Source organism: Lactuca virosa, chromosome 3 (genome assembly GCF_052849685.1).
Source record: "Lactuca virosa cultivar CGN04683 chromosome 3, Lactuca_virosa_CGN04683_v6, whole genome shotgun sequence".
In the NCBI taxonomy this organism is placed as follows: Eukaryota; Viridiplantae; Streptophyta; class Magnoliopsida; order Asterales; family Asteraceae; genus Lactuca; species Lactuca virosa.
The window spans coordinates 96,381,529-96,453,439 of NC_136428.1; the positions used below are offsets into that span (position 1 = coordinate 96,381,529).

General features: G+C 37.4%; 6 protein-coding genes across 7 annotated transcripts; 5 read left to right on the forward strand and 1 right to left on the reverse strand.

The window, feature by feature from the left end:
• The first annotated feature begins 17,699 nt into the window (after positions 1-17,699).
• XCT (XAP5 family protein) lies at positions 17,700-20,324 on the forward strand. The gene is made up of 12 exons (XM_079085168.1): positions 17,700-18,005; positions 18,290-18,355; positions 18,448-18,512; positions 18,600-18,715; positions 18,816-18,894; positions 19,002-19,078; positions 19,173-19,234; positions 19,312-19,443; positions 19,540-19,593; positions 19,698-19,763; positions 19,897-19,971; positions 20,066-20,324. Exons 1-12 carry the CDS (start codon positions 17,841-17,843, stop codon positions 20,114-20,116), a joined length of 1,008 nt encoding a protein of 335 aa, XP_078941294.1. The 5' UTR covers positions 17,700-17,840; the 3' UTR covers positions 20,117-20,324.
• Positions 20,325-21,918: 1,594 nt separating this feature from the next.
• LOC145166228 (translocon-associated protein subunit alpha-like) lies at positions 21,919-24,355 on the forward strand. The gene is made up of 8 exons (XM_079085169.1): positions 21,919-22,118; positions 22,739-22,912; positions 23,028-23,078; positions 23,187-23,275; positions 23,377-23,454; positions 23,539-23,742; positions 23,812-23,880; positions 24,128-24,355. Exons 1-8 carry the CDS (start codon positions 22,049-22,051, stop codon positions 24,176-24,178), a joined length of 786 nt encoding a protein of 261 aa, XP_078941295.1. The 5' UTR covers positions 21,919-22,048; the 3' UTR covers positions 24,179-24,355.
• Positions 24,356-37,542: 13,187 nt separating this feature from the next.
• Positions 37,543-40,190, forward strand: LOC145166229 (uncharacterized). The gene is made up of 2 exons (XM_079085170.1): positions 37,543-37,802; positions 38,310-40,190. Exons 1-2 carry the CDS (start codon positions 37,634-37,636, stop codon positions 39,950-39,952), a joined length of 1,812 nt encoding a protein of 603 aa, XP_078941296.1. The 5' UTR covers positions 37,543-37,633; the 3' UTR covers positions 39,953-40,190.
• A 391-nt stretch (positions 40,191-40,581) lies between these two features.
• Positions 40,582-41,389, forward strand: LOC145166230 (peptidyl-prolyl cis-trans isomerase-like). The gene has a single exon (XM_079085171.1). The coding sequence runs from the start codon at positions 40,697-40,699 to the stop codon at positions 41,213-41,215; it is 519 nt and encodes a 172-aa protein (XP_078941297.1). The 5' UTR covers positions 40,582-40,696; the 3' UTR covers positions 41,216-41,389.
• A 9,816-nt stretch (positions 41,390-51,205) lies between these two features.
• LOC145166231 (F-box/kelch-repeat protein At3g06240-like) lies at positions 51,206-54,948 on the reverse strand. Of its 2 annotated transcripts, none has more exons than XM_079085173.1 (2): positions 54,700-54,948; positions 51,206-52,489 (listed from the first exon to the last, which is right to left on the reverse strand). In XM_079085173.1, the coding sequence occupies exon 2, from the start codon at positions 52,478-52,480 to the stop codon at positions 51,299-51,301; it is 1,182 nt and encodes a 393-aa protein (XP_078941299.1). In that variant the 5' UTR covers positions 52,481-52,489; positions 54,700-54,948; the 3' UTR covers positions 51,206-51,298. The 2 variants fall into 2 exon arrangements, with proteins under 2 accessions (XP_078941299.1, XP_078941300.1); XM_079085174.1 differs by lacking the exon at positions 54,700-54,948 and adding an exon at positions 54,468-54,672.
• Positions 54,949-56,789: 1,841 nt separating this feature from the next.
• On the forward strand, positions 56,790-57,675 carry LOC145163846 (uncharacterized). The gene is made up of 2 exons (XM_079082595.1): positions 56,790-57,314; positions 57,400-57,675. The coding sequence occupies exons 1-2, from the start codon at positions 56,790-56,792 to the stop codon at positions 57,673-57,675; spliced, it is 801 nt and encodes a 266-aa protein (XP_078938721.1).
• The last annotated feature ends 14,236 nt before the right edge of the window (positions 57,676-71,911 follow it).

Below are 71,911 nucleotides of genomic sequence, written 5' to 3' on the forward strand. Positions count from 1 at the left end.
CTTTCAATCATGGTATCAGAGCAGTAGTTTAAGTGAACTAAATTCCACGGATTGGTATTTAGACTTAAACTATTGGAAGTTCAATATATTAACGAATTCATTGTAAGTATATGGATACAAACCATAGGAAATATTTAAGTAAAAGTATTAGGTAATAATAAATCCTAATATTCTAAAATACTATGTTGCTCCAAATTTCCAGAAGAATGGCTGAACAGGAAGGTAGCCATACACAAGAAGTGGGTGGAGATCCTCGTCCTGAGGAAGTGAATACTCAGTATCCCCTCGTGAGGAGCGAATCTTGGGTAAACTTACTGGTATTATTCGGAAAACTTTCAAAGAACACAAAAAGAATGGTGATAAAGGAAAAGAGAAAGCCACTGGAGAATCTTCAAAAGGGGAGGTGAAGCGTCCCTCGTTCAAAGATTTCAAGAGTAGTGGTGCTACGGAGTTTTCAGGTGTTCTTAATCCCATTGTTGTTCTTACCTGGATTCAGAACACAGAGAAAGTGTTTCGTATTTCTCATGTGGATAATGAAGACAAGGCTAATTATGCTTCTGATATGCTCGTCGGAGAAGCATTGGTCTGGTGGGAAGCAACATATGAAGCTCTCAACGGGTATGACCAGGAGATTTTATCCTGGGAGATGTTCAAAACTCGTTTACTAGAGAAGTATTGTCCTCTAAACATGAGGAGGAGATTGGAGAAGGAATTCCTCGAACTTAAGCAGGGAGGAATGACTGTGAATGAGTATGAAACTCAGTTTAATCAAAGAGCAAGGTTTGCTACAAAGTATATTCCAACTGAAGACGAGAAAATTCAGTTATTCATGGAGGGACTACTGCACGAAATCCACGATTTCGTTGTCAATCGGGATGTTCTGTCATTCGATAAAGCTGTTGAGTATGCTCGAAGACGCGAGCATGACTTAGAAATACGTGGTGCCACTTTTACTGTTCTGAAGCATCCACGTACTGAAAGAACTGTTCATGTTCCCTCTATTCCACCAGCTCAATCCGTTCGATCTGAACCTAACAAGCAAGTGCAATCTCATAGTGCTTTTCGTGGTCGCGGTAGATCACAATCTTTTTCTATTCAATCGCCTTCATGTCACGTTTGTGGAAGGAATCATCCGGGCTAATGCAAAATAGACAAGGAATCCGTTGTCTATTATGGATGTAGAGAAACGGGTCACATAAAGCCAGCTTGCCCAAGGAAGGATGTTACTTGCTATGCATGTGGTATTACTGGCCACAAGAAGCATTTTTGCCCTACTCTTACTAGTCAGATGACGGGAAGTCAAGCTTCTGTTCAACAACCGACGAGAAGTCAAGCTCCTGTTCAACAATTAAAGGGTACTCCAACTAAAAAGGAGGAGGTTCCAAAAGCTAAGGGTCATGCATTCCAGATTCCCACAGAGGAGGCACGCAAGGACCCGAATGTTGTGACGGGTACATTTCTTGTCAACTCTAGACCTGCTCACATCTTATTTGATTTTGGTGCCTTAGATTCTTTTGTGTCTCATGAATTTGCGCATTCTTTTCAAATTGCTTGCTATGCACTCGCGCAACCATTTCATGTAGATACTGCGGGAAGTATATCATTACTTGCTGATAAAATAGATAGGGATTGTGTCATAGAAATTGAAGGCTACAATTTTCTTGCTAATCTGATTCCTATCTCCTTGCCCAACTTTGATATTATTCTCGGCATGGATTGGCTGTCGAAGAACCACGCAGAAATCTTGTGCTATGAAAAGATAGTACGTATTCCCATTGAAGGGGAGAATCCTATCTATGTCTACGGTGAACAAAGAATCTTAAAAATAATCACTTTCCTCAAAGCTTGTAAATTCATATCGAAAGGGTGTTCTATCTATCTGGCCTACACAGTTGATGTCTCAAAAGAGCAGAAGAAAACGGTAAATGATGTTCCCGTTGTTAACGAATATCCTGATGTTTTCCCCGATGATTTGCCTGGACTTCCTCCGGACAGGCAAGTAGAATTCTGAATTGACCTTGTGCTTGATGCTGCTCCAATTGCAAAGACTCCTTATCGTCTTGCGCCAGCTGAGATGAAAGAAATGATGATCCAACTGCAGGAATTACTTGACAAAGGCTTTATTCGACCGAGTACCTCTCCTTGGGGTGCTCCGGTATTGTTTGTCAAGAAGAAGGACGGATCGATGCGGATGTGCATTGATTATCGTGAGCTAAATAAGGTGACTATCAAGAACAAGTACTCACTACCTCGCATTGACGATTTGTTTGATCAACTTCAGGGTGTTAGCTATTTCTCTAAGATTGATTTGAGATCTGGCTATCATCAGTTGAAAGTTCACGAGCAGGATGTACCGAAGACTGCTTTTTGTACTCGATATGGGCATTATGAATTCCTTGTCATGCCGTTTGGTTTGGCAAATTCTCCTGCTGTATTCATGGATATGATGAATTGGGTATGCCGCCCAATGCTCGATAAATCTATCATCGTATTCATTGATGATATTCTAATCTATTCCAAATCTGAAGCTGATCATGCCATTCATATTCGTGCGGTATTAGAACTTCTTTGAAAGGAGAAACTATATGCTAAATTCTCGAAATGTGAATTTTGGCTTCGCCAAGTTCAATTTCTAGGCCATGTTATTTCTGGTGACGGTGTATCTGTAGATCCTACCAAAATCGAAGCCATTCAAAATTGGGAAGTGCCCCGTAATGCTTCCGAAATTCACAGTTTCTTGGGTCTCGCGGGATATTACCGGAGATTCACACGAGTGTTCCTCCAATTCATTCAAACCAAGGCTCTGATACCAACTTGTAACATCCCAAAAACATTATTTGAAATCAGAGTTTCCCAAGATCCAATCAGTAGTAAAACCAAGGATGTGTACGGGCATGCCTCCGCCTTGCCACAATCACCTAAAGTACCTGAAACCATAAACCAAAAACTGTAAGCACAAAGCTTAGTGAGTTCCCCCATAATACCAACACAAAATAGATAACATACATCACAAACAACATACTATGGGTCCAATTAACCATCAGGTTGTAACACCAACATACTGTGGGTCCAATCAACCATCGGGTTGGAATACCCCAGACTCCTCAACCATCAGGTTGGAATGCCAACATACTATAGGTCCAATCAACCACCGGGTTGGAATACCAACATACTGTGGGTCCAATAAACCATCGGGTTGGAATACCAACATAATGTGGATCCAATCAACCATTGGGTTGGAATACCCCAGGCCCCTCAACCATCGGGTTGGAATGCCAACATACTATTAGTCCAATCAACCATCGGGTTGGAATGTCAACATACTATTGGTCCAATCAACCATCGGGTTGGAATACCAACATACTATGAGTCCAATCAACCATCGAGTTGGAATACCCTAGGCCCCTCAACCATCGGGTTAGAATGCCAACATACTATGGGTCCGATCAACCATCCGGTTGGAATACCCCAGGCCCCTCAACCATCCGATTGGAATGCCCCAGCCTGTTGGCTTACGCACAAAGCAGTGAAGCCTCAACCACTGACCAAATATGTACACATATAACAGATCATCATATAACAGTCTACATCCAGTCGAGCAGATCTACAACTATCTAAGCATAGCAACATGCTATCTACCAGGATACTGATCTAACAGGTCACACAGTACAATAACATACATAGCAGGATATCAATCCAATGGTTCAACATTGGTGCCTTCGATCCGCAAGTACAGTGAGGAAAACTCACCTCGCATTGCCGAATCACACAGACGATCCCTGGCTGCTGGCTGACAGATCCCCGAACCGTCAATATCAAAACAACACCCCCATCAATAACTAATCCCACGAATAATCTCTGACTGCAGATTCGCTAAAATCAACGCCTTGTCAAATACAATAAATGACAATCTATTAAAATCTATCCCTTGACTCACACCATGAGTCCAAATTAGGGTAAAAGACCTTTTTACCGTTCCACAAGCTTGGCCCAAGGCCAAGGCCAAAACTAGATGACCAAAGGCCCAAAATCCAAACTAAGCACATAAGGCCTAAATTGGGCCCAATTCCTTTCGTGGGCCTTTACCCAAGAAAGGCCCACAAGACACAACAGTGTAACTATAAAAATCAGATGGCCCAACATGGCCCAAAACAACCATGCCCAAAACCGAAGCCCAAAACGAAGAAGCCCAAGTCTGTTGAGTACGCGGGGTGTACTCAACCTGTACGCTCAATGTACTACATGGAAGGCTTGTACGCGCAACGTACATATTTGTACGCCCAACGTACTCACCAGCCATGGCCAACTTTCCAAATTAGTACTTAATCCATTAAGACTTGGATCCAAACTCATATCTGACTTCCTAAAGGTGGTTAATCACATAAAGTTGCCAACTTTATGTGCATGCATGGCTAAATGGGACTCTAGAGCTCAAAGGAGCTTAATACTTGACTTAATACATGCATGGAAACAAAACCACCATAAAGTTTGCACCTTTATGCCCAAGGAACCCATAATATATCCAGATCTACAATGACAATCTTCAAAACGACTTTATCCCCCAATCATCAACCAAAAAGGGTCAAAAAGACCAAAAATGAACTAAGAAGAAGATCCATGAAATGAAAAGGCAATGTTTGGACTTTTTACCTCCCAAGCCACCAAAAGGAGATGCTAATGCTCGATCTCAAAGCTTTCCTTCAAAGAACAAGTCTTCAAGCTCCTTCTTCTTTTTCTAGATCCAAAAAAACTTCTCACAAAAGCCTCACAAGAGCTCAAGGTCACCAAACAAAGATTAAGGAACGAATTAGGGTTTTTAGGAGGTGGAGGCTGACCTAAAATGACCAAAGGAAGGTTAATATGTTGCTTATATAGGGTAGAACCCTAAAAAATAGGGTTCGGTGCTAAAAGGAGTACGCCTCGCATACCCCTTAGTACGCCCGACGTACTCTTAGACCACCTGCGATCATTTAACTCGGTACGCCCCGTGTACTAGATGACCTTCCAAAACTTCAAAACTTTACATGGCCATAACTCCTTCATCCCAAGTCCGTTTCCGACGAACTTTATATCCACGAAAGGTGACGAGAAGCCCTACACTTCTAACAACTCATCTTAGCCTTAAAACTCCCCGAACCAAACCCAAAAATCATAAAGAACTGAATTAACAAATTACGATTATGCCCTTGGGCTCCGAAACACCATCGAACACTCAACCCTTGTGGCCATGGAGGTTCGCCTGCAGTGACTCCAGGGCATGAGGCAAAGCCTCATGTTTGCAGCGGGGGATTAGTCGGTGCGCGAAAGCTGGCCCGGAAACCCTCGTTAGGGAAGTTCCCTTTCCAAAAAAAAAACGAAATTTTAACGAATTTGGTTTTAAGTGAAATTCCTAGATCTTTTTGAGAATCATTGAACTTTTCAATGACATGTTTAATCTCGATTATGCTCTTCCATTTGTGACTGGGATACCGAGGATCACAAACAAGATGTGAATAACCATGCAAATTAACTTGGTACTCTCGATGTCATTTATCATCTCATTTTAATGTGTCGGTTAGCCACACGCGCTCCATTAATCAATGATAATTTTTTAGACACCCATTGCCACTATTTATTTGTCCCTATTATTGTGTCGATTAACCACACGAGCTCCACTAACGACTAATAAAGTGCAATGTGTAATTTCATGGGTTAGCATACAAATTCACATTTTTCCTAAAGTAACTAAGACTGAGAATTTTTTATAAAAATAAGTTTAGTTACTCTATAATTCATTATACTTATTAATGAGGATTAGGTTGTCCTATCAAACCCGTTCGGCTAACGACCATCCACCATACAAGCGAGCGGTGGGTAAGATTGGATACCCAATGACAGTCATTTTATAGACCGCTTCCTTAAACTCCCCTTATAGTATGGATTCGTGAATGAGGCGTACTAGCAGTTCGACTGACTTGTATTATACATATAGTAATATTAGACTTTTAATACTACATATAATATAAGGGTGTATTTTTAAAACCTTTTCAAAAATACTAGGTTATATTTTAAATTTCGAAAATGAAGAAATTAATTTTCAATTTAAAATTAAACCAATCATGAATTCAAGATAATGATATCAAATTACTTAGAAAAATATTCACTTTTATACAATTAAAACATTATTAAAGGTAATTATCCTAATCAATTCATGAGATAACAATAAAACTGAATTTTATGGATCTGACAGCCCACCACGTCGTGGTTGAAAAAAAATCGTAGGTCACCACGTCGTGGTAGCGGAACAGAATGACGATTTTGTTTTGCTTCTCCTTGTTCAAGTTCAACGATTGTATCAATTCAATAGAAAACTAAACATACGTTCTAATACCACTGATAGGTATTATGCAAAACATATAATTCCTATGTATGCATGCAACCCTAATACTTGATCTATGTTTTCTCTAATTGAACATACAACTTTGAACAACAAAAAGAAACCCTAGAACAACTATCATATTTTCAGAAAATACCAATTAGGGTTAGGAGAAACATACCTTTGATTGCTATTGACAAATAACAAACCCTTGTGTTGTTGAAGCCTTGAGAGCAAGCGCGCCTCTAGTGGTTCACACCCAACACTAGCAAATGAAGAAGATTGAGAGAGAGGATGGAGGTTTGGAAAATTCGGCTAGCTGTAACACCTGGTTTGATTTTGAAAGGTTTTATGCATGGACTCGGCGAGTTGGAAGATCAACTCGTCGAGTAGGGTCGTGGTATCATGGAACGCAGGACGGGACTGACTCGGCGAGTCAAAGGGTCGACTAGGCGAGTCCGAGCTGTTTAGAGAAAACCCTAAATTTTGGGGTTTGCCCCCTATATAAACAGCATTATACGCCTTTGTAGCCTCCCTGATCCTCAAAAGAGATTGTTTACGGCCGCAAACACTTGGGTGTGTGAAGTAAGAGCTTTGGGAGCTTAAATCTTGGGGTTGTGGAAGGAATTCAAAGCTTGAAGAAGAAGTATTAAGGGGAAAACACTAGATCTAGCATCTAGTTCGTCTTGGGCATTGAATTGAGGTATGAATCTGTTACCTTAAGCCTAGATTCTATTTGAGAGTTGTGACCAACTTTGAGGAAATGAAAGCAAGCTTAGATCTGGACCTATCACAAGGATATGGTTCCAGATCTGGACTTTCTTAGGTCCCAAATATCATAAAGTCACACCTTTTTATAAGCTTATCCCCTCTCCATGCATTAAAACCTTGTTTGAAGGTTTGTTTTGGTGTTATGGCCATGTGAGGGTATGCATGCACGTAAAGTTTGCAACTTTACGTGATATCTTCACAAGGAGAGTATGGATCTGAAGTTTGAAACCTTAAATCCCACTGGAAAGAACCGAATACGTGAGAACTCGTCGAGTCCCTCTGGTGACTCGGCGAGTCGAGAGGGTTTTCTCATTTACGGCCAAGGGTTCACGGCCAAGGGTTCACGGTCAAGGGTGTACGGTTGGAGGTTTACGGTCGTGAACATCAAGGAACTCGACGAGTCCCTCGGGTGACTCGGCGAGTCGGCGAGTGAAGCAGGGAACCCGACGAGTGACTGATTGTACTCGACGAGTCAAGGTCAATATGGACTGTTGACCTTGACAATAGACCTTGACTTTGACCAGGGTTGACTCTGGGGGTATTTATGGGATTATGCTGAGTTATTTACTCATTGACTATAAGCAGTTTGGGAGGAGTAGTGTGGGATATATCTGACTACAGTTTGCCAGTTCAGCCTTTGAGAGGTGAGTCTTCTCACCATATCAATGGGTCTAAGGCACTAAGGTCGGCCCATTTTATGAAATACGGTTATTGATTGAATGTGCGATATGATAGTATGTTATTTGCATGGAAGACCACATGGGGGTTCCCGTGGCTTTTGGTATAGGATCTTGGAGGGTTTCCATGGCATCCTAAAATATTTGCTTGTATAGTTTGCATTATGTCTTGTTTGGTAGGAAGACCTTGTGGGGGTTCCCAAGGCAGGAAGACCTTGTGGGGGTTCCCAAGGCAAGAAGACCATGTGGGGGTTCCCATGGCAGACAAAGACCACGTGGGGGTTCCCGTGGCATTTGGTATAATACCCTGGAGGGTTTCCAGGGCTTCCTTATTTGTCGAATGCATGACTTATGTGATATATGTAGCGTATGGCTAATTCGATATGTGTTATGTGGTTTGTGTGTGGGATATGCTCTGGGGGACTCACTAAGCATTCGCTTACAGTTTGTGGATTTGTTTCAGGTTCATCTGAGTCCAAGGGCAAGGGCAAAGCTTGATGGTGCGACGTGCACTCTCTCTCAGACGACTTTATGGGACACTCTGATATTTGAAAATAAAGTTGTAATAAATATGGATTTGAAATAATTGTTTTGGAAATTCTTGATTTATGGAAATGTGTTTGGTTAATTAAAAACGAAAAATTTCTTTGAAAAATTTGGGTCATTACACTAGCTCTTCACAAATAAAAGGTTGGCCGGAAATTGTAAGGTTGAGGCTCTATATATAGTGAAGTCAGGAAACCCTAGTTTAACCCAAATCCAAGATTATATTAAACCAGGTAATTATCCACCTTCCTGATTATCCACCAGGGATAATTCTAGAAACCTTAAGGCTTCAAGAAAATGTCCATGCCTTATGGAGGGTTCTAGAAAGCCTCTTGCTCAACTATTGAACAATTGCACTTCAGTCCCTGCACTTTTAATTAATTCTTTTAATCCCAAAATTAATTTTAATTAATTTCTTATCAAATATTAATTAATTATTACTGTTTATAATTAATATATTATTCTCATAATATATTAACAAACTATTTATTTTAATAATAAATCAACCTCTCTCTCCAAAAACCATCATGTTAAGCTGCTAGTCTTGAGGGCAACCCAAAATGACTATGCTACTATCAATTCAAGTATATACCAATTATAGTTATGGGCTTAGACACCTAATCCAATAGACCCAAGGTAAAACTTGGTCAAAAAGTCAACGGTCAATAGAAGTCAACAAAAGTTAAAGTCCAAGGCAGTTGAGTACGCCCAACGCACGCAGCCTGACCTCACTCCTTCATTAAGCACTAATCCCTTAAGGAATTTTCACCCAAACTTAGATCTAGCCTCAAAACATTGTCTTAAGTCATAAAGTTTCCACTGTTATGACTTTCCATGGCTAGGGAAGGTCCAAAAGCTAAAACCCTAACTTATTAATCCATTAAGACATCACAACTCTTGCATTGAAGGTATAGAAGGACCAAGATCACATTTTTATGGTTCCTAATAGCTTCATAATGGATAAAGTTTCCAACTTTATCCATTAGAATGGTCCCAACAAACAAGATCTAGTATTTAAGTCTCAAAGGGACCAAAAATGCATCTTTTTCAACTTAATCCATTAAGTCCAAGTCTCCAACCTTCAGACCTGAATTAATATGATGTTTAGATGGATAAAGTTTCCAACTTTATCCATAACAAGGTCACAAACTTTCAAGAGCTAAACTTTATGCACTTATAGTGATCAAAAGCTCATAACACCCAAAACTAGCTAGATCTAACAATTTCATCATCGAGATTCAAACTTTATACCTCCAAAAGAAAGATCAAGGTGAACAAGGTCTGGATCTACATGCTCCAATGCAACCAACGCTTCTTCAATGAGTTTCTTCTTAGCCAAGGTAAACCAAGAACACTCCAAAGCACTTAAAAACACCTTCTTTTTGTTCACAAGGCTCAAACTAGGGTTAGGGTTTCAAGGGAGGGTGTTGGAGAGGTGGAGGCTAAGAATGGAATGAGTTTGGGGAAGTTAAGGAGCTTAAATAGGGCTCAAACCACGAAAATAGGGTTTGGGCACTGATCGCGTACGTCCAACGTACTTCTGGTACGCCAAGCGTACTAGGGTTGCCCTAGTACGCCCAGCGTACGTGGCTAACCCAAAAGTCGTCCTAACTTCAAACGGTCGTAACTTCTTCGTTCCAACTCCATTTTCGACGTTCTTTATATCCATAGAAAGGTATTAAGGAGATCTATAATACTATCTTGGACTAAAAACTTCTCGAACAAAAATCCATATTTCATGCTAGAACTCGCCCTATGACTTTTCCCGTTCTATCCTTCGGTCTAAAACACAATTCAAAGGTTTAGATCTCATAAACATCATTGCCTCCTTCCAAAAGGTATAAACATTACCTCCTTAAGGCCCAAATCCTTTACACAATCGGCTTCTGGCCCACGACCCTGAAATAAGAAATGACGGGAAACAAGATGTTACAGTTTATTGGGAACCTTGCAATCCCATGAATTAAGGCTAAAACAATTTGATTCTAATACTATGAACCAAGTGTTTCAACCGAAACATCAAGAGAAATAAGTACAAGTGACAAACAAAAAAACATCAAAAATGACCATATTGACAACACCAAGAGGAAGGGATGGCAAACCCTTATCTCAAATTCAATGCTTTCATTGTCATAAATTTGGTCACAAAATAAAAGTCTGTAGAAAATGGATTGCAAAAGAAAGAAGTTCAAGCTTTATATATACAAAAAAAAAAACAAAAAACAAAAAGTTGATACAATGTTTTTGATGTTTGGGATTCAATAGATTTCAAGAGAGGATTTGTGGTATATGGACAATGGTTGCAACAACCACATGACATAAAATAAATACATGTTTGTTAAATCTGAGGACACTACCAAGAAACAAGAAAAGACTAGTGATGTTAAAACACTTACAATACAAAGATGTGGGAATTTCAGTAAAAATCAAGGGAGACAGTAAAAAGAATATACAAAATAGTTGCTTATCTTTTCAAATATTAAAAAAAGACTATGTTAGTACGTTGACGTCGCACCTACACCTTGTTCTTGGGTTTTTTAGGAGAGAAAATGGATGAAATGAGAGGATTGAGAGGGAAGAAGGCGTTCTTAAGTGTTTTTAGGAGAGAAAGGAAAGAGGAGGAGAGGATTGGGAGGGAGAAGGGAGAAGGAAAAATGTATAGCTTCTCTCTGCTCATATTTGGGCGGATTAGGAAGGAAAGACAAGAAGATAGTTGTTAACCTTCCTTCATTCTTCTGTTACACCTTGAACCAGGGGTTAAAATGTCATTTGAAAATTAAACCCCGTCCTTTCCCTTGCAACTTGAGAACGCGTGAGAGATATCTTTTTCTCATTCAATATCATTTCCTAACTTTTCCCTCCACACCATTTCCTTCCCCTCCATAAATCTACACTCAAGAACAAAGTGTTAATATAGGTGTACCTCCTATAACAATTTATAATAGTATATTAGGAACAATATCAATAATTTATTACCATCTCATATATTATAATGGAAATAGTGACTAAAAAAGTACATACAAAATAGTTGATTGACTTTGAAGGGCATTATCCCACATTATAACAAAACAAAAACATAACTGATTATATGAATCCAGGAAACATAATGTTGTTGAATCGAGATAGAAAATTACACAAATATGCTTAGTGGTTATAGAATATGACTAATAATGTATCCTTTTGCTACTTTAATGACTTAAGGAAATATAAAGTTGTTAGAATTAAAGAAACAAAACATTGTTGAATTAGATTAATTAAAGACACAAAAATTGTTTAATTAGATCAATTAAGGATAGAGAAAGTTGTTGAATTTAGGAAACATAAAAATGATTAGGGGTGTAAACGAGCCGAGCCGAGCCCGAGCCTAACCAAGCTCGGGCTCGGCTCGTTTAATTTTGAAGAAGCTCGAGCTCGAGCTCGATTCGAGCCTTAAAATGAAGCTCGAGCTCGAGCTCGATTCGAGCCTTAAAATGAAGCTCGAGCTCGGCTCGTGAACTATTTTCTATAGGCTCATTTAGGCTCGCGAGCCCACTAACTGAAGCTCGGCTCGAGCTCGTTTAATAAACGAGCCTCATATTTAGGCTCGAGCTCGGCTCGGGCTCATTTAATTCGATCTCGAGTCGAGCTTTTAACGAGTCGATCCCGAGTAGCTCGGCTCACTTACACCCCTAAAAATGATCATAAATGAGTATATAGGAAATAGTCAGTTATAATTTCATACCTTTTGATTTTTATTCCAAGTTATGTTTTTAATATTTCATTTTGTACGTTGGTTTGACAAAAATATATTACATAATTCCTTTTTATTTTCACTTCAATGAACAATACTTTTTATATTACATTAGTAGGTGAATTAGATTCTTTATATAATATTTTCGTTAAACTATGACAATTCAAAATACGTTTAAGAGAATATAATTGATAAAATGTCCATTTTGACATTGTTAATGGGCCATATAAATGACACTCACATTTCTTATAACTTCATTCACATTGAACTTTTGGATTCATTCGATATATAATCATGTGATACATATGAATTGTTATAAATAAGGGATGAAAAAGTTGCTTGGATTTTCTGAAAGTCGTAGTTTCACTATCAAATTGAAGTATTTCGATGGTACATATCAAACACTTAATTGAATAAAATCAGAGATTACAAAAATGAGAGAATGTATGTGGATATCTTCTTACCAAAAAATGACCAAAATTTGGGTATAATATCTATGTCTGAAAACTATCACAAGACAGTTTCAAACTGTCACAAAACCATCAAAACTGTCATAAAAACGGATTTTTAGACAAGGGTCAAAAATAGGTCCATTTTCTAAAAATTCGAATTTCTAATGCATTTTTAACAAAACAACACAACTCAAATAAAAATGGTACAGCTCGACCCCAACCAGGGGCTCTACCCCTTGGATCCCACCAAGGGTTGCCTCCCCTTGGACCTCCCTACTAAAGGCGCTGCCCCCGGACCCCTGTTCGTTCAGGGGTTTCGCCCCTGATTGATAATGTATTTTGAATCTTGATCAAACTCAAACAAGTAGGCACTATGCACTCCCTTACTTGTTTAATATTTATCAAGATTGTAGTTGGTTAGCAAATTAATCCATTACACTTAAATACACATCAGTAATACAAATCACCAACATGAATCATATTCACCAATCAAAACAAAAAAAAAATGTTTAGTGAAACAGTAATAAAATTTATACATTGATAGATCTCATACAAAATAAAGGATACATATCCTTTAACACATGCTAGAAGAGGATATATGTCCTTTTTCACTTTGACTCTTTAGGTTTCCAAACTAACTTATTATACTTGAACACATGCCTAATTTCCTTAACTTTCTGTATTAAGTCATCTTTTTTTAGATTACATTGAAAAGACGTCAAGCAAGCAAATGATGTATTGTAATGTCTTAACAGAATATGATCAGTAATAAACGAGTTTGATTGTCTGAAATCATGAGGAAAACAAATAAATCAACAATACAACATCTCGAAGTCCATTTCTTTCTACTTGCACTGGAACACCTCAACACCGCTTGCAATTATGTTGATTTAATGTCCAATGAGCTTCATTAGTGAAAAGCAGACTCCCATTTGCAATGACAGTCAAGAACGTGGGAAAATTTCAAGTTTACAAGTGCCAGATACTTTAACCTTTTTACCGATATAGGCAATGTACTTTTAGTGTTACCTGTGATAACATTGTTATTTCATTTCCTTATCCATAATAGCAATACATTTTCATTTCCGTTAGTTAATTGCTATAATTGGGTAGATATTCCAATTTACAATGTTATAATAGAAATATATAAAAGTAAGATGCTATAACACACCGACGATTGGAATTATGTTGCTATTTCTAATTTTTTTCTTGCAATTAACCCTTTTTTCCCTTCCATTTTTTGGTGTATAATAGCATCTTAAGTTCATTTGTTTCTATTACTAATACTCTGCTCCAGAGTTTCATTTAAGGAGAGAAACGAAATGAAGCAAGAAGATTTAGAAAGATCATTGCTCTCGAATTTCATTTAAGGATGGAAAGGAAAAGAAAGGAAAAGAAAGATCTTTGCTCTCGAGTTTCATGTACCTAAATATATATATATATATATATATATATATATATATATATATATATATATATATATATATATATATATATATATATATATCATTGAACCTATAATTTCTTTGTTATTATCCAACTATACTTCAAAAAATCAACTTAATATAGCAATAAACATTTTTGTCATATGAATAAATGATGGTAGCATGTTATAATAAACAACTCGAGGGAAGTATTTTGCTATTTAAGCATATAATCCTAAGTGTGAAAAGTTTGATTATAGATCTTTTTTTATAACGGCTACTATTAAACATCATGTTGAGATCTCGACATTCCACATTGAATAAATCCCCAACTTATAATATTATACCTTAAGTTTTTTTAAATACCAAAATTACCCTATAGAGGTCGTGCTTAAATATTTGAACATCATGCTGAGATCACGACATTCCACATTGAATAAATCCCCAACTTATAATATTATAACTTAAGTTTTTTTAAATACCAAAATTATCCTCTACGGACCGTGCTTAAATATTTGAACATCATGAGATCACGACATTCCACATTGAATAAATCCCCAACTTATAATATTATACCTTAAGTTTTTTTTAATACCAAAATTCCCCTCCACAGGTTATGCTTAAATATTTGAACATCATGCTGAATCACAACATTGCAAATAAAATAAATCTCCAACTTATAATATTCTACGTTAAGTTTTTCTTAAATACCAAATTTACTCTCCACGGACCGTAATTAGCACGGGCCTTATAACATACCTAGTGTGTGTGTGTGTGTGTATATTCTCTCACTCCGTTTTTGATTTTCTTTTTGTTACTATATATTAATATGATAACATAATGTATAAGTTGTCTTTATTATTGTTAAGTGTGTCAAACTCAACAAATAATAGGAGTACAATGGACTCCTACTACACTGCTCTAATGCACTAAAGAGTAGTACAAGGCAAGCAGGGTCGAACTACAGAGACACGAGATAAAAGTCTATACCTCTTTGCGCAATGTACTTTGGTCACAAAGGGGGTTTTGTTTGCAAAAGTAAAATAATTAAATAACAATCTACTTTAAAAGAATGCACAAAATGAAATAAACTTGTAAACAATTTGATTGAAGGGTTCTAATTCTAGTTCTCAATGTTGTTGCTCAACTTGATTATGACTTGATGTAATTCATGATTGTTATTCTAAGTTGGTACTGAAAGATATTAACATGCTCTAATACCTCTCGCTTGCCAAATTATCTAACCAAAACATGCTCTATGACAAGACCTAGCTTTACTAATTCAACCTAAACACGCTCTTAGTTTGTATTGAAAAACTGCATTAAGTTTTATACAAGCTTCCCAACAATGTTCATTTCTTCTCATACTCTCGGAAGTGTGAAAACATGTGATATATGTTTTACAATAAGAAAACTTATTGTTTGTTACCAATTATTAACTTAATAGAACGATTAGGCGTCCTAAAAGTTAATTAACTACACAAAAATTCAATTCATAAAAGTGGCCAATCAGACACAAATCAAATTCGAGGATTCTAGTTTAAACAAAAACATAATCACTAGAATAGAATCAAAAATCAAACATCAAATCATATGCTTCAAGTCAAGCAATCAACATGTTTTGAACAAGAACTATAAATTAGGGTTTCTTAGCCATACATGGCCAAGAACAAATCAATCAAAAAGAAAGATGGAATTGGAAATGTTTAATGCTTACATATGGAAATTAAAAGTGATTGCTCCAAAAACGTCTATGTGAAAAGTGTGGCGATCCCCCTTATTTTATTAACTGCTCACGTGCTTGACATAAGACCATGCGTTTTTAGCATGGTCATGCCTTTTGCCCATGTGTTTTTGGCATGACCCATGCTTTTTGCTAAAAGTCCAATAAGTCTCCACCGTTGGCTCCATCTTCAGTCTAGCTTCACCACGAGTCATGTTGCTCAAATATAAGATGAGAAATGACAAACACGACCCGTGTCGGTGTGACATGTACCGTGTTTCAAATGTAGTCATTTTCTATGATGATAATTCAACAATGACTCGGGTTATATCTTCATGTTTTCTTCCATGGCATGACCGGTACATCTTCTTTTCATGCTCCAAAGCTCCATGCTCCAAGCATCCAAGCATCCAAACTCCAAGCTCCATGCTGCCTACAAAATATATCAAAAATAGTGAAGTACCAGACATTCTTAATAAAATATGCAATTGCCCATATAATTAACTAAATGCAAGAATTATAAAGTAGAATGCTATGAAAGGACGGAAATAAACAAGCAAAATAGGTGCATAAAATGCACCTATCAATTATATATATATATATATATATATATATATATATATATATATATATATATTGTTTATACAAATATCATAAATAAAATTTGTTCGATTGTATGGGAAAATACATGATAATATTTAATACACTTTTTTTTCCTTTTTATCTAAACATATTCATAATTATTATATGCAATTTAAATATGCTACGTATTTACCTTTTGTGGTAATTAACTATGATTAAAAAATAGATATAATATAATAATAATGAATAGTCTAATAACATATAATATAATAACGGTTAATAGTTTCATAATACATAGAAATTTTCAAAAAATATAATCGTTCGACGGATTACAATTACTTTTACACAATTTTTTTTAGATTATTAATTGTTATGAACAAGAGCAGTTTTAATTTGTTTTTTAAAAGAAACCTTTTTCTTAGATGCGTTTACCTTTTAATGTTTTTTTTTTAAATTTTGGTATTTATAATCATCCATCTTATAAAAGTTAAAAAAACAAAATAATAAAGTTAGTAAATTTTAATTGAATATAATAAAATATTAATAAAGTTTAAAAGAAATTTAAATAATCATTATCTAATATTTTTTTGAACTGTTGACTAAAATAAATATTCGAAAGATGCAGTTAGGAACTGTGACAGTCACAGAAAATAAAATTAGACTATGATTAATTAGGTTAAGACCAAAGGGCTTCTAGCCCAGCGGTATCCGGTGTTGCCCTCCCTTCTTGAGATTAAGGATTCATGTCCCGTCGTGGACATAAGTGGATTTAAGGTGTACTTTAGGTTAGATTACCATTTCAAAAAGAAAAAAATAATTAGGTTAAGGTGACATCACAAAATTTGTATTTAGGAACATTGTATTTGTTTGTGGAAAAACATAGTTTAGAATTTTATAATCAAATCGAGTTGAATATACTATATTAAGAAAACAGTAAAAGTTGAATAAAAGCTTAAAGTTTTCAAAGAAAATATAAAAACTTAAAACTACAAATATTTTTAAAACTATAAGGGAGGAGGGAGTCGTTCCCTCCCAACCCACCGAACCCACTGCCACATCAATTTTTCCTCTTTTATTTTTCTTCATCTTTCCGAACCCACAACACACGGAAATCCTATCTTTTTGAACCCACTCAACCCACTCAATTTAAAAAAATAAAAACAACTAAGGTACAAGTTTTAAAACAAATGGTACAAGAGAAAATAAGAAAAAGAAAGTAGAGAAAGATGATGAAGTGGTACTGCCGATAACTCTATTGCTAATTAAGATTTTACATTTGATTGTTTTGTATTTTTTTTAATTGAGTGGGTTGAGTGAGTTCAAAAAGATAAAATTTCTGTATGTTCTGAGTTCGAAAAAATGAAAAAAAATAAAAGATAAAAAGTGATATTCACTACTCCCTAACACCATTTTAAATTTAATCGAAAACTCCCTAATTTCTATCGTCGTAAACCCACCGGATCATTTTAATCCTCAAAATCACAAACCCTCGCTTCCGTCACGATCCTCGATTTTCTAGCGGGCACCATTCACGAACACAAGGGGGAGCGGTGGAGACGGACTGAAACCCAGACGAAAAGATGTCGGGAATGGGGGACGGGTACGTGGGCACCGCCCAAGACGCTGTAAGGATCCGAAGGCTGGAGAAACAACGAGAGGCAGAAAGGAAAAAGATCCAAGAACTCAAAAGTAAGAACGCAAAAGGCCAGTCTGGTCTTCTTCAATTCGGCTCCGGAACCTCCGAAGTAAGTTTTGTTATTCATATCTATGCATATACATGTGCCTCTTGCAATCATTTGATTGTATATCAATACTGATTTCTGTGCCCTAATTTTATGGATTGCAATTTGCCCAAGCTAAGGGTAGCATAATCCTGTAACTTTGACTTTCATGATTTTACTGTTATTGGTCAATTACGGGAGGTTCTGTAATGTACAAAGGTCCCATTATCACTTATCAGTGTCAACGATCGATTCTCGAGTGTTTTGGGGGTTAGTTTTCATAAAGTTGACATTATAAATCTGATCAGATTCTCGAGACTGCCTTCAAGAAGGAAACAGTTGGGCTTGTCACAAGGGAGCAATATGTTGAAAAGGTTAGTCACTGATTCAAACACTCTTTCTCCTTTCACTCTACTTATTACTTAAAAAACAACTTTGAATTTCACTTGACTATACTTGTATACAGAGGGTTAACATTCGAGTCAAGATTGAAGAAGAAGAAAAAGTGAAACTTCAAAAGCTACAACAAGAGTGAGTAACATTAAGTCATTAACATCTGCCTATTTTCATCTTTACATTTAATATTCTTTCTCAATTGCTAATTATGTACTCTTTTAGGGAAGAGGAGCTTCAATTACAAAAACAAAAAAAGAGGAAAATCAAAGCTAACCCAAAGCTATCTTTTTCTGAAGATATTGAAAACGGGGAAGAAGAAGAAGAAGATGGAGAGGATAGTAAGTGTAGTTTACTTTTTCATCTTTCTAAGTTCACTTAATCAAATCCTTCTCTTTTTTATACTCATTAACGTAAATTAATGTTCTTTTGAGTATACAGAAAATCAAGAATCAAATACGTTTGGTCGCAGAGGATTTGGCAAAGATCCAACAGTAGAAACTAGCTTTTTGCCTGACAGGTTTGAAATCTCTCAAATAGTAAAAATAAAAACATTTTAAAATTTATTTATTATTTATTTTTTGCTGATTAATTGTCACCATCATGGTGTGAAGCATACTCCTTCAGTGAGAGGGAGGCAGAGGAGCAAGCTGAACGTGAAAGGCTGCGAAAACAATGGCTTCGTGAACAAGAACAGATTAAAAGTAATTTAATATTATAAAAACTTTATCTTATATTTCATTAATATAAAAAAAATATGTCTTCTAAGTTCTAAATCATATGTTAATTACATTACAGATGAGGCTCTTGAAATAACTTACAGTTACTGGGATGGTGCAGGACATCGAAGAGTCATGCAGGTAAATTCTTAATTTCTTATGTTCCATATATTATGGCTAAATTACCATTTTACCCCTGTCATTGTTGTTTTTTTTAGGTTAGAAAAGGGGATACAATTGGCGAGTTTTTACGGGCTGTTCAGCAACAACTTGCACCTGAATTTAGAGAAATACGTACAACTTCAGTTGAAAATCTTTTATATGTGAAAGAGGATCTCATTATTCCACATGTATGTAATTATGTAACTTTTATCATTTTAAATATTTTAATCCAAATTAACAAATTTAAGATAATACTAATAAATAAAAATGTCGTCTGTTTTCAGCAACACAGTTTCTATGAGCTGATTGTGAACAAAGCTAGGGGAAAAAGTGGGCCGGTATTTATTTATTTATTTCTTTTTAACTTTTTGTTTTCGTATGAAGTTTTGCACTACTTAAAACAATTAATGTTTTTACTTTTTTCCCTTTTTTATATGTACAGCTTTTCCACTTTGATGTGCATGAAGATGTGAGAACGATTGCTGATGCAACCATAGAGAAAGATGAGGTAATAATGTTTAATTTGATTATCTAGGTTTATAATGTAGCGAAAATCCATTTTATTGAAAATTAATTATAGAAAAGACAATTTAATTAATATATGGTAAGTTTTACATATATTGGCCTTGTTTGATTGATAGTCGCATGCTGGTAAAGTTGTTGAGAGGCATTGGTATGAGAAGAACAAGCACATATTTCCTGCTTCAAGATGGGAGGTAAACACCCCCCCCCCCCCCCCCCCCCCCCTTTATTTATTTTTTTTGGTTTATGATTATTGTTTTCTTATGAATATGTGGTGAAAAATTGCAGATATATGACCCAACAAAGAAGTGGGAGAGGTATACTATCCATGGTGATTAATTAATGAAAAGAAGAAAATGTTTTTGTATGTTATTTGTTCCTAATTTCCCATTTACTTTTGAATTTTGTACTATTTGTGTTTTAAGGAAATTGGTTGCTCTTATTTATACTAATTATTAAGAATGTGGGAACATAAAGTTTTTACATATGGTAAAATTTATCATTGATGAGGGTGGCCTTTTGTTTTTATAGATTATCATTTCTGTTATTTTCTTTAATATTTGGGTTTCTAATTATGCACAAGCAAACAATTGGGTGATTCATTCTTTCATTTAGACCAGTTGTAATGAATCCATTCAATTATCTTGGTCATTCTATCAATTTATCAATGCCATATCATACATGTAACATGCCATCAACCATGTCATGCATAACATCATTACCAAGTGACCAAAAAGTACGAAAAAGAAAAAAAGAAAAAACCAAGACCAAGAGTTTGTTATGGACCTTATGGTGAGTGATAATGACAATATGACATGATGTCTTGAAGATGAAAAATGTGTCAAGAGTAGCAATCTTGATTCGTGAGAAGAAAAAAAGTGTATTAATTGTGTGACATTTATGTCATTGTTATTGTAATTTGTGTATGTGGACAGCTAATCATTTCTTGTCATAAATCAATATCATTTGTGGCATTGTGATTGTAACTTGTGTCGGCTTTAATGTGTTTGAAGAAGGGGCTTTCATTTTAAAACAAGTGACGTGAGGATACTTAAAAAACTGTAGTATGCATTTGTGGGAACATTATGTATATTTATGTCAATTCGTACAAGTTCACATTAACTGTTCAGATTGCGTAAATGACAATGTTTCATCTACACCTTAACTACCACGAGCGAAATAAGTAACTTTCCAAGTATATATTCACTGTTTTTATTTTTATTTTTTAATTACTATTGGATTAATATGTTTTATTGGAATGATAGAAATTTGATTAAAATCCTAAGATGTTAGTATATGAAACATATTACAGAGCAGAAATAGCAATAATACAATCGTATAATCAACCAATTCAATTAACTTTGAGTTTAATATTTTTGTTATTTTCAATTAAATAACAAAACAAAACTGTGAAACAATCTTGTCAAATAAAACTGCATTCCTTGTTTTTCTTCGAAAGTTACAAAGAACCAAAGTGTTCGATAAATATTTGTTTTTGCCTCTAATAAAACATCAATTACTTTGACCTCTTTTACGATATTAAATTCTTTTTATTTTTAATATTTATATTATTTAAAGAAAAACATGCATAATCTAACTGAGTTAGATTAATTCATATGAAACTAATCTAAATCTATATATGTTTATTATCATTATCTTCATATTTTAGGGGGTGTTTGGATAGGGAAAAAATAGGCTGCTTATTGCTTATTGCTTAATCCCACCGCAATAAGCAAATTTAAGTGTTTGGATAGAAGTCTTTAAAAATCAGCTTATTGCGGTAGGAATAAGCAAAATAAACTGATTTTAATAAGCAAGGGGGGAAATGCTTATTGCTTATTGGTCATTTTACTCATATAAACTGTTTTATTTTGCCAAACACTTAAATGCTTATTGTTTATTACTTATTTCCACCGTAATAAGCTAATCCAAACACATTTAAAAAAAATGTTTATTCTCACCACAATAAGTAATAAGCTAATAAGCTAAAAACTATTTATCCAAACACACCCTTTGTATCTTTGAAATAGCATCTTGTTGTGGTGATTTACCTTTTTATATTGATTATACTTACGTTCATTTTTATGCTTATTAATAGTTTTCAAGTTTGCATTAATTTACATGTTATTTTGTAATTTTCTTCATTTCCGTTTACATCCAAAGGTCCGAACTTTCACGCTTATATAACCCATCAGGAGCTCGATATCATCGTTGTTGAATCTCTTGCCATTTCCGATTGTCGAATTCTATATCTTTCTCAAGCATTCGATCATGGCAAAGATTAGGGTTTCTTTCATCCTCGCTCTAATTCTTCTTCTCTCCTCTTCTTTCTTCATTCAAGGTACTTAACTCATCTCAGATCTAGATTCATCCAACTTTTTTTATATGCTTCTATTGATTCCGATCAAGATCGAATTTTGATTGGAACAAAGTGGTTTCTACTAGATTCGTATCTATAATCATTAATTGCATTGTTCTAAAATTTGTGTTTTAGATCTGTTTATGTGCTTTGTAATTTCAGGTCCTGTAGTTCTTCATCAATGTAGTTGACTTTTCGATGATAGTTGGTGAAATTGTTTGATTGCTTTATTTAGCAGAGTAATTGAAATTCTCTTCATGGTTTTCATGTATTAACAATGGTTTAGATTTTAGGTTTAGCTGTTTGTGCATGCATGTATCCATTTCATAAATTCTGTTTATTGGAATTGTTCCATTTCTCCGCTAATGAAGTATTCACCCTCGTTTGTCGTGAATGAGAAATTAAATCGGATTCATTTCGTTAATTTGCGGAGCTCATCTGTCATTATGTATTTTGTTTATGCAGGAGTTACCTAATCATTGTGATTGCCTCTAATTAATCATTCCATTAGCCGCATACTCTATGATTATGTAGAAAGCTCATCTCCAAACGTAATTTCGAACCTTGTTCTCCATTTAATTTTATCTGCTTTTTACCTGTAGTTGTTAGGTCACAGTCTGATTCAGACTCCGACTCCGATTCTAATGCTGATCTTGTTGCCGAAACTGTTGCGGAAGGAGCAGTTAGTGATGAAACCCAGGACTTTGGTGTTGGGAATTTTAGTCCATCACCTGATGTTGAAACAGTCTGTGTTTTCCCTAAAAACTCTGCCAAACGTAAGCCTACTTCAGTTATAAGCTCCCTAATTTTCTTGTTTCTCTTAAGCATCAGAATTCTTGTCATCAGTTTTACCTTCTGAGATTCATCTTCTTTATTTCTTTGTTTCTACAGTGGTAGTAGCAGGGCAAGAAACCGAACTTTTGATTGGAATGAAAAACGAGGGTAACTATTGAGTTTTGACTCTTATCACCTTATGTTAGTTGTATGTTTGCATCTAAAGAAGTGGTCTTAAACTCTTAAAAGTCTTAATTACTATTGGTTAATGAACAGGGGAACAAAATGTCAAGGTCCTTGCAGTTTATTCTAGTGTCCATCTTCCTTTTGATCATAAAATGTTGGTCCAAAATCTTACTACACAGGTAATCTAATTCTTTTCCTTCTAAACCAGTGACTAATCCTTATTCCTTAATTACACAAGAATTTGACATGACTTTTATTTGTTTGTGTTGATTGTTGCCAGACTTTCAACAATGCATCTGTTCCTTCTTTAGTTCAAGCCACCTTTCCCTATATGTTTGCAGTCAGCAAATTCTTACAGGTAGAAATTTTGAACTGTTTTATAATTTATAGTATGATATTACAAATTTGAACTAATAATTTATTCATTTATATATGATTACAGCCTGGAACATTTGATCTTGTTGGGACAATAGTGTATGAGATAGGTGAAGTTCCATACCAGAATACATTCTATAATGGCACCATTGAAGTAACTGAAGCTGGAGGCCTTGTTAGTGTTGAGACAGTGTTTCTTGTTTCTCTTGGATTTGCTCTTCTTGTCCTCCTTGGCTTATGGGTTCGTGGTCAGCTACAAAATCTTTCCAAGGTAATAAATTCTGTTAATTTTTTAATTAGGAAATCACAGAAAGTTAATATTTTTTTTTTTTTGGTTTAGAAAACTAAGAGGGTGAAGGTGGAAGTTGGAACAAAGACTGTTGATGCATCCATGGATGAGTGGTTGCAGGTTTGTATTTTTCTTTTCATGCTAATTATGACACCCAAAATCATATAATTGGATCTTGAATTTGTATCTATAATTGGGTTAAATGCACAAAACAGCAGCATACTTTCACTGGTATATAATATAACACACAAATAGATGGAAGTATTTTGCTATTTTGTTGCATTTAGTAGACTATAATAAGGGTGTTATTGAACAGAAAATCATTAAATTTTTAATCATGAGTTTTGCTTGTTTATGGTGATGACAGGGAACTGCTTATACTCAGTCGCAGTCTTTCAAATTGAAAAAGAAGAAGTAGAGAGGAGAGGGGTATTACGGGAATAGAAAGAATTTTGTAATTCGTGTTGAGCAAATGTTAATGTACTCTTTTGTAGAATGAGCACGGAGTCTCGTTTTCTTGGAGTTTTAGCTAGCAATACCTGACATTTGTTAATTTTTAGAATATTTTATATAATTGCAGTTTTACTTTTGCCAATTTTTAGTGTGGTTTCTTTGTGTTCATTAATCACTTTTACCAATGAGATTTTATATTTTTTTTCAGATTATAGAGATTGTTTCTCTTATATAGTGGATGTTCTATGGGGGTTTATAATAAGGAAGTTATTTCATTTTTTTTTTCTTCGGATAGATGTGATTTAGTTTCAGCACTGCTGATTAATTTGGTTAGTGTGAAATCCAGTTTGATCATAGTATATTTGATCGCGTCTTTTTTATTAATAAAAATTTGACATTTTCAAGACAAGTTTTAACCAAGAAATCCAGTTGTTTTTGTTAGTGGACACGTATAATTGTACTTATCATGTATTTGTTTAGGGGATTTTATAATATGTGCCCTAAGGGCACATATAAGAAGTATTAATTATAAAAAATATTACCATAATTAAATGTGAAATGCATTAATTATGGAGATTATTAATGAATTTTATATTTATTATGGTAATATTTATTATAATTAATGTATTTAACATTTAATTATGGTAATAATTGTGATTAATTAATACTTCTTATATGTGTCCTTAGGACACATATTAGAAAATCCATTTGTTTAGATAGTTCAAGTTATGGCCCATTTGTTTAGCTTAATCTGATTCTCTCTCTGGAATTGTCTATATATTGTCGAGAAAGAGGAATTCATGGGAAATATTACTCTATGTCAAGGTATTAGAGCTAATTGTTTCTTTCCTTTTTCAATCCCTTCTTCGTCGTTGTCTAACCCTAGCCGTGGCCTCCAAGAAGAGTACACTTATTGCTAACAAAACTTGGGTCCTAATCCTGCGACTAACAAATGCTAATTTCATAAATTACATCTGGATATTTAAAAAGAAGTGGAATGCATATGGTTCTCTCGCATGTTACGAGGCTAGATTAGTTGCAAACGGTCACAGTCAACGATCCGTATTGATTGCGATAGGACTTTTAGCCAGGTGGTCAAATCAACCACCGTTCGTATGGTTCTTACTCTCACTATATCTCATGCCTCATGCCTCATACCTGACCCATACGTCAACTTGATATAGGGAATGTGTTTCTTCATGACCACCTTCACGAGACTGTGTACCTAAATCAAACACCGGGATTTCGGGACCCTTATGCACCTATTCATGTCTATATTCTCCAATGGGCTTTATACAGACTCAAACAAACACCACGAGTATGATTCTACCGGTTGCATAGTTTATATTACAACTTGAAACCCATTTTCAAAATAAAAAGTAGATGAATAAGAATCTTGAGAAAATCTTTCATTTGTCTATCATTATAGACAATCCCATCTATATTATCTATGGAATTCGAACCTGAACTCTATTTACGATTCAATATTTCTATATAATCGACTCTTCTTATTTCTATTCATTTAGGTACAGCCTATTGTTTTTTATTTTTTTTTACCTTCTCATAGAGAAATTCCACATATTTTCACATCTAGGATTTACATATACAACATCACTTACAACATATATCATTGTCAATTGAAAGCTAAGCAGTGGTAATTCTAAAGATTCCCGGGGGAAAAATAGAGATGTCTCCTACGTTACCCATAATATGTAGAAGTATCAACGTAATTTCATAGAGTCATCCGGTCTGAATGCTACATGAAGAACGTAAGCCAGATGATGGAACGAGAAGACCTAGGATGTAGAAGATCATAACATGAGTGATTCGCCAGATTTTGATTCCTATATATATATATATATATATATATATATATATATATATATATATATATATATATATATATATATATCCACCCATGTGGTACTTCATTATACCATATATATAAGATCTATCTGTATAGATATCACCATCTACATGCAGAAAGTTGTATGCTTTGGAAGAAGCTTGTACAGTTTGGGCAATCGTCGTGATTTGTCTATATTTATTTATAAGAGTGGCCCCATGTTTCATACTTATTATTATATGTTGATGATTTTGTGTTAACCGCTTCTTCAACCACTTTTCTTAGACAAATTAGAAACCTATTGGGCATAGAGATCTCCATAAACGATGTAGGAGATGTTAACTCTTTCGTCGGTATCATTGTCACTAGAGATAATCAAGGTATGTTTTATGTAACACCCGTTTTCCAGAACTGATTAGTTGAATACTTAATGGAGTCAAAGATAAGGTTTTTGGGAGAACACCTTATGCCATGACGTGGTGTGTTGATGACCATGACATGGCATGACATTTGAATGAGAAGCGTGTCCGGATCCATGACGCGGTAAGTGGGAGACAATTACGTGGTGGCTGCTACAACCCAAGCTCAAGATTTTTAGGGTTTCTCCCATATTTAAGGACCTTAACTCTAGGATTAGGCCATCTCCTTCAACCTCTATCTCCCCATTTCGAAACCCTAGCCTCACCTCTTGTCTTTTGATCTCTTTGTTGGTGTTTTGGCCATTTGAAGGTTGAAAGAAGGCTTTGTTGAGCAAATGATCAGCTAGCTAGCAACTCATCTCCATCCCTTGGTGCATCTTCTGGACTCTTATAAGTCCCCAAGTTCTCACCTTTATGGTTCACCCTTTGTAGATTTAGGTTTTGGGATCATTTTCCTTCATGACATGTTAATATGAATGGATGGTTTTGATAAAGTTGGCAACTTTATCACTCCTTGAGGTCCCTAAGTCATTATATGTTTCAGATCTAGACCTTCATGTTGTCTAGTGTCATGCCTGTACACTTCTTACTATTTTGACCTAGTTTTGGGAGAGACATGCATTGGACATGTAGGTCCATCAATTAAAGATTTTTATGGTTCATTTGAGGGAAATGAAGCCTTCTGGAAAGTTTAAGCAGATGACTTAACATATTAAGTTCTTAATGAGGAAAATAACATTTCTGGTAGAAACCACGACGTGGCCATGAAGGGCCCACAACGTGGTGCTATCCTGCATGTCGACTGTTTTGTCCTAACATGCCCACGATGTGTGTGACAACCCGAAATTTCTATCTTGTACAATCGTTCAATTCAATCAAAGTCAGACTCGTTTCTACTATCTTTTAGCATTGTATAGAGTTTGTTTGAGTGTTCTAAGCCTAGTACCTTTAAAGTTAGGGTTTAGAATTAAGTTCCTTAAGTTCTTCACATTTCAAAAGGGCCAAACACTCCTTCAAGAGGAGTGTACGGCCGTACACCCCCCTCCTGGCTGTACACTCTCACATATATATGTGGGACTTAGCCATTTTTAATCACTTTTCACTCATTCAAGCCAAGAAATCGATTCTCTCTCAACTATCATCGGATTTTTCACCTAGATCTTCAAAATGTAAGTGTTACTTCCTTTGATTAGTTGATTCATTACACTATCTAGTGAAGATCCATGATTTCATCCTTGAAATTACTTCTTTTGGTTAGATCTTCAAGAACACCAAGAACACCAAGAACACACACTAGTTCTTGGACCATAAACATCCCTTAAAGGCTTCTAATTCGTAAGTACCTCTTCCTATGCTTGTCATACTCTAGAAACACATAGTATTCATCTTAAAATCGACATCAAATGCATGAACACAAAGAGTGTACGACCGTACACCCTTCATATGGCCGTACACCCCTTGTTTAGTGCATATTTGGCCTCATACTCATGTTGTATTCCAACATAAGATCATGGACACTTAGAGGATGATAGATAGAGCCTTAGACCACCTTTTTGGCATGTTCTTCAAGGAGTGTACGACCGTACACTCCATGGCCGTACACACAAGTGGCCGTACACCACTTGGCCGTACACACACTAGTGTGGCCATAAACCCATTTTATGCAATCCTTGGTACTTCTAACACTTCAATCTAAGTGTTTCCTAGTTCCTAGGGTGGTTTTCTTGCATGATTAGCTGTATAAACACTAATTATATCCATATATGTATCTTTATATGCTCAATAGGATCTATGTGTGCTCAAGTCTTCACTTGACACTTAGCTTCCTACAACCGATCTTACATTCGTATCACTCACTACAGGTGAGTTCATACCCCTTAACTTATCTTTTAAATGATTTTAAATGCCTTTATGGGAGGGGGGATACAAGTTGAAACATTATAGTTATTGAATCAATCACATGTGATTAATAACTATCAAACAAAAGGATTTCTTATACTTCGAGATGTTTTATCAAACAAACTATTTCTAAACTCTTTATCAAACTCTTTTACATACTAAACTCTTTATTTAACTCTTTTAAACTTATATATATTTTCAAAATCATGTCTATATAGATATAGTTATATAAGTAAGGTTGAAAGGGCTTAGGACTGATAACTCACTTTATTTCCTGTTCCTTGTTTGGTTGTGGACTTAGGGCATCTGGTTGTTTGTCCGAGTGTCGTTTGAATCTTAGTTATATATTATGTATATATGTATAGATATAAAAAGTTCTTACATCAGTTCAGCACCTTTGGGTAACAAAGGTGTACAAACATACACAGTCATTCAAACAACATTACTAGTAAGCTATAATAGGTATAGTTTAGAGGTTTACTACTCACTATTTCTAGTACAATGAAACATACAAGAGTTAGTTCATTCATGAGTCAATACAAACCTACTATTATGAGAAACAGAAGGAACATACTATGATGAGAAACTAAGAGAACATACACTACACTATACAAAGAGAACATACTATACACTAGAACCGAGAGAACATACTATACAAACACTAGAATACTATAACATTAATGCGAGCCACTACTTCATGGCATGGCAATCTACTGTTGTGTCACGTTTTGTAACCAGAGTCTCCTGGAGGGAGAGCGTGAGTTTGTGTATAGATCTATACGAGACTGACCGTCCTACACCTTGCTGCTAGCTACAGTGGGACCTGCAGGTCTACGGGTGACGAATGTCATACCATTTCGACGTCTTTGATCATCGTGTTTTACTAGTCAATCAAGTATGGTTACAGCCTCATCACATTTTACCTTAATTAACAAACTGGTTTAAGGTAGTTAGTACATTGGTAGATACTTATATACAATACTACGGTACATCGTTATTTTCCCATTGCATTCACATTGTGATCTTCTCACATAAACGGTAATGTAAACTATATTTTGGTAATGATAGTCATACTTGGGAAAGATACACACTTTTACAAACAAACAACATACAGAACATTCGGGCCTTGGTAGAAGGCTACTTTTTAGTAGAAAATATAGGATTTTCTAGGAGATACAAACACTTACTACAAACAGTTACAAACATTTACATCAAACATTTTCAAACACTTTCATACAAACAATGACACTAAAATGCTTATGAACTCACCAGCTTTAATGCTGATCTACTCTTTCAAAATAACTTGTATACTCAGGTCACCAGTAGTCAGGTACCGATGACCAGGTTTTGAGAAGACAGAGCTTTCAAGACTTGTCTTTATTTTGATTATTCATTTTTGGTGTCTTATAAACTATACACAGAACACACATGTATTAAAATTATACTATTAATGCAATGGATGATGTTGTTGCTTGTTTACTATTATGCATTGTTGTGATACTGTACATGACGTCCTCCACCCAAGAACGTTTTCGCTGTTCCGGTTTTGGGGTGTGACAATGTGGCCAAGAGGTCTCCACGTCGTGGTGACTATTGACTTGGTTGACCGTTGACTTTTGTTGACTGTTGACCGTTGAATTTTGACCATGGGTCAAACTTGGAGGTTTTGGATTGAGGATTGAGGATTTATTTTTATTTGATGCTATTTGGTTCGCATGATTGATCAATGCAAAGAGTAAGAGTGTTGCTGAGCTTCTTCAGTTCTACGATTCAGACGAGTTTCTATAACACCTAGTTTTTTGGATGTTTCTTTTATCGGGATAACGGGTCGTAAATGGATCGAGTAAATGTCTTGGGCTTCAAGGGAATAGAGTTTAGACCCTATCGGATGATGACAATGTTTGGTTAAGTGATTAAAGCCCTCGAATTGCACTTTGAAGAAAAGGGTAAAATAGGAAAAGTTATATATCGGGCTTCTTGCATGGATTATGGTTTTATTTCTACATGTTTTAAGCCATAGGTAACTAGATAGTATTGTGGGGCTCGTCAATACCTTTCCGTGCATATAAAGAACACCGAAAATGGAGTTGAAACGAAGAAATTATGATTGTTTGAAGTTGAATTGGAAATTGAGGATTTTTGCCCTACGCTAGGCGTAAGAAAGCTACATTGGGCGCAACTGTTGAATTTTGATTTTGGGTTTAATGACCTATGAAAGGCGTAGGATATGCTACGCAGGGCGTATCTGCTTCTGACCAAAACCCTAACCCTAAGGTTTTGAGCCCTATTTAAGGGCTCTAACTTCTTGGAATCCTCCCCATGACCAACCTCCATCACCTCATATCGTTCCTTTGAAACCCTAGCCACCAATTTTGAGTTTTGAAACTTTTAGAGAGTTTTGTGTGCTCTTTGAAGGAAGAAAGTGTTTGTAGAATCAAGTAGAAAGCTATAAGGTGTATAGATCTGGGATTTGCAAGCCAACATCTATCTTTGGAAGATATGAAGCTTTTATCTTGATGCTTGTACATGTTAGATCTAGTATGGTTATGAGTTTCATGCTTTTGTCCCCATAATCATGGTCCTTGTGAGTATGGGTTACTTCAGACCATTTGAATGCCTCATTCTAATGTTTTTGAGGTTATAGAGTCATAAAAATGAGAGCTTGGACACTCTCATCTATCCATGCATGAGTTCTTGAGCAAAAGGTGACAATATGGACTTAGAGTTTGGTTGTGTGTTCATCTTGGCCATGTAAATGGTTAAAGTCAAAGACTTTATCAATCAAGACATTCATTTACATCAGATATGGGAGTTTGAGAGTTTGACTTGTTGTATTAAGAGCTAAATAGAAGTTTTTGGGATCGGGGGCTCTACGTTGGGGGCAACCTCTATACGTTGGACGTAGAATTTTGTATGTTGAGCATAGCTCTACACTGGGCGTAGATTAGCTACGTTGAGCGAAGTCAAATAAGGGTTGACCGTTAACTTTTTGACCAGTTTGACTTTTGGTCAACCATGTTGGGACTTAGTATGGGAAGGGAAAAATGGTCTTTTTCCCAAAGGAGGCTTAATTGTGAGCCTAGAAATTTTGTGGGTTAGTACTTTCCTTAATTGTTAATTAGGGTTTTATTATGGATATGTTTAGCAAGATGAGGCTTGATATCGTCGGCTCGAGTGGATGGTTTATCTTGTCTTCAGGATTGGGTGAGTCTTCTCACTATACTTGCATGTGTGGGTCTTAATTATTGATTTATGTTATATGTGAATTGAGTTGCTGATAACTCCTGGACTCCTGGACTGTTGATAGTCCACGGGACTGTTGATAGTCCACATGGTTGCTGATAACATGTGAGGTGTGCTGTTAATCCACATGGCGTGCTGTTAGCCCATTGGGACCACTGATAGTCCCCAAAGTTGTTGATAACCGTTAGTTGCTTATTATGTTGTGATGTATGCGATATTTTTGGGAACTCACTAAGCTTTGTGCTTACAATTGTGGATTAAATATTTTGCAGGTATTTACCAGATTGCGAAGGCGGGACTGTACACACACATCAACATATTTATGATTTGAGATTCCGTATTGTCTTCTTATTAACTCTGATTTCTGAATAATGGTTTATGAACAAATGGTTGTCCTGAATGTAATTTTATAAAATGGTTGTTTTAATTGTTTTAAGGATGAAAAAAATAGCTTGGGAATTTGGGATGTTACAGTTTCTCACTATCCCATGTATGCCATTGTATATCCTTTGCATGATATGATATATTTACTGTTAGGGTAGGAGTATGCTAGCTGACTAGGATAACTCCTTGTTATACATGTGCACTTTAGTATATTTGGTGTCATGGTATGCTAGACTGGTAGGATCTTTCCTGTTGATTGTATGATATTGTTGGTATGAGCAGTGTAAGACATTTAGTGTCATGGTATGCTAGATTGGTAGAGTCTTGCTTGTGGACTATATGACCTTATTAGGTGTCATGGTTGGTTAGGGCAATGCTTGTAATGGTTGTAGGTGGTTAAGTTGGATAACTTGAGAACTCTTGGTCTAAAGTCTGATTACATGGTTCTTGTTTGATTTGTTGCTTTCGGATACACCACCTGTTCGACTGTCTATCTAATCTTTGATCACATACGATTTTATGTATTGTATGAAAGACCAGGATATGGCCCCTAACATTGACTTGTTATGAGTTAGGGTTGGGACCGTTACTCTTTAGGCGTGGCCCATTATGTATGTAGGTGGGGCCTGTTATATGAGTTAGGGTTGGGCCCGTTATACTCTTTGGTCCAGGCCTGTTATGTATGTTTGGGTTGGGCCTGTTATGCATGATGTATGCTTGTGATAGGGAGAACAGGTAGGTATGCTTTAGAGTCGAGGACTTTGTGTGGATGCATTGTATATATGATGGAATATGTGATATATTGGGGAACTCACTAAGATTTATGCTTACAGTAGTGGATAAAATGCTTATAGGTTGTTCGTGAGAAGAGCTCGCTGGGGGACTGTACACACGCATCGAAGATAATGATTTTCTGTTGTCCTGTAATTCAACTCTAATAACATTATTGTTTCAAACAAATGAACATGGCTTATTGTTTTTAACTTAATGATTTTAATTGGTTAACCTGTTTCCAAATGAAAAATCTCTTTGTAATTTTTGAGACGTTACATTTTATCTCAACAAAAAGTTGCCTTCAAATATTCTTGAATGAACCCAAATGCTAAACTCCAGACCGGTTTGTACCCCGCCTGATACTATGACTAAAATCAACCACACTGCCTCCTGTAGATGATCCAAGATTATAACGAAGTCTAGTAGGTACACTTCAGTTCACACTTTTACCATACCCGACATCACTTATGTCATTCAACAAACATGTCTCGACATGCATGATCATCATTTTACCACTCTAAAGCGGAATCTTCGATACATTCGAGGAACATTAAACGATGTACTATATTTCTTTGCCTCACCCTCATGACGTCTTATCACTTACTCGCATGCTAACAAGGTTAGTTCCCCAAATACGCAACGATCCACATCAAGAGACAATGTGTTGTCAGCCCAAATTATCTAGCTTTCATCATCCTCGAAGAGGCAATGAACCATATCTTGATTTAGTAGTGTGGGGTAGCAAATGAAGATGCAAATTTCACAAAAATCTATTAATTAAGAAACATACTTCTTTTAGATGCAAAAGCCGCTAATAACAATATAAAAAATAAGCACCAAGTAGTAACAAACAAAACATCAAATAAAACTTCATGCAAATAAAAAACTATGAGATATGTATGTAGTCTCATATTAACTCTTCAAAAGATCCCTTATGTAAAATGAGAGACTTCGACATATATAATCACTTACATGATCGTTCTGTACCGATATGAAATACATTAACACAATCTCTCCCAGAAACAAACTTGATGAGGACAAATAGGATGTCTCAAGCCATGTTGGTGTTAGATATTGGTTCGGATACCATGTAAGATGCATCATATATGTCGAGTCTCATATTAACTTTCAAAAAAGCCCTCGTAAAAAGAAGAAGACACCAACATAAATAACCTTCACTTGTCAAAATTATTTTTGAATATAACTTATTAGGTGGTCCTTGGAATTAAAGACTATTATACCCTACTTAATTAAATTGCCTTTTTTACACTTGTAAGCTTTCGCATTAGCCACCCTGCCCAATCGTTTCGAAAATATCTAAATGAGAGAATCTGTTTCTAGAGGCCCCATTTCAAGAAAGGAGGTAAAAAAAATGGTGTTGTAATAACAAGAAGGCCCGATTCACTAAAGCAATAGAAGCCTTGAAGCAAAAGTTGATAATTCCTTCAAGTTATAATATTTCGATGTCATTATTGGTAGGTGAAGTTGCTCTTGACAGAAATGTACTATGGCTGGTGCAACCTTAAATGCTTTAAAATTACTCTCTTTGTGTTGTCCTTTTGGTTACATTTATGTAATGGTGCGATGTGCTCCGTATTTCTATTTTCCTCGTTTTGTAATTTTGCCAGCACCCTTTAATAATATTAATAAACTATTTGCCGTTATAAAATAATAATAATAAAAAAAAAATAGTGAGAAGCCGGCTTCCTGACGGGTTCTTTTTGCGTTTATCAAAGAATTTTTGGGATGGGACAATAAATATCTTGCTATTCTGAACTCGGTTATTAGTCATGTCATGTGCAATCTGGACTCTTAAAGATCGAAATATCCTTGATGGCTTCTTGAATATTGATTATCAATAAAATAGTCTCGGTGGCAAAAAAACGAAGCGAAATATATTTAATCATTTATCCTAATATCTGAATTCAGAAAGGCTTTTTTGATATCATTAAATCGGAGGCCAAAAGCCCATTTTAATAGGTGGGCCTTGGTAACTAATGGTTATTTTTAAAAATAATTTAATTTTTAACTAAATTTTGGAAAAAATATATTTTTGTTTAATTTGGTTATTTTAGGAGGTGTTTGAATTAAACGTATTTATATTAGTCTGTATCAAAATAAAATAAGTTAAAAGTTATTTTTTAATGTTTGAAATCTACCTCTTCTAATAAATAAAACTTAAAAATGATATTTTTTTAGAATGTCTCTTTGATACATTGCATTTTTCTATGATTTTTTTTATACCGAAAAATGACACGTGTCAGTTTTTGTTATAATGTCTCTTTCTTTGACACGTGACATTTTTCTATGATTTTTTTTTTATAACAAATCAAATTCAATTCAAAATTTGAAAATACAAAATCATATCCTAATAACATTATTATGTTTGTTTTGCTTAACAAATTAACTCATAATTACTTATAATAGACAATATCTTGGTTTTTTATATTTATTATTTTTTATCTATATAAATTTTTTAAATATACCCATCATGGTTTCTACGGGTTATAACCTAGTTGGCTAATAAATAACATCTTTATTTATTATTTATAATTTATAATTTTATCTTTTACAACTATTTAAACCAATAACATATATACAAAAATATAACTTTTACAGAAATTTATGTTAATAACGGTAAAAATAGTATATTTTACAAAAACTCATTTCAATAATAAACATTTTAATTCTTTTTATATTCAAACACTTAAAATTCTTTTCTATTTAAATGTTTAAAAAATATTTACTGGCATTAGTTAGACCTGACAAACGTGTCGTGTCGTGTCAAAACAATAAACGGTTTGAGAGAGCTTAACCCTAACCCGACCCGTTTGATTAATGTGTTGTGTCGTGTCAACATGTTTATTTTCGTGTCGAGTTCGTGTCGGGTTTCAGGTTAGGGGTATACCTTAAAATGTGTCGTGGCATGTGAAGTTGAAACATTAAATATGTTAAAAGAGTATGATTTGGATACCTGGAAAGGAAATGTGATAGTTGGGAGGTGAAATGACTAAATTTATAGTAAGTTTAAAATATAAAATGGAATGAATATGAGTTGGAAGGAGAAGGGAGGGCTCACGAGGAGGAGAGAGTGGTTGAGGGGACTATGTAATTTGGGCGATAACAAAAAAACTAAAAATGAAAGTATTGACTAAGATGGCTAAGTGTATTCCAGGTTACAAAATGAATCAACCTAAAGATTTTCTTTTATGTATTGTTTTGGTTTTTTTTTTGTCTTTGTAGTTTATTTAAAATATTCATAAAACGAGTCATTTTCGAGTCATATTCAAGTTGAAATTTTCAACCCTAACCTTACCTGTTTATTTTTCATATCGTGTCGTGTCAACCCGTTTAATTAAACGGGTTGAAATATCTTACCCAAACCTGTTTATTTCATATCGTGTCAGTTTTTGTCACCTCTAGCCTTAAACCATGAAAAATTAATAAGCACCGATCCAAAACACCCTTACTCTTTTATTTATGATTTTCAGTCGTTCAAAATATGAAAATTGTAACTTTAGCATATTTTAATATTTTTACTAAGTTATTTTATATACAACATTTTTTATCCATATATAAAACAATGATATGCTTTTTATGTATAATTGTATATTATAAAACTCATCTAAAATAGAAATCGTTTATATAGATAAAAAAAATACTATATATTATGTGCAAATCAGTTATCTTTTTTCTAAGTCTTTCATCCATACATCCCCCGCCCCAAGAAAAAAAAAATGGTGTCTAGACGTGGGATACACAAAATAATTGAGTTAACCAAGTATGCGTTTAATGCATCCTTTCAAGTTGTCGCTTCCAACTGTTTGGTCAAATGTCTAGCTGCGGTCAAAGAATAAGTTTCTTTTAACAGACTGCCAAATCATGAAACAACATAAGAACCATTCTGCAACCATGGTTCTTGTCTTCTTGAACCCTTAACAGTATTTGAAAGGTCACACTGACCCTTAAAGTATTAGAGATCAAACACATTATCTGATTATCTTAAACAAGGATATCTTTGTCAAAAAACTCATAACCTTTTTAGATAAAAAGTTATTATCAGTGGATTGAATGCACCATACATACCTGTTAACTGTTTGATATAATGTCTATAGCTTAAAAGTTATTTAAAGGGTTTTCAAAAAAAAAAAAAAATCTTTAGATTACCAAAACCTGTAACCAAGCATGCAAGCATGATCCACAGAAGCATAACAAGATTTAATTAGGAAATATATATATATATATATATATATATATATATATATATATATATATATATATATATATATATATATATATATATATATATCAATTTTGTATTTTTTTCTAAAAAATACAAGTACCAAATTTTGTAATTACTCGTAGCCATGAAGTCTATGCATGGTGAGTTTCTGGATCTACCATTTCGAAGCTGACAACTGTTTGAAAAAAGTCTACATGATGTAAAATTTGCAACGATGGAGTCTAAAGAATTGTCGTCTCCATGAGGAAGGAAAAAAAGTGGAGGTATTAATGAGAAGCTTTTAGTAGGTGAACATGGCACATTTACTGATTTGCATGTTAGCTAAGCTAAGGATGTGGTGCAGTTGAGAGCTCAATCAATGAAAATAATGGTACATTACATTTTTTTTATTTCTTCTTCATCCCTCATTCATATATGGGTCCCTTACTCTCATGTGATCTTGTTCATATCTTTAGCAATGTCGGCAGCTAGCAGCCTCCATTGCCAAACTGTACTCAACACTCATTATATATACACATTACTAGTAACTGATCCAAGTACTCACTCAAAACTGAGGCTTTTTTAGAAACCTTATCACTCTATCTTATATTCTTATATGCCTATAATAAAGTAATGCAGGTTTATTCAGTCTGTAGGCCTGAAACCCTTTTGGGATTCTTGCTGATTTTAGTTTTTTCAGGGAATTTCTGTTATGGTTATGACAAGGTTGTGGAGGTAGTTGGGATTGGAGAATGTACTGATTGTAAGGACATTAATATCAAGAGCAGCCATGCTTTATCAGGTAATCTTTAATTACTCATTGCTGCTAGAGTTACAGTACAAATTAATGTTTTTCTGAATCAAAATGTTATGCAAATCGCTAAATGGAGGCAAACAATTGGACTTGTAAAATTAAGTGCTAGATGCAACAAATAGCAAAATTAGTTTCACTTATTTGTGTATTGTAGCATCGACTGTAGTTTCATTTTTTTTTCTTATTAAAGCATTCCCTTTCAAAATTCCATTTGTTTACTGCATTCTACTTTCAATTTCTTTTCTTATTAGAACATAGTACTTTGAAAAAACTATCTACTTATAACATATAACAACGAAAATTATTTTATATTTGAATAATATTACTATAACTCGGTAGATTTTTCAAAATACAATGTTGTAAAATGAAAAAAAGAATATGAAACGAAGGCGCTATAATAAACAAATCAATGAAAGTATGTTTATAACTTCATTTAACCCTTTATTTGATCGGATAAAATGATAGTAAAAGTGTATATGTTTGGTTTTGTTTCAGGGCTTAAAGTAACGGTTGACTGCAAGCTTGAGAACGGGATGCTCAAAACAAAAGGTGTGGGAGAGCTGGATGGTGAAGGGAACTTCAAGATCTCTCTTCCTCAAGAGATCTTGAAAGATGGGAAGTTGACAGAAGAATGTTATGCGCAACTTCACAATGCAGCAAATAAACCATGTGCAGTTCATGATGGTTTAGAAGCCACCAAGATCACTTTCCAGTCAAAATCCGACCAAAAACACACCTTCCAACCTGTTGGAAAACTTAAATTCTCATCAGCAGTGTGCACTTCTAAATTCTTCTGGCCTTATTTTAAGTATCCTCCCCTACCAACACTACCACCTTTGCCCAAAACACACCCATGGTTTGGCCACCATTTTCCTCTTCCTCAATTTCCACCAAAGGTTTATCCATCATTCCCATTTCCACCAAACACACCATCACCTACTCCTGTTTATGACCCACCGGTTGTTGAGACTCCCCCTGTTCCAGTATACAATCCTCCTCCGGTTGTTGAACCACCACCAGTTTACAATCCTCCTCCGGTTTACAATCCACCACCTGTTTACAATCCTCCTCCTGTTTACACACCAACACCAAAGCCAGAACCACCAGTAGTCAAGCCTCCTTGTGACCCAAAACCAAAGCCAGAGCCACCTGTCTACAAACCTGCTCCCATTCCAGTTTATAAGCCAAAGCCAAAGCCCCCAGTCTACAAGCCTGCTCCCGTCCCAGTTTACAAGCCAAAGCCAAAGCCAGAGCCTCCGGTCTACAAGCCTGCTCCCATTCCGGTTTATAAGCCAAAGCCAAAGCCACCAGTCTACAAGCCTGCTCCCATTCCAGTTTACAAGCCAAAGCCAAAGCCTCCGGTCTACAAGCCTGATCCCATTCCAGTTTATAAGCCAAAGCCAAAACCGCCTGTTTATAAGCCTGCTCCCGTTCCAGTTTACAAACCAAAACCAAAGCCACCCGTCTACAAGCCTGCTCCAGTTCCGGTTTACAAGCCAAAGCCAAAGCCGCCAGTCTACAAACCGGCTCCGGTTCCGGTTTACAAGCCAAAACCAGAGCCACCGGTTTACAAGCCTGCTCCGGTTCCGGTTCCAGTTTACAAACCAAAGCCAAAGCCGCCAGTCTACAAACCTTCCCCTGTTCCAGTTTATAAGCCAAAGCCTGAGCCACCGGTCTACAAACCTGCCCCTGTTCCAGTTTACAAGCCAAAGCCAGAGCCACCGGTCGTCAAGCCTCCTTGTGACCCAAAACCAAAACTAGAGCCACCTGTCTACAAGCCTGCTCCCGTTCCTATTTACAAACCAAAGCCAGAGCCGCCGGTCTACAAGCCTGCTCCGGTTCCAGTTTACAAACCACAGCCAAAACCGCCTGTTTATAATCCTTCTCCTGTTCCGGATTACAATCCGACACCAAAATCACCATTGCCTCCGGTAATAGACCCACCTTCACCAAAGAAACCTTGCCCACCATTTTCTCTCCCAAAGCTTCCTCCTTTGCCCACCATTCCTCCAAAGTATTTCCATCATCACCCCATCCTAGGGAATCATCATCCTTTGCCCACCATTCCTCCAAAATATTTCCACCATCCCATCGTAGGGGATCTTCCTCCCCTACCTCCTAAGTACTCTCATCCTTAATTAAGACTTTGCATGCTATCAACAAACAAATAAAGACTTCATGATTGGAAACAATTTTAGAAGATTATGCATAGAGATTGATAGATCCGGCAAAGCGATTAGGATTTCGTTTGTGCATGAATTGAATGTGTATCATGTGAAGATATTCAATGGGGTTTGTAAAGTTTCAAGTTTGCATTTATATTGTATCGATTGAATCAATAATTGTACTTTTAACTAAAAGAAGTTATTATTTAAAGTTGTGTCTACAAATATTGTAAGCCTTTTCCACGTTAATTTTCTGTGTCATTTTTTTTTTGTTTTTAGTTGATTGCTTGCGTAACAATAAGAGTAGTGAAGTTATTAAAAGCCATGACATCAGATTAATAGAGAAGAATTCGAGATGCCAAAGCTTGAAACTTTCAATTGTGCCTTGAATTGAGGAGGAAAGTGTAATATAGCTAATTAGCAATACTACGTAAACTACCACCAATTACAAATATATACAAAAAATATATTATAACACGTGCATTATAATACGTAAAGGGCAAAATCGTAAATAACTCCTAATATACAATCCCAGTTCAACAAACCCCTCCTACATAAAGGTAACCGCACGATGCTGTCACGTGTCCATACGAACAGTTGAGATTCACTTGCTGAGTTGATCTACCGTCATAGTCGACTATATAATTACACCTTGTGTTTTTTACTGTGTGTAAAAGTGTAGAAACGCGGCGAAAGTAATTAAGGGCAAAATCAACGATGGCAAATCCTAGGGTTTTCTTCGATATGACCGTCGGCGGTTCACCGGCCGGCAGGATTGTGATGGAGCTGTTCGCTGACACAACTCCAAAAACCGCCGAGAACTTCCGTGCACTCTGCACCGGTGAGAAAGGAACCGGTACTTCCGGCAAAAACTTGCACTACAAAGGATCCTCATTCCACCGTGTGATTCCCAATTTCATGTGCCAGGGCGGTGATTTCACCAGAGGTAACGGCACCGGCGGTGAGTCCATCTATGGTAACAAATTCGCCGACGAGAATTTCAAAAAGAAGCACACCGGTCCGGGAATCCTCTCCATGGCCAATGCCGGTCCAAACACCAACGGATCTCAGTTCTTCATCTGTACGGAGAAAACCGAGTGGCTCGATGGGAAACACGTCGTGTTCGGAGAGGTTGTTGAAGGAATGGACGTCGTAAGGGCGATCGAGAAGGTTGGATCTGGAAGCGGAACCACCTCTAAGCCCGTCGTTATTGCCGATTGTGGTCAACTTTCTTAGATTCATATCTATTTCCTGTTTTTAATTTCTCAATTTTGATTTAATTGTGTCCATCGTATCGACTATCATGGTGGTGTTATCTAGGGTTTTGTACTGGTTGTGTTAAGGGTTTATATCTAAGTTGATGGTTAATGATGTGAACTACTTGGGATGAAATAAAATTAAGTTTTCCAATTCCTTTGTTTGACCCGAGATTTTGTACAAATCCTTTGTCTATGGGACCGGTGATTTTGAACACCATTCCATGATGGCTCTCTTTAAAATAAAAATAAAACAAAAAGTTACCATGACAGATGCACCCTTGACCAGTTGACCCTCCTACATGTCCTTGACAATTCCAAATCATCAACACTACAAATATTCTCTCAACTGAGGCAAAGACTTTGGAGTGCCACGCTTTAAATTATAGTAACCTTGTCCTAGTTGTAATTTGGAGTTGGTTGAGAAGGAGAATGCTGAGTTGAATCCTATTGATAGCGGAATCCGAGTAGCAGATTGTTCTTCTTGAGCAATAGAAAGTGGAAGCTGTTTACCAAATGGAGAAGAAGGCTGTAGCAATGATGACAACTAATTCCAAAGAGCTGGATAGTTTCAAAGCCGAAGCCGAGATTGTGAGTGAGCGTTTAGACGGCCTTCAAAATAAACAAGTGTTGGAACCAATGTTTTAAAAACCGGTTTGAACCGGTCCGTTGGACCGGAAATCGGAGAGGGAGCGGTTCAACTATTATCGGTTTTACGTCGATTTCTGAACCGGGTTGAACCGGCCGGTTTGTAGAAAACCCAGTTGAACCGGTTAAACGGAACAAAAATACATGAAAAAGAAGATTTGCATAATAAAATTTGGTGATTTTTTTTTCAAATTTATTTAGATTTCTCTAAATAAAAACTTATAGTAAATGTTATAAAGTTTTTTGATGTGTCTTATTTATCTAAAACTAAATTTTGTTTCAGTACTATACTTTATTTTCTTTTTGACGTATATTGATTGATATAAAACACTAAAATTTATGTTTATGTATTATTTTAATGTATTTGAATTGATCCACAACTTATTTTTATATGTATTTTTAATGTTTGAACTTGTAAATGTCAATTCATGATTTATATATGAATGTATGTATAGGAAAATTAGAAAAAAAGATGAAAATTATAGAAATCGGTTAACCCAACGGTCGAACCGGGAACCGGTCACCATACCGGTTCAACTAAAAAACCGATTTTAAAACATTGGTTGGAACACGCATCGAGTATGGTCTTCACAAGGGATTTATAGAAATGGAGAGTAAGGCTTGGTGCGCCACAGCTAGCTGAAAAACTAGCTTATTTTTCGAGTTTTTTTAGTTGGCGTTTGATAAGCCAAAAAACTAGTTTAAGATAACTTTTAAGTTAGCTTTTAAAAAGCTACTTGGAGTAGCTTTTTAGGAGTTTTTTTTACAAACTTCTCAAATATACCCTTAATTAATTATAAAAAACTTATTTTGAAAAATACCCTTTTATGTAATTTTATATCTTTCAGCTAGCTTATCAGCTAGTTTTTACCAAACATTCTTTTTTATCGGCTAGCTTATCAGTTAGCAGCTAACTTTTTAACCGTCAGCTAGCTTTTCAGCTATCAGCTAGTTTTTCAGCTACCAGCCAAACGCAGCCTAAATATTTGTATGATGTCGCTACAATTGTACCTGTATATTCCTACCCTGGTGCTAGTGGTCATATCTAAAATTGGTTTGCATCTCTAGTTGCCGAAGATTTTTCATTTTTAAGAGATTTGAAATCCGATGTTATTGGTGTAAGAACTTGTTCGCGTTGGGGGTCGAGTCATTGGTCACTGGTAAGGTAAGTGGCAGCGATGATGAAGTGAGTTGAGTACTTGTTTTTATCTTTTAAACATGTTAGATCTATCTTTTTATAAGTATGATAACCAAGGATTTATTATTATTATTTTAAATGTCACGTTACTACAAGTTCAATTTTTATAGAACTATACAAATTTTATGAAAGAAAAGCATCAAACACAAAAAAAAAAAAAAAAAAAAAAAAATCAATCAATATGTATGAAGGAAAAGCATCAAGCATTATAACTACTAGCAATGTTTTGAAAACCGGACCGGACATCGAACCGGATGTTTTACCGGGTCGATGGTTCAACTGGTCTGACCGGTTGGACCGGTCTTAAAAACCGGAAAAACCGGATATATATATATATATATATATATATATATATATATATATATATATATATATATATATATATATATATATATATATATATATATAAACAAAGAATTTGGGATAATAAATTTTTATAAGAAATTCAAATGTTTATTACTAAGTCCAGAAAGTGTCACTGTGTTGTGTTATGTGTAAAGGAATAAATTATATTTGTGTATATGTATATTAAATATACGAAGTGTGTTTGTGTTTTATATATGTATATTAAGTTGTGTAAAAGAAAATCTAAGTAAACATATATAATATATATTTAATATTTAATGTGTATGCTGTGTAGTGTAAAGGAGTCGCATATCTTTAAAATATGGAATAGTTACATTTAAGGAATCCCACATCGGTGGGTGATAAAGAAATAGAAGGCAAAGTGAGTAAATAAAAGGAAGCATTATCAGATTTTTGTGGAACAATCTAAGGGGTCGTTTGATAGTTGCTGACTGAGAAAGTGTTGATTGGAAAATGTCTGTCTGAGTAATAAATTCTGACTGAGAAAGAAATCATGTTGTTTGATTGTACATCTGACTGAATGTGCTGACCGATACAAAATGACCATTTTACCCTCGTGCTCTTAATAATAATAATAATAATAATAATAATAATAATAATAATGTATACAAAAACTTCAGCAAAATAGACATTAAATATATTATTTTAGAGATTAAAACACAAAAAACCATCTAGCTTGGTGGTAAACACCATTGTTTGTATATGAGAGACCCGAGTTCAATTCTGTAGCCTCCCATTTCACTTGTTGAACCTTGAATTTTTATCAAAGGGCAAGGGTATTATTGGAAAGTTTTGCTTTCTTTCTCAGTCAGTCTTCTCCCAACTCCTTTCTCGAGTTAGATGGCCAAAATTGGATTACCAAACAGATTTTGCTGACCGAGTCAGCCAAAAACGTCTGACTTGACTAGGTCAGACGCGTATCAAACGGGGCCTAAGTATCATCGGCTGCCTCTTTTTGGGCCGGCTAGCTCTTTTGGGCTGGATACAAGAATTTTTTTTCTTCAATAAACCGGATTTAAGAGTCGGTTGAACCAAGCCGGTTTTTTACGGTTTTTAAGTAAACCGGCGGTCTTTTACGGTTGGGATTGCAAGCGGTTTTTTGGGGATAAAAAACCGGTAACCTTGCCGGTTCCCGGTTGAACCGGCCGGTCCGGTCCGGTTTTCAAAACACTGAATACTAGCCATCAAAACAATTCAATAGAAATTCAATTAGGAACCAAGGCAAAGAAGGGCATATAAAATCAGGTAGACACTAGCCCATCTGAAATCACTATGCAGTGATCGATCCCATCAAGTAATTTTTACGGTGTCATATGATTGGCATCTCTTTTAAACAATTTGTCAAACATTACGCGGACGCCAATTAAAATAACTACTGAATTTGTGACCTTTTAAGGGTTTTATACTAGCTTTATGATCTTTTATCTAGTTACAAGATACATTATGGTTAATATTTTAACGGGGTTTTTACTATGACGGTTTTTATGTGAATTTTGGCTTGAATGACGATCACTTTGATCAACTTGTTTCCGGAGCAAAGACGAGCGAACCCATCTAATCGAATACCAACAACATAAATAATCATCGCAATTAGCAATTACGACTAACATATGAAACAAACACACCAATATGTTGTATGAAATCGATACTAGCCTTGAAATTGATTGAAGCTTCCTTTGTAGAAACCGACTTAAAAGATTGATACTATGAAATTGATAGGTTCGATGCTTTTATAGAAATCGGTTTGGAGGGAAAACTTAGCGTGCGTTTGGTTGTAGAAATCTTTCCGGTTTTCTAGGAAATTTTTTTCAAGAAAAAACGGAAATTTTGAAAACGCGTTTGTTTCGTTCAGTTTTCCAAAGCTTTCTAAGAAAATGAAAATTTCCAGTTTTCCAAATTGTATGTAATTAGAAAAGCGAGTTTTACAGTTTTCTAAAGTTTTCCAAAATTTTAAGATAAAAAATGAAAACTCCACCGCTTCCTACCAAACGCGTTTTCTAAAATTTTCATTGAAAACTAAAAATGAAAACTCAACTCTATTTTCTAAAAATATTTTCTTAGAAAATGAAAATATTTTTCTACAACCAAACGCACCCTTATGTTGCATTTAGTTGCGGAAAAATGGACCGTTTTCCGGAAAAAAATTCCAAGAAAAATGAGAATTTTGAAAACGCGTTTAATTCGTCTATTTTTCTAAATTTTTCACGGAATATGAAAATTTTCCGTTTTCTAAAATTACAAAGAAGTTGGAAATTTTTGGAAAACCGATAATCATTGTTTTTCATATTTTTCTAATTCCAAATTTTTTCTAAAATATAAACACACACCTACTCCCACCCACCCACCTCTACCTACCCCCACATTAACACCCACAACCCACCACACCCCTACCTACCCACACCCACCCACTCCCACTCCCAAACCTACCCCCACAAACACACACACAAACACACACATACACACACACACATCCCCACCCACACCCACACCCCCCCAAACACACACACACACCCACAAACACCCACCCACCCCACCCCCACAAACACACCCCCACACCCACACCTACCCACCCTGTAACATCTGGATTTCCAGGTATCATAAATTGAGTATTCATTTTTTAGTCAAGGAGAGGGACTCGACGAGTCGGCGAGTCGACTCGACGAGTCCGCGCTGTGGACAGAAACCCTAAATCTTTGGGCCTGTGCCCTATTTAAGGGTCCTTATGGCCTTCATTTGCGGCCACTCATACCCTTGAGAAACCCTAACGAGCCAGAGAGCTTAGAGAGGGAGAGAGTGGGCTAATTTCACCACCATAGTGCATTCTTGCAAGGAAGGAAGGAAGATTCAAGCTAGGCTGTTTAGAGGGGGCTCAGAACTTCTTCTATTTCATCAAAGGCTTCTGTTTGAGGTATGAATCCATGCCTATTTTCGTGTATATAGTAGATCTCTTGAATCTAGGGTTTCTTTACCCTTTCTTTAGTTGGAATATGGAGCTTGAGAAGTCCCATTGAGGAATAGACTTTAGATATGGACCTTGAGAGGTCCAAAGTGTCCCAACAACCAAGCTTTATGCTGTTACATGAGGATATTGAGCTTAGGACTCCATTTTTATAGCTATTTCATCAAATAGAGCTATATGTGCGATGCATGAACGTAAAGTTCAGACCTTTACGTGACTTTTGGGTGTTAGAAGGTCAGATCTATAGGTTAGAGAAACAGATCTGACCTCAGAAGGTCGTTTGAGCATTCTCATGGAAGAAACTCGCCGAGTCCATGAGAGGACTCGACGAGTCGGATCGTGTTGCACCACGATTCGTGATCAGTGGTAACCCGTCGAGAGAGAGGTTAACTCGATGAGTCGAGTAAGGCCTTAGGAGGATTCAGAGGACACGCATGGACTCGCCGAGTCCATGAGAGGACTCGACGAGTCGGATCGTGTTGCACCACGATTCGTGATCAGTGGTAACCCGTCGAGAGAAAGGTTAACTCGATGAGTCGAGTAAGGCCTTAGGAGGATTCAGAGGACACACATGGACTCGCCGAGTCACCCGAGTGCACTCGACGAGTCTGGTCAAAGTTGGACCGTTGACTAGGGTTGACTTTTAGGGTTTGGTCAACATTTGGACATTGGACTATTGGAGGGGTAAAATGGTCTTTTCCCCTTCTGAGAGAAGATAGGGAGGAACTGGTCTAGCTTTTGAGAGTCGTATTAATTAGAGATAATTACTTTATGTGATTAGGCGGAGGCTAGATCAGTGATTCGAGTTCGATACTTTCCGAGATTAACCGAGGTGAGTCTTCTCACTATACATTACCTAGAGTGGTAACTATGTGCAGACCGGAGGGTCTTATGTGTTATGTGTATGTTTGAGTTTATGTGAATTGTGATATATGTATGCTATGGTTATATAGACCGGACCGGAGGGTCCAACGATTTAGACCGGACCAGAGGGCCCAACGATTTAGACCGGACCAAAGGGTCCAACGAGTTAGACCGGACTGGAGGGTCCAACGAGCTACGGGACTGGAGGGTCCCGCTGAGACACATTGACCAGAGGGTCATACCGAGTTATAGCCTCGAGTGGCTTATGTGTTGTATGTGGTATTTTGGGGAACTCACTAAGCATTTATGCTTACCGTGTTATGTGATATGTGTTTCAGGTACCAGCGAGGATCGCGGGAAGGCGTCGGCATGATTTGTACACACTGGCAGAAGATTATGCGTTGAGATTCTGGGATATGTTTTATTATGATGACATTTGATACATGAGATTTTAAGAATATTATATGAGTTTTATTATGTTGAAAAATGAAAAATTGTTTTAAATTTACATCGTTACAAGTTGGTATCAGAGCCTTGGTTTGAGGGATTCGGATGCACCTTCGGGCGTATCTGAACTCAAACTAAGGATTTGAGAAATTTTTCATAAAAGAAACAATTTTTCTAAAAGAGTAAAAGATTTTTTAGAAAAGCAGAACGGAGCAGTGAAGCCCTAATGGGCCCAAAAGCCCAAACATGTGACTAATGGGTGTAATAAACCCTAATTGACCTAAGGAAAACCCTAATGGGCTTAAGGACATGGTTTTGGGCCTATTGGGCTAAGATGGGATTAAAAACCCTAATATTGGATTTATGGGCTTGGACTTATCGGGACCCACATTTGGGCCATTAGAATGAAATTGTGTATTAAGCCCAATCACACCATGAGTTATTTAGAAGAGTGATGGACTTAATGGATTTAGTCCTTAATGGGTTAAGTGAGAAACACTTAACCCTAATCGTCATTTTATGAGAAACCCTAATTTCACGTGGGTTATTGTTGGGCCTTTCTGTTGGGCCTTTCTATTGGGCCTTGATGATTGGATTATTAATGGGCCATCCAAGATCAAGCAAATGGACTAGGATAATTAATGGGCTTTGAGGTAAGGACCATATGAGGAGTTGGACCCAATTTGGAAAATTGGGCCATAGTTTGGGCCTTTATGATTATGTGATATTGGGTCATTAGAATGTTGAATATTGGACTGGACCAAATGGTTGGGCCTTATGGTAAAACCTTGTAAAGGTTTGGGCCCAATTTGGAAAATTGGGCCATGTGTTGGGCTTTGACTCATAGTTGACTGTTGGGCCTTTGGATTTGACCTTGGGCTTGAATAAAGCTAAGTTAGGGGTAAAGTAGTATTTATCCCCAAGTATGTAATTATGGTTATGTGTTGGAACCCAATTATTAATTGGGTGATGTTTTGATATTGACAGTTCGGGAAGCTATCATCCAGTAGCTGGATTTGTGTCTACGGGACTTCAGCAGTGTGAGGTGAGTTACCTTCCAGTAGAAGTGGGTCTACGGCCACAATGCCGGCCCACTAGCAGGAGTTGTTTGTTAGATGATTGTCTTTGTGATAATTATCTGGTATGTCGTTATCTATTATGTTTGTGTGCTAGCATGCTTTGTGATACATGTTAGTAGTAGTAGGGGTGAAATAGTCCCCGGGCACCAGTTGAGAGATACCGAAGGGGTCGTCAGAACCCATGCATGCCTAGCAGTATGTTTATGATATGTTATATGTGATAGTGGTAGTAAGAGGGGAATAGTCCCCAAGTTCGGTTGTTAGGACCGAAGGGTAGGTCGGGCACCCCAGATATGCCTGACAGTATGATTGTGATATATTATTGTGTGGTAGTGGTAGGGGTGAAATAGTCCCCGTTGCCGGTTGAGATAGACCGGAGGGTAGGTCGGCACCCCAGAATGGCTTGACACGGGTAGGTCAGCACCCCAGAATGGCTTGACGCGGGTAGGCCGGCACCCCAGAATGGCCGTACCGGGTAGGTCGGGCACCCCAGAATTGTCCGGCAGTATGTATGCTATGTGATTGTATGGTATGTGGTATGATGGGGGGAACTCACTAAGCTTTGTGCTTACGGTTTTCAGTTTTGGTTTCAGGTACTTCGTTTTCAAAGGAAAGGAGTCGGCTCTGATATGGTTTTATGATTCTATATTTTGATTATTGACACTCTGGTTTTGATATGAGATATTATTATGAACATTTTTATACTGATGGTTTTATGTAATAACTTAATTAAAAACGAAATTTTTGGCCTGTATTTTTGGGATGTTACAAGTTGGTATCAGAGCCTTGGTTTGAGGGATTCAGGCACACTCCCGGGTGTGTCTGAACTCAAACTAAGGACTTGGTATGAAAATTTTCAAAAGTAAAACCCTTTTATAAAAAGAAGTTTGAAAAGAATGTGAAAAGAGAAAAGAACAAGGTGTGTGATGCGTGCAATCAGCCGAGCTCAAGTAAGTTTTCCCTAAGATACCCATACATGTTATGATGTGTTATGTTATGTTATGATATGATTATGAGAACTGCATGCTAGATTAGGGCTAAGGATCTAGGAGGATGCCTTATATGCCTATCATATGTGTTTGTAGACTTGCATGCTAGTACTGATCAGTCAGTGATAGGATAGCTTGTTTAGGTTATGCCTGATTGTATGAGCCTTTGAATTGCATGTACAGACTCCTGATTAGAGGATAGAAAGGTTTGATTGGAGTATGATGGTTAGATTTTCCATTGTCCGAATGCTGCTTGCTTTGTGCTTTGTAGGACTCTTAGTAATGTGAGCTAGCTATTAAGTGAATATGCTAAGTCACATGTGACACAGGCTGCATAATCTCAGAGTGATACATTTGACCCTATTGCGCAGCTCTCGTTTGAGTCTAACCGTTCTAGGGTATTTCTTTTAAGAAAGGAGAAGAAAGCAAGATGTTAGGCTACTATGATGCAGATTATGTTGGTGATGTCAATACACGTAGATCAACCACATGTTACTTGTTCATGTTGGGATCTAGTGTGGTAACTTGGTGTAGTAAACGACAACCTACAGTCTCGTTATCGACAACGGAAGCAGAGTATAGAGTTGCTGCAATGGCAGCTCAGGAGTGTGTATGGCTGGTACAATTGCTAAAGGATCTTAAACAGGAGGTGAACTATAGTGTACCATTGTTCTATGATATTTTATCCTCTATACAACTTGCTGAGAATCCCATGTTCCATGCCCGAACCAAGCATATCGAGGTACACTATCATTTCATTTGTGAAAAGGTGTTACAAGGTGACATTGATCTGAAATATATGAACACCACAAATAAAGTTGCAGATTCCTTGACAAAAGGTTTGGCCAGCAAGAAGTTGTTTGAGTTCTGTGATGCTATGCAAATAGTTAAATTAGGTGTTGAGGGGAAGTGTTAAAAGTACAACACCTAAATGCATTGGTACAACACCTAAATGCATGTGCAGGAGTTACTTGGTTATTTTTATGTGTATTTCTTTCTGATCAATTTTCAGCTTTTAGTGAGTAGTTACTTTATTGGTATAAGTTACCTTGTAGTTGTCAGTTTCTTTTCTCGTGTAAGCCTCATAAGGCATGCTTTATTCAGTTGTTTCACGTTAATGCAGAAGTAGTTTTCCTTCTTGTTTGTGCTTTCTTGTGTAATCTTACGGTCTGTAAAAGTGTGTGTTCTTTTAGCCTTCAAGTTTAACAATAAATAAAAACAGAAGAAATAACGAAATTTGAAGATTAGCTTATGCAACAAATATGCATGGGATAGTGCTTGCTGTCTGTCCTTATCTTGATGTTGAAGATAATTGAAATTTTTAGGCGAGAAATGTTGAAAATAGTTGTCCATTGCAATATTTGAGATTACCCCAAGACAATAACAATATATAAGATGCTACATGTCCATTACACCATGATTTCGATACACAAGGATCCTTCCAAAATTAATTAAACTTGATCGAGTCGCTCAACATCTCATATTCATAAATAAAAGGGTTTACAAACAAATTTTAAAAATACTGAAATAAATAATCTAAACAGTCATTCTCTGATATTGATTTGAAAGAAGTAACTAAATTGGGTTTCTTTTTATTTTTTTCCTGCAAGAAAAGATGGTTTATCTCGCAAGCAGTCCCCATGTGGAGCAAGTGAAGGCTTTCGACATACATATTCATGTTAACTAAGGAAGAAGTATCATTGAAGTCCACTAGTAATGATCGCACCCCTGTCTTAGGATTATAAACTTGGAACCCATCCGAGACATCGTCCAGCAACAAATCACCGCTGTTGCTCAGTTCCAAAACTTTCGTTACCCCAAATCCAACTTGATTTGCTCTCGATTCAAGAACCACAGACCAAGAATCATCTGCATCTCTCCTCACCCAAACCCAACTATCATCGCCAACAATAGTAATCACAGCTAGAGAACCTTGGATGGTTGCTAGTCTTCGGGTTTCCCAACAAGGTTTTGGCAAGGCAATCATGCCAAAAACATGAGTCCTCAAATCCAATGTCATTATATAACCAACTTCTACTTGTTCTGAATCAGGAAAACAACGTCCTACCACCCAATGCAATACCCCATTGAGATAAACCGACCTTGATAACGATTTAGAATACAAAGGCATAGGGGAAACAATAGGACGCCAAGCGCCCGTTTTCAAGGCGTAAACAAATGAACTTTCTCCTTTTCCATTTCCATTAATGGGTATACTCACAATCTTGTTATCATCGGTGATTGGGTCGAAACCAAACCCGATCCCCAATCCATAAATGCATCTCCGGGGACAATCGGGCAGGGTTAGTTGGCGCATAATTGAAGGGTTCCATAGACTAATTACACCATCTTTACAACCAAGCAGACACAAAATTCCATTACATGAACCAACAATATTGATATTTCTGTGTGGAAACTTGACTGCTGTTATACCAATGTATCCACGCAATGGCAATTGGTCTTCTGCATGTAATGTACAAAAGACGTCATCGCCATATTCTTTTATGTAGTTATGTCCAACAAGGTGTGTGAAGGCGAGTCTTTGTGGGGATCGAGAAGTGTGCCTGCGGATGAAACCGGGGCTATCAATACAAGAATGTAATGATTTGGAGACTGATCTAAATTGGAGGAGGGATTTGGGTGGTAGTCTTGTCAAGATTTCAACCATCAACTCTTCACATAGATTATCTAACATTCTGTAATTCTGCATTTTCCAACAAGATAGAAATTAGTTGTAGGATACAATCAAAATCATTGGGAAAACGAACTTGCCCATTCCTCTTTAATTGTCTCTAAACTTGCAATTCTATTACATCGTTCCTCTTTAATTGTAAATTATTAAGTTTTTTGCTACTGCATTCTTGATACAGCAACCTTACCTGTCCTTGACGACCATTGAAGTTGCATTTCATTTGTGAACTTTGCTGATATTCATAGACAACCACTCTAGATATTCTTGAAATAATACTGGAATAGTGGAACTATATATTTTTTTTAATAGGCATTATAAAGTGCATTTATGCATTAGTGCAGTTCATATATATGCATTCTTTGTTAAATTTAATTCTATTAGATTTTAGGACCAAATCAAAATCTTCACTCACCTATTATTTATGTTAATTGTTGTAAATTATGGTGTTTTTCATACGTAGTATTATTTAAGGAGATATATTAGATGAATTTGCATAAATGGGAAGTAAAAGTACTCATCCCATATCAGCGGTGACTTTGAAAATAAGAGTGGGGAAGGTTCTTTAAAATGAACTAATTCAATCAAATAAAATAGGGAAGCAAAACTACGCCCAAGGGTTTTGATCACTATACAGTGGCACCCAAATTTATGTTTAGTGGTATCAAGACTCGACAGACTTGTATAATTGTTTTGCATGAATTTTTTGGTTGTACTTGATAAAATAAAAAAAAAAAAAAAAAAAAAACATTTCGGATATCCAAATCCGTATCTGAAATTTTGGATATCTAAAATCAACTATCCGAAATTCAGATATCTGAATTTCGGCTATCCAGTTTTTAACCCCCTTAATTTTACTATGTGGTTTTGTATAATTCTTTCCAAGATTACACTGATGGTAAGTAAAAGTTTATCTATTTCTTAAAAATGTTTTTCGTTGCTTATTTTGCTCTTCTTTTGACATTATATATATATATATATATATATATATATATATATATATATATATATATGACTCACTGAATCTTTACAACATAAACAAACTCAAAGAAAATCAATATAAAAAAATACTCCCAAGCCAAGAAAATCACATGGTAAATATATCGCATATAGATACCTCAGAAAAATTGAATCTTTAAAACTTAAACAAGTTATTATCATCACAATTTTAACCGGCCAAGAAAACCAAACTTTAAAAGTGTATATCTAAAATAGATAACTTAGAAAATTGAATCTTTTAACACCTATACAAACTATTATCATCACAAAACTAACTGGCCAAGAAAATCAAACTTAAAAAAAAGTATGAAAAATCACTCACAACTTTAACAAGCCAAGAAAATCACATGATAGGGACATAAACAAATAACTCACAAAAATTGAATCTTTAAAACCTAAGCAACTTATTATCATCATAACAAATTTGACAGGCTAAGAAAATCAAGCTTTAAATGGTATAAAAAATCGACTCACAAATTTAACAAGCTAAGAAATCACATGGTACGGACATATCTCATACAATGACTCAAAAAAATCGAACCTTTAAAACCTAAACTAATTATTATCATCCCAAATTCAACAAGCCAAGAAAATCAAACTTTAGAAGGGTATACAAATTCGCTCACAGAGAAGAAGATATGTGAAGGGTACAAAAAAATTGAATCTTTAAACGTCGGCAAACAGTTTCTGGCTGTCGAGCACATATCGACGATGTATATCTACAATCATTCTTATTTTAAAAAAAAAATCCTTTCCAAGATTACAATCCTACAACATGCAAAATCACAAGTTAACCACACAATACTAATAAAGTTAACATCTTTTTCGTCGTCGTATTTTTCTATTAGCGATACTAATTTAGTATTCTATTTTCACATACGAATATATGGCATATAGATAGCTCAGAAAAATTATATCTTAGCCTAAACAAATTATTGTCCTCACAAATTTATCGAGCCAAAAAAATCAAACAGGGCATAAAAAAATCACTAACCGGAGAAGAGGAACGGTGAATACTAATAAAGTTAACATCTTTTTCGTCGTCGTATTTTTCTACTTGTAACTAAAGATCCTAATTAGCAATACTAATTTAGTAGTCTATTTTCACATACGAACATATCGCATATAAATAACTCAGAAAAATTATATCTTAGCCTAAACAAATCATTGTCCTCACAAATTTATCGAGCCAAGAAAATCAAACAGGGTATAAAAAAATCACTAACCGGAGAAGAGGAACAGTGAATTGGACTGCGATCAAGAAGAAGGCTGTATTCAGAAAGATCGGATGAGTGGGGACAAGGGACTACTGCGAAAGGGATAGATGGTAGACCATCCAGATACTTATGAGGCAGAACAGACCGATTCACGGGAACATAGATCCAGTTTAGCTAATGCAACACGGGAAGAACTTGATCAGATCGCGTCGCTTACGAATGCTCCTCCAGCTTGATGCAGGGAGAAATTTGTACAATAGTGGGAGGACGGTAAATGTAAGGGTCGGTGCAAGGCTTTATAGGACTTATAATGCGTCCGTAGGTTTCACTAAATGGGCTGGCCCGTTATTTGTTTAAATTGGAAAACCAAACTTAACTAGAAGCTAATTGCCAATATACTTACGAGATGGACAATAAAATTTGAGTAAACTAACGAATATAATCGAATGTTTGAATAAAAAATGATTATTTTTTTAAAATTTACAAATATGATCACTAAATCTGGAATTAAGTCATTCCGGAGTAGTAAAGTTAATTTCAAAGTTTGCGGACATTGGCTTCCGAAATCTGGCGCCGTACATTCCAAACTGACACAATCAATCTTTGAAAAGCGTATTCAAGAACATACATATTGGACTAACATTCCGGGCTGCGTATAAATATTCTGGATTTCCATTGTATATTCTGATCTTTGTGTATTGTACATTCCTGACGCCAAATACTAGTGTTTTTTTTTCCACATATCATGTGTATTCCAGCTAATTTTCATTCACTTACAGCCAAATATTCTTAATTGTGTTTTATAATTATTTCAAAATGAGTTTCTCAGATAGTGATTATTCTTAATTGTGTTTTATAATTATTTCAAAATGAGTTTCTCAGATAGTGAAAGCTTTGCTGACTTGTATGATTACTTACATAACCTCTAAAGAACGAACCCTCAAAGTTACACCAATATCAAAAAAGATGTTATGAATTGTTTTCAATTATGTTTTGACTTAAAAGTGCCTAAGTTTTCAAAATTTGTTCGGTTTAGTCCTTGCGGCGAATTTTGGTGCGTTAGCGCCCAACATTTGGGCTCTTTTTTGTCAAAAACGCCATTTAGCAGGTCATCCGGTAACATTCGGTGACACACCTCTCATTCACTCTCGTTATCTTTTCCGTTTCTTCTGTTTCATTTCCGTTAGACATCGAGAACACAAATACCCATCACATTTACACCAAAACGGACGTCTGCTCTGTTTCTCCACAAAAATCATCATTGTCACCCATATTTCTCTCCATTTTCAAAGCATTTTAGGGTTTGATTGTTATCAGAAGCTCGAGTAAAGAAGAAGACGATAATCAGTGTTGATAGTGTAAGTTAAGTAAAGAAGAAGATCATCACAGGTAAGGTATTTACAGTTTTGGACTAAATTTTGATTTTTTTTCCTTTGATCTCTTAGTTGAAATGACGTTATGTAACCTTGATTTTATGCAAGAGTGAAGAATGGCTTCATCAGAGGAAGAATGACCCATTTGCTGTTTTGAACGAACCTTTTGTTGGTTTGAACGAGATGGACTTTGAACTACATGGTATTTACATAGACCATGAAACAGAGGATGAGTTCGTGACCATACTAGATAAGTGTAAGGATAATTTCTTGAATGTATTGCTTAATGATGCTAATCTTCGTAATGCAAGTTAGTCTGATAAAATGAGAGCACGAGTATATCATGAAAATGATTGGCAAAGTGATAAAGATGATGAGGAAGAAGTACAACCTAAGTATAGGGTTCATGATCCCAACATCGGATGGGACAAGATGGAACCAAAACTTGGTGATATATTTGAATCCGTTGAGCAACTTAAATTCTGTTTTGCAAACTATGATGTGTCCCATGGGTATCAAATATATTTTGCCAAGTGTGATAGTGTTAGAATTGTTGCAAAATGTGGGAAAAGAAATGAAGACAACAAATACCCTTTCAGATTGCATGTTGCTTAGATGTACAAGGAAAGGTCATTACAAATCAAAACAATGACTAGGATCCATAAATGCTCTAGGTCATTCACGTTTGGTTCAATTGTGTCTCCTGAATGGATTGGGAGACATTACATGACTAAGATTGCAAACAAGCCAAAGCTTAAGCTTAGGGAGATGATAAGTGATATTAAACAGACATTTAGATGTGATGTGTCTATTGGCCAATGTAGGAGGGAAAAAAAGGCAAAAGAGTTAATTGAAGGAAAGTTCACTGAGCATTATGCAAGAATATGGGACTACTCCTGTGAGCTTTTAAGATCAAACCCTGGGTCTACTTGCAAGGTTAGTGTCATCAACAACCCTGATGGAAAGAGCTATTTCCACGGATTTTGTATCTGTTTTAAGGCTTTAAGTAGTGGATGGAAAAGTGATTGTAGAAAAGTGATTGGTTTAGATGGATGCTTCTTCAAAGGTGAGGTGAAAGGTGAACTGTTGACAACAATTGGAAGGGATGCAAACAACCAAGTCCATCAAATAGCTTGGGTTGTTGTAGATGTGGAGAATAAACCTAATTGGACTTGGTTTTTGGAGCTCATACATGATGATCTAATGTTGGATGGTGGTAGAGGGTTGGTTATCATATCATACATACATAAGGTACTTTTATTTGCTATGTTTTGTATTAATATACTATATAATTGAAATGTTTTATATTAATATACAATGTACTTATATGTTTCAGGGCTTGTGGGAAGCTGTGAAAGGCATTTTGCCACATGTGGACCACAGCCAATGTGCTAGACACATTTATGCAAACTTCAAGAAGGCTTACACCGGATTAGAATTCAAAAGACTTTTTTGGGCTTCAGCAATGAGTTGTGTAGAAGGAGACTTCAAGAAACATATGGGTGAAATAAAGAAGCTTAGTCCTGGTGTATATGAGTATTTTATTTCCAAACAGCCTAGAACTTGGTGTAGAGCTTACTTTACTTCAGGGTTTGCATGTGAAGCAGTTTGAGAATGGAATCTTAGAATGCTTTAACTCCATCATAATAGAAGCTAGGAAAAAGCCTTTGATAAGAATGCTTAAGGAGATAAGAATCTACATAATGGATAGGTTTGCTCACATGACTGATAAGTGTAACAAATGGAAGTCCAATGTGTGCCCAAATGTGTTGAAAAAAATGAACCTTTTTGGGAAGTATATGAGGTATGTATTATTTAGCCAATTACATTTTTATTTTATAAATCAATGCTCTTATGTTAATGTTTTTAAATTTATGTGTCACTTTTCGTTTTTGGATGGTTATTCATAGCCAAGGTTCAGTGTTTGAAGCTAGGTTCAATTATGAAAGTTTCAAGGTAGACTTAGAGGCCATGACTTGTACATGCAGGCTTTGGGGTCTTTTGGAATCCCTTGTGTTCATGCAAATGTTGCCATTAAATATGTCCATAAGACAGCTGATGGATATGTTAATGAATGCTTCTTAAAAGACAGGTTTATGGAATGTTACCAAACTAACATAATGCCTGTCGATGGGAGAAATTTATAGGAACAAAATCCATTCCAAAAGCATTTTCCACCAATATCTAGGAGAATGCCAGGAAGACCTACCACCAAAAGGAGAAGACATTCAAGTGAAAAAGAGACCAAGTTTGCTACTGCAAGAGTTAAAGTAGCCAGAGCTGTGAGGTGTAACGCTCTGTTTCGAATCATTTTCCCATTGTGGGGTGGTTATCAAGGAGTGAAATTATCAAACTTAGAACCCTTGAAGAATTGAGTTTGGGCTCATTTGTATGTGGATGATGCAGTTTGGATGATCCGGGTTTTTGGTTTGTGTTTTGGAGCCCATGGGTATCGGTAAAGGTGTTGGTTCGGGACTTTTATGAATTTTGGATTTTATTTCGGTTGGTTTTCAGGCTAAATAAATTTAATTGAAGTGTAGGACTTCTCGTTACCTTTTCGTGGATATAAAGAACGTCAAAAACGTATAAGGGATGCAAAAGTTATGACCATTTGAAGTTAGAGGGGTGTTAGGCCAAAACGGATACGCATGGCATACCACGTAGGAACGCATGGCGTTCAAAAAGGAATTTGGACACAGGAGCATTTGGGACCGCCCTGCGTTCCCCAAGGGAACGCTCTGCGTTCGTCAGGCCATATTAAAACCCTAATTTAGGGTCTTGGACCCTATTTAAAGACCTTAACTCACATCCAACCCTTATTTCCTTCGGCCTCCATCCTCTCTAACCCTAAGAACGAAATCCTAGCCTCCATTTGAGTGATTATTGAGCTTCAAAGTGATTTATGTGTGTTTTTGGTGCTTGAGGAAGAAGAAGGAACTTCTTGAAGAGTCATTGCTTGACTTGGAGCTTTTGGATCCAGGCTTTGTGCACCTTGATCTATCTTCTGGAGGTATAAAGTCTTAACCTTGACAACTATTTCATGTAGATCTAGCTAAGTGGTATTTTTGTTATGGTTTTGGTCCTTTTGAGGTGGTTCTTGTGAGTAGAAGTTACTCCAGAACCTTTGAGCTTCATAGTTGGTCCTTGTTGTGGTTATGGAATCATAAAGTTTGGATCTTGATGGGTGTAAACCTTCCATGCATGATTTGGTAGTCATTTTATGAAGTTTGGGACTTAGGGTTTTGATTTGGGTCCCATTGTGTTATGATAAGTCATAAAGTTGGAAACTTTATGACTTAAGAAGTCCCTTGAAATCAGATCTGGAAGTTTGGATTGAGGTCTTAAGGTATTAAGAAAATTTTAAGACATTTTGGGGTGATTTTGACCTTTGGGTTTCATCTTTGGTGTTGGGCTTCATTAAGCCATGCAAAGGCTTAAAGCCTCCGACTTTATGGATCAAGTCACTCTTATTTTGCTATTCTGAGGTTTTGGACGTTTGGCTTAAAGGATTAAGTCATTGGAATGACTTTTGGGTGGCCGCCGGGAACGTCTTGCATAACACTGGGGAACGCCGCGTGCTCCGGCTATGATGTTGTTTTTGGACCGGCGACGTACACCGTGCGTACGTCTGATCAGATGAGAATTGGGCTTTTTGGACTTGGACTCTTTTGGTATGGTTTTCGGTTGGGTTGAGTTGTTTCTTTTGGGCGTAGTTGTCTTGGGCCCTATTACGTTATCAGGTTTTTGGCTGATAATTATTTTGAGAAGGCCTATAATGGGTTTGGGCCTAGTTTGAAAAATTGGGCCATGGGTTGGGACTTGGGTAGTTGTTGGTATTTGGGCTTTTTGGATTATTATGTTTGGGCCTAAGTCTTGGTCCAAACTAGGTAAGAGGTAAATTGGTCATTTACCCTAGTAATGGATTTATGGTTATGGATTAGAACCCACATGTTAATTGGGTGTTGTTTTGATATTGATAGTTTGGGGATCGGTCAGCCAGCAACCAGGGATTTTCTGTGTGTTTCGGCAGTGTGAGGTGAGTCTTCTCACTATATCCATGGGTCGAAGGCACCAATGCCAGCCCATTACGTGTTATGTAGTATGCTAGTTGTCTCTGTGATACCTGCATGGGAGACCCCGGGGGGAGCCCATGGCAAGTGGATATCAGACCATGGGGGGAGCCCATGGCATTCCAGGTAAAGACCATTGGGGTGGGGGGGGGGGGCTGGCATTCCAGGTAAAGACCATGGGGGGAGCCCATGGCATACCAGATAAAGACCATGGGAGGAGCCCATGGCAACTATATGTATGTTGCATAATAATCTGTGGTTGTATGTTGTATGGTATTTTGGGGAACTCACTAAGCTTTGTGCTTACGGTTTTCAGTTTATGTTTCAGGTACTTCAGTTTTCTAAGGAAAGAGTGATGATGTATTGAATCGAGTAAGAAATGAATCAGAGTAAGTATGAATCCGAGATTGAACACGAGTTGTAAATATGATCTTGTTTCAGCTCTATTATGCTCTCAAAGTTTTACAGAGTAAAAGACAGGTTCTGTAAAGGACTCTTATCTAACTCTAGTAAAGTTCCATATTTATAGGAACAGAGAAAGCATACAAAAAATACTAAGGCATTGACACTAAGCTTCGTATGAAATACACCTTAGCAAATACATAAATGAAACATACGAAGGGTACAAAAAAAGGACTTCGACTTATTACAACACTATTTGACCCTTACAATCTCCCCCTTTGTAATAAAGTAGACCACTTCAATTAGTGAGTAACTGAATGGAATAAAGCATCACCCTTCGTATTTCCGTATACCAGGAAATGTATCCTCTAAATCTCAATCCAATTCGAGGGAAGCCAGCAATATGCCTGCTGACGAAGGCGAACTTAGATGAAAGTTGGTTGTGGCACCGAAGGCTCTCGCACCTCAACTTCAAAGATATTAACAAACTGGTGCTTGGTGATCACGTGCGAGGACTTCCCGTTCTCAAATTTGATAAGGAGCACTTATGTGCTGCATGCGAAATGGGAAAGCAAAGCCAAAAGAGTCACCCTACTCGCATTAATACAAAGATCATCGAACCTCTTGAGCTTCTGCACATCGACTTATGTGGCCCTTCGGCAATCGAAAGCATCGATGGTAGTAAGTTCATACTTGTTATTGTAGATGATTTTTCACGTTTCACCTGGGTTTTCTTTCTTAAACAGAAATCAGAGGTGACTCCTAAGCTAAAGATTTTCATCAAGCAAGTGGAACTGCAACTGCGAAAGGTGGTGAGGAACATAAGAAGTGATAACGGGCTAGAGTTCAAAAACAAAGACCTTGAAGAATTTCTGATTGAAAAGGGGGTGTCTCACAACTTCTCTGCTCCCTATACTCCTCAACAGAATGGGATTGTCGAAAGGCGAAACCGTTCATTGTGTGAAGCCGCCCGAACCATGCTGAGTTTCGCTTCTCTACCGCTATATTTCTGGGCTGATGCTATAGCCGTTGCATGCTATACCCAGAACCGATCCTTCCTCAACAAGCGATTTTCCATCACTCCATACGAAATTCTGAATAATCGCAAACCCAATGTAAAGTTTTTCCATGTGTTCGGTTCAAGATGCTTCATTTTCAACTCCAAAGAGCACCGAAACAAGTTTGATGCCAAGGCAGATGAAGGGATTTTTCTTGGTTATTCGCTTACTTCAAAGGCATATAGGGTTTTGAATAAACGCTCAAGGAAAATTGAGGAGACCTACCATGTGACTTTTAATGATAATTACATGAAGAAAATTCGAACAAGCGAAGGTCCAACGGAGGAAATCTTTCCAGAATCAGGTCAAGTCTCAGTTCCCATATCCAATCTGTTTGAAGAATACATGCTGCTTTTTGATGAACCAGAAAGAGCAATTCACTCAGAAGCAAAAGCAGCAGATAATAAAATCGACAACTTGAAGAAAATTATCGACGAAGCTGCTAAAGATATGGAAAACGAACCTCAAGAACCAGCCGAGAAGCTGACTCCAAGCGAACCACTCGAATCAAGCAATCCTCCAACTTCAAATGACACTCCAAGAGAAAACTCTAAATTCCAGGGGGAGGGTTCGTCAACACCAAAATCAAATGAATTGCCTTTCCAGGGGGAGAATCCATCACCAACATTAAACCATAGTTGTCCAACCGAGGGAGAGAATTCTGAACCTGACATGGAATTCGCTTCGCCATTTGAGGGGGAGAATGAAAATACAAATGACGAAGGCGATCTATCAGAACTGGAAGAAGAAATTAATGCTGAGCTAGATCCTGCCTATGATCCAAATTACCCTCCTCTCACGAAATGGACAAAAGATCATCCTAAAACTGAAATCATTGGCGAATCATCTGAGGGAGTTCCCACACGCTCTCAACTGAAGGTGAAGCAAACTGCTTTATTCTCTCAGGTAGAATTCTGCATGTTTAATTCGTTTATCTCCAAAATTGAACCGAAGACGGTAAATGTTGCCCTTGATCACTCTGATTGGGTGCAAGCTATGCAAGACGAGCTCCATGAATTTGAACGAAATCGAGTTTGGAGACTGATTCCCAATCCAAAGGATGCATCAGTTGTTGGATTAAAATGGGTCTTCAGGAATAAGATGAATAAATAGGGTAATGTTATTCGCAACAAAGCGAGGCTAGTGGTGAAAGGATACTGTCAGGAAGAAGGGATATACTATGAAGAGACCTTCGCTCCTGTAGCAAGGTTGGAATTAGTGAGAATCTTTTTGGCATATGTTGCACACAAAAACTTCGAAGTTTTCCAAATGGATGTCAAGTGTGCTTTCTTGAATGGAGAACTCGAAAAAACGGTCTACGTTGAGCAGCCACCTGGATTTTTGAACGAGAAGTATCCGGATCATTGCTACAATCTGGATAAAGCAGTTTACGGTTTGAAACAAGCCCCGAGAGCATGGTATGAAACTCTAACATGCTTTCTTAAGTTGTCCAAATTCAAACAAGGTTCGGTTGACCCAACCTTCTTTCGCAAGAAAGAAGGCGAACACTTAATGATAGTTCAAATTTACGTCGATGACATCATCTTCGGCTCCACGAATCCTAGCTTAACAGCTGAATTCAGGAAGTTGATGGAGATTAAATTTGATATGAGCGCAATGGGTCCGATTAACTTTTTCCTTGGACTGAATATTAGACAGGGACCAAAAGGCATTTTTATTAATCAGGAGGCTTACACGAAGACTCTGCTGGCGAAGTTCGGCATGATGGGAGACTCTAAAGTAAAGATTCCAATGGCATTCGGCACAAAGTTAACACCATCTCTGGAGAAACCGGCTGTTGATGTGACACTCTATCGTCAAATGATAAGGTCTCTTATGTATCTAACAGCTAGTAGACCAGATATTATGTTCTCTGTCTGTTATTGTGCCAGGTTTCAAGCAAACCCAAGAGAACCTCATATGGTTGCAGTGAAAAACATCTTCCGGTATTTGAAGCGAACTTCGTCTCTCGGTCTCTGGTATCCTGCAAAATCCGGCTTCTTTGTTCAAGCCTTCTCTGACGCTGATCTTGGTGGATGTGGACTGGACCGAAAGAGCACAACTGGCGGGTGCCAATTCCTTGATGGTAAACTCGTCAGCTGGCAATCAAAGAAACAAACTTGTGTGTCTCTTTCTACAGCCGAAGCTGGGTATATCGCCGCAGCATCCTGCACTTCACAAGTCATATGGATACAAAGCCAACTTAGGGATTATGGCCTAAGCATGAAGAAGATTCCCCTCTATTGTGACTCCGAAAGCGCAATTAGCATTTGTCACAATCCAGTGCAACACTCCAAGACGAAACATATTGCACTAAGATACCATTTCATCAAGGACCATGTTGAAGATAGTAATGTTGAAGTCCATTTCATTAGATCTGCTGATCAACTGGCTGACATATTCACCAAGGCCTGACCTGAAGCAAACTTTAATAAGATACTCCAAGGCTTGGGAATGATGGAAGCTGAGTCAGTACCGAAACCCCTTTCGTCTCATTAAAACTGTACAGGCGAAATAGAGCGAACGCTCGGTCTATTTCGGTTCCGGAATTTTCGGGAACCGAAATGAACCGAACGCTCGGTCTATTTCGGTTCCGGAATTTTCGGGAACCGAAATGAACCGACCGCTCGGCCCATTTCGCTTCATCTTTTCTAAGGTATGGTTTTGGTTGTATATTTTTGTATAGTTTGTTTATCCTTTCGCCTGTTTTACTTTAGTATTTACTTTATTTTCTGTTTTTATTATTTTTCAGAAATTACAAAAATCCAAAAATATTTTATTTTCTGTTTTTATTATTTTTCAGAAAAATCCAAAACTACAAAAATATTTCTATTTGTTTTTAGTTTTTTCTCTCAATTCTCACCTTGTTTCAAGTTCACAGATGCGACACAAAATGATGTTGGGGCAGGTATAACATTCTTATCTTTGTACTAGCTAGGTGTCCCTAGAAGCATGCTGTTGCATGTAGACCGAAACCTCCAAGACTCTGAGTGAAGCCTTAATGATTCGATAAACACCAATCGTTTGTTCCCAATCAGGCTGCTAAAATCACTCAAGTCATGAGCTACCTTACTCTTCTCATATTGAGTCAAGAGTTGTCTGCTTTGTCATTCTTGTATAGCAGAGGTACTTTCGGTTCCTTAACCACCTCCACTCATTTCTCCATTATGTTTCGTTCCATAAACGTAACCCTTGAGACTCTTAGCAATTACCACTGAGGTTTATGGTTACACAACATTTGTGTTAATGATCTTAGTTTCGTTCACCACGTGCTAAGTGAAACCCAATATCCAATACCTTAAATGAATTGACGGTGAACGCTCTAATGTTCAAGCTATTACTTGTTACCTCAAGAAATCTCTTTTTATTTTTGCGTGATCTTTATAAAATTGTCTAAAACCAAGACGTTTCTTCCCATAAGATCCAGTTTTGTTTTTTTTTTTTTAGACTTCTAATATTCATCAAGTCACTGAATATTTTATCAAACCTACTTGTTCAACAGGCCACATCGGTCTCACAAGTACTTTATCCAACTTTTGATCTTATTTCAAGCACTGAAGTTCGGTTGAAGTTAAACCACCCTTTAAAGCCTTATTTTGAAAAGAAGCCTTTCAATGTTTCTTAGCAAACATTTGATCGTATTTTAACGGGAAACCACACAGACACTTCTAAGTCTCTCTTGACTTTGAAGGAAGAGATTCGTGCCCGGGATCTACAGTTTCGTTTCTAAATAGACATCACTTAAATTCCCACAAATAATTTTGCTTTATTTCTTTTTATTGGCACACTCTTGCACGAGAATCCACGTGATTTTCACAAGTCTAGTTCGGGTTACTAATGGCTATTTTCAGATTTAAAAGTTCGGTTTCATATGCTATCATGGTGCATTCTCCTAAAGACCGAACGATAAGCATCTTATTTGAAGCGAATGGATGAGTCACAGTTGGTCAATGAATTTGAAGAGTCTTCGAAATTGAAGAGGCGGTAACTAGATAAGAATTCAAACCGAGTCACATGATAAGAATTGGAATGGGCGCGTGAATTTGAAACGGTTTCTACCATCACGCCTAATGACTTCTTCATAGGGAAACACAGCTGTCAAATCGCACTTTTTCAGGCGCCGTTTCCGAAGATCGTGGAATCATTACTCAAGATCTTTTCTCTCTCATGGTAATCATATAAAAGGTACAAACATTCCTCTCTCACCTTTTTACCATTCACTAAAACTCTCTCAAGAACACACCGGCGATTCTACTGTTCATATTCTTCTTCAAACCTGCAACAATGGCTGAATCTTCTTCAGTTCATAAACAAACTGCCTCATCGAATTTGTTGGTCATCAAACCTAATCAGAATCTAATTATCGACCCGAATCCTTTCTTCTATGACTCGTATATGCTTCAAGTGGTTGAATGTCTAAAATATTCACCACTTGTAACTGCTCTCACCAAGGTGGAATCTGTACCAATGTCTCTGCTTTCCCTAGTGTATACCTCTGCCGTCCATGAAAAACGCAAAGACAGGATCTTTTTCGACATCTTCAATCACAAGACCTCAGTCTCCAAAGCCCGCTTCTGTTCACTTTTAGGGTTTCCTACTGATGATTCTTTGGTGAATCCTGACTCCATCACCACCACTCAGTTATTCACAATGTTCTACGATATGGGGTATACTTATGTCCTCACCACGATAACCAAGTTCAAGAAATCCTGCCTTCCACCATAATGGAATGGAATTTTTACTCTACTAGTCAAGGGTTTATCTGAACGGGTTGCAGGTTCAGACGGTTCAAGCAAAGTGTAACGCTCCAATTCTGGTATGTAATTTAAATAAAGTAATTTTCATTTCTTAAGGGGTACTCGACGAGTCAGAAGCTCGGCTCGTCGAGTAGAGTCGGGATTTGCACGCGGTTTAAGTTGGCGACTCGACGAGTCCATATTCTCGGACTCGGCGAGTCTGCCAGTCTGGATGAAACCCTAATTTCAAGGGTTTGCACCCCTATTTAAACGTCATTATAGCCCCAAACCAGCCTCCTTCACCTCCCAGAGACTTATTCCCGAAACCCTAGCCTCCTTGAAGTGTGTGTGAGTGATCTTTGCCTTGTGAAGGAACTTTTGGTGCATTTGGAGCAAGGAGAAGAAGGAGAAGGTAGAAGGACTCAAAGAAGAAGAAGTAGATCCAGAATAAACTCCTCTTTGGCCATCCCTTCTGGTAATGAAGCTTCCATCTTGATTATTGTGCTAATAGATCTAGTTTGTCCCCAAATTGTTGGTTTTAAGCTCAAAAACCCCAAATCCTTTGTGATAAAGCCTTGTGATCGAGTCATATCTCAGATCTAGCCTCTCTTGAGCTCCAGAAGCCCAAGGAGACCACCTTTTGGCAGCCATGGCCTTGTTTTAGTCAAGGAACCCCCATAATAGCAAAGTTTGAGTGCTATTGCTTCATTGCATCTTAGACATACGTAAAGTTAGCAACTTTACGTGTTCAGATAGTTCCAGAAACTCAGATCTACGAATTGGATGCACTAAAGTTGATTAGAATCGACTGTATGGAATCTGCATGCAAAGGACTCGGCGAGTCGTTCTTCTGACTCGACGAGTCAGGTCGCGAGTCTTAGATTCCCGGTTCAGTAGTAGCGAGTCTGTGTAGTGAGTAGAGTAAGGACTCAGTGAGTTAAGACTTGGATCTGGAAGCAGACGGACTCGACGAGTTGTTCATACGACTCGGCGAGTCATAGACTGGGTGTGTTCTTCTGTTGAAGGGGAACTCGACGAGTTGTTCATACAACTCGGCGAGTCAGATGAAGATGGACTGAATGTTAGTATCGAATGAGAACTCGTCGAGTCTTTGCTAAACTCGACGAGTAGAAGAGTATAGAGGATTGGAAAAGAGGACAGGGACTCGGCGAGTTGGCGGCCCAACTCGGCGAGTCAGGTCAACTGAAAGTTGACTTTGGCCAGAGGGTTGACTTTGACCGGGGGTAAAATAGTCATTTTACCCTAAGTTTAGTTATCAGTAGTTAATTGAGTTATTTATGGGAATTGTAGCCGGGAAGCTACGAAGCAGCAGCAGACAGTTTCCGAGTAGCATTTCTTTAGCCAGCTTACGAGGTGAGTTTCCTTCCAGTAGGAACGGGTCTAAGGCCACAATGCCGGCCCGTTTAGTTAGCAGTAGTTCCGGACTTCGGTCCGATGTAGTAGTTAGTATGTTTGATGTCTTCGTGACTCAAGCATGATTATGTGTTATGTGTTCTGGACTGTGGTCTGATATAGTATGCAGTATATGTGTTCATGCTAAATGTTATGCTTATGCTATGCTATGTTTAGTCAGTTCCAGACTTCGGTCCGATGCAGAGGGCAAGGCCTTGGTTAGTTCCGGACTTCGGTCCGAGGCAGTTCCGGACTTGGTCTGATGCAGGGGCAAGGCCCCGGGTTAGTTCCGGACTTCGGTCCGATGCAGTTCCGGACCTCGGTCCGATGCAGAGGGCAAGGCCCTAGTTAGTTCCGGACTTAGGTCTGATGCAGTGGGCAAGGCCCAGTATGTGCTTATTATGTATTTGTATGGTATGTGGTAGTTGGGGGAGCTCACTAAGCTTCGTGCTTACAGTTTCAGTTTTGGTTTCAGGTACTTCAGCTAGCAAAGGGAAGGGCTTGGGTTGATGGCAGGGCACACACCACAATTTCCTTTTAGCCTGGGAGTTAGTCGGATGTTTTTATTATTATTCAGCTTTTGAGACAGTGATTATTATGAGATTTGAGACACACGACACTTCTTTTATTTATGATATTTGAATATTATGGTTTTAGCAATGTTTTCAAACGAAATTTTTGGCTCATATTTTTGGGATGTTTCAAGTTGGTATCAGAGCCTTGGTTTGAGGGATTCAGACACATTTTCGGGTGTGTCTGAACTCAAACTAAGGAAATGGTAAAAGATTTTCAAAAGAGAAACATTTTTAAGAAGAATTTTTAGAAAAGAACTTAAAAAGAAAAAGAGTTTTCTTAAAAAGAGAAAAGGGTGTGGTGCATGCGATCATCCGAGCTCAAGTAAGTACTCCCAAATTACCCATATAAGTTTATGTTATAATTATCAGATTCAGTTTCAGTAGAACAACATGCTAGAATAGGACTAAGGATCTAGGAATGATGCCTTATGTGCCTGCTTTATGTGTTTCCGCTTTATGAAAATTGCATGCTAGTACAGAGTAGACAGCAGTAGGATAGACTGTCTAGGTTATGCCTGATAGTATGAGCTTAGCATCGTATGCTAGTGCAGTTTCCTGTATAAGAATAGAATTTGCTTGAGTCAGTTTCCTTTTGTCTGAATGTTGTTGCTTTGTGCTTTGTGGGACTTGGAGTGATGGGAGTTAGCTGTTAGGTGGATACGTTAAGTCACATGCAATCAAGGTTGAATAATCTCAGAGTGTTGGATTTGACCCTATTGCGTAGCTCTTGTTTGAGTCCTAACCGTTGTAGGGATGAGTCCCTTACTCGAAGGATTATCTGAGCCTCGTTGCATGTGATGGTACCCACGTGGCGGCTAATTGGCATTACGATGAGGCCTTCAGTAGCTGAGGACTGGTGTTGGATGAGTCAGAGATTTCTCTAGGGCAAGCCTAGGATGAGAGTAGCAGAGATCAGTAGCAGTAGAAGTGACTTGGTGGAGTCGAGGTAGTTCTTGAGGAAAGTACGGATAGATGTGGAAGGTAGTATGGGCCCGTACTACTGAAAGCAGAGGATCCGTACTCGAATCAAGGAAGGCCGAGGCGAGACCAGGAAACTTGTAGCAGTAACAATCCCTCGAGATATATCAGTATTTCTGACGTTTGTCGTTACGTGTTTCAGAATGGTGGTTTTACGCCCTAGGCCAGCAGTCGGCAGTTCAGGTGTCGGTGAGGGATCAAGATCAGGCTCGGGGGCCGAGCATTTGGATGAGCAGACTAGGGAGTTTCTCTCTTCAGAGATTACTCGCATCATACTCGAGCAGACTCCTGTGATCTTCGGTTCGATCAAGGAGGGTATTTTGGAGCTGATGGATGAGAGGTTGAGCACATTCCGTGTTGAGGTGGCGACCATGATGGGGTCGCGCACACTCACTTTCAGGGAGTTCAGAGCATGTGGAGCTCCTGACTACCATTGGGCGCGGGATCCTATTACGAGTACCAGGTGGTTGGCGGATGTCGCCAATGCTTTCCGCACCAGCAGGTGTCCCGAGGGGGACAAGGTCAGACTAGCATCCTGTCTCCTGAAGGACAAGGCACGATATTGGTGAGAGGAGATCGTACATGTCATTGGGGACGACGTAGCTCTTGATGCGATGACCTGGGCTGATTTTGTTACCAGGTTCAGAGCCGAGTTCGCACCGGTTATTGAGGTGCAGCAGTTAGCGAGGGTGTTTCAGGATCTTACCCAGACTACAGAGACAGTGGCGGAGATTACCGCCAAGTTCAGGGAGAGGGTTCTTCTCGTTCCTCAGTACGCAGCTGATGAGGAAATGAAGAAGGCCCATTATCATGAGATGTTGCGGAGTGATATCCGCCAGTTTGTGAGCCGGTCCAGCTGTAAAACGATGGATGACATGATTACGAGGGCTCGTGAGAGAGAGATTGATCTAGATATGGAGAAGAAGAGGAAGCCAGAGGCGGCATCTGGCACAGGGAGTTCGGGCAAGAAGCCCAAGGTATCCGATCATAGATCCAGGGGACAGCAGAGCCACAATCGGTGTGGCAAGTGTGGGAGATTGCACGATGGAGTGTGCAAGGCAGGAAGTTCTGGCTGCTACAAGTGCGGTCGGACAGGGCACATGAGCAAGGATTGTACAGCTACTACCACTACGACTCCCACATCAGCAACTGATCTGATTTGATTTCATTGCAACCAGAGGGGACATAAGAAGTCCCAGTGCCCGACTTTAGTAGCAGCAGGGAAGGTGGAGGCACCTGCCCCTGCTACCTTGAGGATTACAGACGGCCGGCAGGGCCGGGCTGAGGCGCTAGTGGCGAAGAGTAGAGCTTTCCAGATGACAGCAGAGGAGGCGCGAGCGACTCCTGATGTGGTGACGGGTATGTATTTTCCTCTTATCCCTTTATTGATATGAATTGTTTCTCATGGTTATATGTTTTGTATAGGGTCGTTCTTAGTGAACGGCATTTCAGCTACAGTATTGTTTGATTCGGGGGCTACCCAATCATTTGTTTCACTTGCGCTTAGCAAGAGGTTTAGCAGAGCTCCGGGGGAGCTGGATTGTCCACTTGAGGTTGAGATAGCTGACGACAGGACCGTCAGGGTCGCGAGAGTACATAGAGGGTGTTCGCTTCGGTTATTCGATGAGCAGTTCTCGGTAGACCTGGTTCCTATTCCCCTGCGAGGGAACAAGGTTATAGTGGGTATGGATTGGCTGAGCCCTAATGGGGCAGTGATTGATTGTGAGCTGCAGTTAGTGAGGGTTCGCACTCCCAGTGGGGAGAGTTAGTGATTCAGGGCGAGAGGCCACAGCGCGGACCGATTCTTTGTTCAGCAGCGAGAGCGAGGCGCTACTTTCAGCAGGGTTGCGCGGGGTACATCGCCTATATTTTAGACGCCCGGGAGAAGGGCAAGGCGACAGTTGACGATGTACCGATAGTACGAGAGTACCCGGTTGTATTTCCAGAGGATTTGCCTGGGATACCTCCTGAGAGACAAGTTGAGTTCAGGATTGACCTGATTCCTGGTGCGGCTCCGATAGCCAAGGCACCATATCGGTTGGCTCCTCCAGAGATGCAGGAGTTGTCTACGCAGCTGCAGGAGCTGTTAGACAAGGGTTTTATCAGGCCGAACAGTTCACCTTGGGGAGCCCCAATCCTGTTTGTGAAGAAGAAGGACGGGGTCGCACCGTATGTGTATAGATTACCGGGAGCTAAATAAGGTAACGGTGAAGAATCGTTACCCACTTCCGAGAATAGATGACTTGTTTGACCAGCTTCAGGGAGCATCTTGGTTCTCCAAGATTGATTTGCGCTCCGGGTATCATCAGATGTGGGTCAGAGGTGAGGATGTGCAGAAGACCGCTTTTAGGACCCGCTATGGTCATTATGAGTTTGTGGTGATGCCGTTTGGGCTCACCAACGCTCCAGCCGCGTTCATGGATCTCATGAACCGCGTGTGCAGGCCGATGCTGGATCGGTCTGTGATAGTGTTCATCGACGACACCTTGGTCTATTCCAAGACTCAGGAGCAGCACGAGGAGCACCTGAGGGAGGTGCTAGAGACATTGAGGAGGGAGAAACTTTTTGCGAAGTTCTCCAAGTGTGAGTTCTGGTTGTGCGAAGTGCAGTTCCTTG

Excerpts from the sequence above, each read along its gene's own strand:
- XCT (XM_079085168.1), top strand. The coding sequence starts at position 17,841 with ATGTCGGGAATGGGGGACGGGTACGTGGGCACCGCCCAAGACGCTGTA. Across the intron at positions 18,716-18,815 it reads AGAAGAAGATGGAGAGGATA|AAAATCAAGAATCAAATACG; the intron begins GTAAGTGTAGTT and ends TTGAGTATACAG. Across the intron at positions 18,895-19,001 it reads ACTAGCTTTTTGCCTGACAG|TGAGAGGGAGGCAGAGGAGC; the intron begins GTTTGAAATCTC and ends ATACTCCTTCAG.
- LOC145166228 (XM_079085169.1), top strand. The coding sequence starts at position 22,049 with ATGGCAAAGATTAGGGTTTCTTTCATCCTCGCTCTAATTCTTCTTCTC. Across the intron at positions 23,079-23,186 it reads GATTGGAATGAAAAACGAGG|GGGAACAAAATGTCAAGGTC; the intron begins GTAACTATTGAG and ends GTTAATGAACAG. Across the intron at positions 23,455-23,538 it reads CAGTCAGCAAATTCTTACAG|CCTGGAACATTTGATCTTGT; the intron begins GTAGAAATTTTG and ends ATATGATTACAG.
- LOC145166229 (XM_079085170.1), top strand. The coding sequence starts at position 37,634 with ATGCAGGTTTATTCAGTCTGTAGGCCTGAAACCCTTTTGGGATTCTTG. Across the intron at positions 37,803-38,309 it reads GAGCAGCCATGCTTTATCAG|GGCTTAAAGTAACGGTTGAC; the intron begins GTAATCTTTAAT and ends GTTTTGTTTCAG.
- LOC145166230 (XM_079085171.1), top strand. The coding sequence starts at position 40,697 with ATGGCAAATCCTAGGGTTTTCTTCGATATGACCGTCGGCGGTTCACCG.
- LOC145166231 (XM_079085173.1), bottom strand. The coding sequence starts at position 52,480 with ATGTTAGATAATCTATGTGAAGAGTTGATGGTTGAAATCTTGACAAGA.
- LOC145163846 (XM_079082595.1), top strand. The coding sequence starts at position 56,790 with ATGACTAAGATTGCAAACAAGCCAAAGCTTAAGCTTAGGGAGATGATA. Across the intron at positions 57,315-57,399 it reads TCATATCATACATACATAAG|GGCTTGTGGGAAGCTGTGAA; the intron begins GTACTTTTATTT and ends TATATGTTTCAG.